This window comes from Macaca thibetana, chromosome 2 (assembly GCF_024542745.1).
Source record: "Macaca thibetana thibetana isolate TM-01 chromosome 2, ASM2454274v1, whole genome shotgun sequence".
NCBI lineage: Eukaryota > Metazoa > Chordata > Mammalia > Primates > Cercopithecidae > Macaca > Macaca thibetana.
In genome coordinates this window covers 124,978,645-125,050,733 of record NC_065579.1, presented here as the reverse complement: position 1 = coordinate 125,050,733, position 72,089 = coordinate 124,978,645, and positions in this window count along the sequence as shown.

Here is a 72,089-nt window from a genome sequence, read left to right as displayed (position 1 = left end):
ACACAGTGTTCCCCCATGGCCCGAAACTGACAGTGTTCATTTGATGTTGCTTTACAATTAACTGGGTAGTAGCAACTTGCTTTCTATATAAGCTTGCCAAAAAAAATATCACCTTTGGTATTCAACCAAACATCCAAATGTGGACGACTGACTACAATTTAGTAATTTACAGATTTGCTGTGGGAGCAGGGAAGACTTGAAATATGGGAGAAGGTGTCATCGTCATAAGTCCAGCCAAGAATTAAAGAGGGGGAGACTCTAAAACCAGAAGAATGTTTAAAATGGAACAACATAACTTGGACATAAAGTAAGTGGTCTGTAGTCAATAAAAAAGAGAAAGAAAAAGAAAAATAAACTCCAAAAGGCCGGCTGCAAAATAGGAAAGTAGGTCTATTTTGTTTATTTATAAGTGAGTAGCAAGTAGATTCTTTCACACTAACTAAACCAGACAGTAATTATAAACACAGGTTGGTTAAATTCCCTGCACCCTATCAAAGGAAACAAGCTTCTTTCTTTTCCAAACGTTGTCATTTGTTTATTGAGCCTCTTTGGGGCTTGGTTTCATTTAAAACTATGTAAGCACACATCTGTTACCCCCAAACAATGTCAACCTTGTTAAGCTGAACCTGAATACTCATTATACAAAAATTTGCAAGTAACCTGACAGCAATTTTTAGAGTAGCCAGTTAGCATACTGAGCAAAGAATTTGGATTATTTTTGTTCCATTACAGAAAAACCTCACATTATAGTGTAATCATACAGGAAGCAAACAGTCGCCGCCTCAGTAGTTTCAGATAATTAGTTACCTAAATTTTCTGAGGTGAATTCAATGTACTTAGGCTGAGGAACATTATTGCTTATATTCTGAAATACCACAATACAATCTTGGTTAACAATGAAATTATAAATATTGGAGTAAAATGTCATTTTAGAAATCATTAGGTTTTATCAGTACAGTACAACTGAGTTCCTCATTTAAGGAACTGTTTTATTAAAAAAATGGGGGGCTGTGATATTGCTTATATTAGCTCATGTCAGATATCAGATTTCAAGAAACTTTTACACAGTAGACACTATTAAAACATCATTATTAGAGTTGTCATGCTTGGGTGGTTTGAACTAAAGTGAATTTCATGTATTTGCTAGGAGACAGCAATAATAAATCCTGGAGTCTGCATTGCTAAGTGATGACCGAGAGTCTGGGGGAATTGACCTCACCAACCATCAGGACAATTGGATGAGTTCAGTAGGTGGGAGCACTGTAGGGAGGGGCAGAGTCTAATAAAACTCCACAAGGACATATAGATATGCCACCCAAACTCCCCTGGGCAACCATTCTGAACAAGACCATCTCTATAGAGGGGTGCCAACCTGTCCAGGTTCAAATCCCAGCTGTGCCACTTATTAACTCTGTGACTTTGGGCAAGTTACTTAATGTCTCAGTTTCTCAGTTTTCTCATCTGTAAAATGTGAGGAAGTAACCAATATGAGGAAATAAGGAATTGACATATGTGGAGTGCTTTAGAAGAGTGCCTGATACATAATAATCAATAAATATTGGCTGTTACTATTTTCCTCATTGTTTATTAAAATGCCTTGTCAACCTGAGAAAGTTACCTGTAGCTTGTTCTGTTAATGTAACCATCTCTTGCTCTATAAATCTTCACTTTGGTGAGAGAGATACCTTTCTGAAACACAAATCTCAAGATAATAATGTTTGCACCTATCAGCTTTTATTTATTTATTTATTTTTTGAGACGGAGTCTCGCTCTGTCGCCCAGGCTGGAGTGCAGTGGCCGGATCTCAGCTCACCGCAAGCTCCACCTTCCGGGTTTACGCCATTCTCCTGCCTCAGCCTCCCGAGTAGCTGGGACTACAGGCACCCGTCACCTCACCTGGCTAGTTTTTTGTATTTTTTAGTAGAGACGGGGTCAGCTTTTTTATTATATAAAATTTTGTGGGTACATAGTAGATGTATATATATCCCATTGCATGCCTGCATCAAAACAAACCATGTACCCCATAAATATGTATGTTTTAATACAGACATGCAATGTGAAATAAGCATGTCATGGAGAAGGGGCTATTCATCCCCTCAAGCATTTATCCTTTGCATTACAAGCAATATAATTACACTCTATTTTAAAAAGTACAATTACGTTATTATTGACTATAGTCACCCTGTTGTGCTATCAGAAACTAGGTCTTATTCATTCTATTTTTTTTTTTTTTGTACCCATTAACCATCTCCACCTCCTCCCCAACCTCCCAATACCCTTCTCAACCTCTGGTAACCATCCTTCTACTCTCTCTGAGTTCAAATTGTTTTGATTTTTAGATCGCATGGATAAGTGAGAACATATGATGTTTGCCCTTCTGTGCCTGGCTTATTTCACTTAATGTAATGATCTCCAGTTCCATTCATGTTGTTACAAATGACTGGATCTCATTCTTTTTAAGGGCCGAATAGTACTCCATTGTATGTATGTACCACATTTTCCTTATCCATTCATTTGTTGTTAGACACTTAGGTTGCTTCCAAATCTTAGCCATTGTAAACAGTGCTGCAATAAAAAAGGAACAACAACAGCAAAAAAGGAATGCAGATATCTCTTCAATATACTGATTTCCTCACTTTGGGCATATACCCAGCAGTAGGATTGCTGGATCATATGGTAAGGCAATGGAACAGAACAGAGAACCCCAAACCAAACCCACACACCTACAGTGAACTTATTTTTGACAAAGGTGTCAAGGACACACACTGAGGAAAAGACAGTCTCTTCAATAAATGGTGCTGGGAAAACTGAGTATCCATATGCATTAGAGTCAAATGAGACCTCTATCTCTCACCACATACAGAAATCAAATCAAAATGGATTAAAGACTTGACTCTAAGACCGCAAACGATGGAACTACTACAAGAGAACACTGAGGAGAATCTTTAGGACATTGGTCTGGGCAAACATTTCTTGAGCAATACCTTATAAGCACAAGCAACCAAAGCAAAAATGAAAAAATGGGATCACATCAAGTTCAAAAGCTTCTGTGCGGTAAAGGATATAATCAACAAAGTGAAGAGACAAGCCACAGAATGGGAGAAAACATTTGCAAACTACCCATCTGACAAGTGATTAATATAACCAGAATAAAGAGCTCACGCTACTCTATAGGAAAAGAATCCAATCATCTGATCAAAAAATGGGCAAAACATTGGAACAGATATTTCTCAAAAGAAGACATACAAATGGATACATGAAAAGGTACTCAACATCACTGATCATAGAACTGTAAATCAAAACTACAATGAGATATCATCTCACTCCAGTTAAAATGGCTTATCTCCAAAACACAGGCAATAACAAATGTTGGCGAGGATGCGGAGAAAAGAGAACCCCTGCACACTGTTGGTGGGAATGTAAATGAGCACAGTCACTATGGAGAACAGTTTGGAGGTTTTCTCAAGATAGTAACTCCTTTAAAACCCGAAAGTGACTCTCCATGGTTGATACAACAAAGTCCAAGACAACCTACCTTACCTTCCAAAAGGTAAGGCCAACCTATAGTTTAAAACCTATCTTTGACTCCCAAACCTCCTCCACCATCTTCCTATAAGCCCTGCAACCTTGTTTTTGAGCTATGCCTTAGCTTTTCCTTGCTCTGTGAATGCTCTATGAACTCTCATTCATGTCTTTGATTGAGCCATTCTATTCTCTGTTCAGTTCTGCCTGGACAATTCCTTTCTGTACCTGAGAAACACTGACTTACCTTTTGAGATATAACTCAAACATTACCTGCTATGTGAAGCGTTCCCCAAATCTCTCAATGAACTAGTTTACTTCTCAGCACATTTATCTTCATTATGGTATTTTTTTGAAAACACTGATTACGTTGGCTCCTTGCAGCAGCCTATGAGTTCCTACTCTCCTGCTTATATATGTCTCTAATACTTAACACATGGACTTACTCAAATATTTGTTTATGAATGAATAATCCCAATCGCCCCATCCCAAATTATACGTTTTCTAAGGTGATTTTTCCTTTGGAAGTTGTTAAACTTTTAGTACGCTTTACTGGATTCCAAATTATGAAAATAATACGTGCATGTAGCAACAGTTGTGACAAAAGCTAATTATTATTCTTTATTCCCATCCAATCCTGATTCCTGACATAGCCAATAGTAATAGTCTTGTGTGCACCCTCACCTTTCTGTTTGCTTATGTGAATATATAATCATGTATACTAGGGGGTGACAAAATTTCTATAAAGGGCAGACAGTAAATATTTTAGTCTGTGCTGGTAATATGGTCATTGTAGAAACTGCTCAACCCTGCCCTTTTAGGAAGAAAACAGTGGTAGACAGCACAAAAATAGGTGTGATTGTGTTCCCATAAAACTTTACAAAATAAATAGCCAGCCAGAATGTGGCCTACTGGCCAAAATTTGCTGTCCTGTTATTTATACATGTGTCTGTGTGTGTATATGTGTTTGTGTGTATGTGTATATATGTACATGTATATATATACATACACACACAGGTTTTATCTGTTCATTTGTTTTTAAACAACATGGCATGATGCTATTCAAGTTGCTTTCAATTTGCTTTATTATATGCTCCATTAACTTCCAATAAGTTAGTACATTTGAACAATTCTTTAATCTATATACTTATATATAAGACATATATACACAATATATATGTATTATAGTCTAAATGGGACATGTCATATATACTGGTGTGCGTATATTTTTGGTGCACTTAAAACTTTTATCTCCTGCATGCTATAAGTCTTAACACTCTCTTGTGCGTTCCACTTTACTTTCCTCAATGCTCATATAAGCGTACACACATACACCGTGGATATATTGTTTGCTTTACTAAAATATGACCATTTGGCAAACCTTTTTTTGCATCTTACTGTTTTTGCTCCATAACACTCTTGGAAATCCTCTCAAGTAAACTGGAAAAGCACGAATCCATTCTTTGTAATGGACACATTACATGGTGTGGATGTACCATACATATGATTAGCCAATCACCGGTTCTAGATTTTATTCCTATGAACAATATTATAATATGTTTTGTATATGTAGACTTGCCTACTGGTGGTTTTATATCCAAGGACTAGATTTCCAGAAATGAATTTGAACCCTTTTCACAATTTATTTTTCATGGATGTCATTAGAATCATACTTCTACTTCTATTTCTGTCATTAGAGTATATGAGACTACTTTTTCTGTGCATCCCTACAAGTAATTAGTATTATCACTTTAACTAATTTTCTTTGACAATTTGTTAGGTGACATAATATCTCACTGTTACTTTAACTTGCACTTCTGAATACTCATGACCTGGAGCACTCCATGTTTGCTAATCATTCAGATTTGTTCTCCTTAAATTATCTGTTCATCCTTTTGAAACTACAGCTTTTCATTACCAATAATCTTGCATCCCATCATTTTCAGTAATCTCGATATTTTATCCATTGCTCTTTACCTGCAGAAAAGAGTCAATAGCCTATATTTTCTTTTGATCTTGCTTTCCAGTGTTCTGGTGGATGTACCTAGATACATTACAGTGACCAAGGTATCCCTATTTTAAGTAGTTTTTGTGTGGCCTAACTTCTTTTTTTTTTTTTTTTTTATTAGGTAGAACTTTTCGATTTTTGTATAGCCATTTCAAGGTTTAAGGTACACTGGCTGAGGTTTAATTTAATGGAAATGTAGTAGTGTCACCAGTAATAACTACAGTATTTAGTGAGTAATATTGAGCTTTTACTCTGTAGCAGACATAGTTCTAAGAACTTTAAGTACATTACCTTATTTAACACTCACAACAACTCTGTGAGCAGGTGTTTCTATTACCTACATTATGGTATGAGAGGGTAAAAACACTTACTCAGGATCACTCTGATAATTTGAATTACCCCTAGAAGTTCAGCTGCTAACATTGTTATCCTACTAAACGTAAGAAATTCAAGATAGAAAACATGAACATATTTTAAGTTACTGCTGGCCAATTTGAACACATTTTAAGTTTTACCTTGGATAATTTGTCTGATTAAATAGGAGTTTCTATCTGATAGTAAAGTTGTCAATCCAGATTTTAGAAGGTTAGGTCCAAAACTAATGTTGTGGACACAACTAATGTTAGGTCCACAACCAACTAATGTGGACCAACCTGAATGTTCAGTTGTAATTATAATTGTCAGGGAGCAACCTACTATGGTTAAAAAGGAAGGAAAATGAAAGCACTGGGTTTGGAATGAGAAAACCTGCATCCTGATCCTGATGAAAGCAGTCGTTAGCCACGTGATCTTAAGCAGTCCACTTCTCTTAGCATATGATCCTTGTCTATAAAATGGGGATGAAACTTTTTGTTGTAACAACTTCACTGGGCTTTAGTGAGGTACCAATGAGATGAATTATAAAGAGACACTTTTTGTTGTTTCTTTTGAGATTGAATGCTTATATTTTGCTGTATTTGTATTATTTTTGATAAATTTTTAAAGATAACTACAGATATTAGTATATATTTATTTTAGATACTTTGGAATCTATGTCTAAAAAAACCAAAACAAAACAGTAGGAAGCACTTTTTAAACCCAAAAGCATAATTTAGAAAGGTATTATTATTACTACATATAACCCATTTTGAGGACTCAACTGCCTCGTTCCATTGAATTCTACCTGTGCAGTAAAGGCACCATGAAGAGTAATGTCATGTTCTTAGGCTGCTGAAGAGCTTCAGAAAAAAAAAATTACAGCACTTATTTAATCACCATCTATTCTTTCCATCTAATGGCTGTAAAAAGAGAATCCCTCTCAATTATACTTTCGAAGCAGAGTACCACATTAAAGCAGGACCCTATTCAATAATTGAAGTTAGTATGCTTTGGTCTGTCTGTCCTTGCCAACAGAGTTGAGGGAATTTTAGGTAGGCAGAATTAAAGTTTCTGCCACTTACAACATCTGAAGAAATGGAATAAAATTCTGTGCTCCTGGGTCTTAGGGAAAAAAAAGTATTTCCACATCTTTGAATCTGCCCTGTGTAAGCCCACGGCACCCAGGGACAGCCCCATGCTCCCTGGAGAAGCTCAACAAACATTTCTTGATGAAGATAAACACCTGCTGTATTTAAATATGAGATGAAGAAGTCAGAGCGTAAATGAATCTAAGAATAAACTGGGTGTGTATGTGCACACAGCTACTATTAGCATTATGGGAAATTACATTCCTGCTATTATTATGATTATCATTCTAATGACAAAGGGCTACACACTGAGAAAGGGAAAATTATAAAGAAGAAAGGAATAAATCAGTTAAAGAGAAGAGTGAGTTTAAAACACACATCTACTCCAAGGGCCCCCAAATAAAGCAAAAGGACTCAGTTTTTGTAATAGAAATATTGGTAGGGGTGGAAACAACAGTAAACCCTATGAGATCACAGGAGGAAATAGCTTGAAACTGCGGGAAGAAAAAGTATACCTTCTCTTCCATTCACTCTCATTCCTTCTCTCCCCCACCCTAAATGCCATTGTCCAACACAGTCCATTTCACAGATGCTTCCAGTGCCTGATTTTCTTTGAGGTTTGTTTACATCAATAATAACTAGAATCAGAATGATCAAATATTAGCTAATGTAGAGAAGTACAGGGTTTCCCTGGGCAGACAAGAAAGAAGGCACAGCAGAGAGTGAAAAGTTGTTGCTGATAAAGAAGAGAAGGAACAGGGTATTTAAAAATTGTACCAGCTTTTCCAGAATTAAGACTTTATCTACTTAAGCAGCCCGCTGTAAGCAGGACTTTGAATTAATTGGACTGTTTTGTCATGCCAAACAGTCATTGTTTTAGCAAATCTCTTTTCCCAAGAATACATTCCAGGTTGATGCCATGATTTGAGAATGTAACATTATGGATAACACTATGAAGTTGTCATTCCCTTGGTGCTTGCTTATATTATATTCACATAGGGCAAACTTCTAAAGTTCAGTCCACTGATAAGTCTACTTAGAATATACTACAGTTTGGCCTTTCCCTGGAGAAGACTGATCTGTCTCGGAACAACAATCGCTTATAAACAGTACTTGAGGAAAAAACAAAAAATACCTACTTTCTTCAACTGAAATGACTCCCCAAATTGAAGAAGACAAAGTTTGCAGACATAAAATCACAGGGCTGGAGTCTGACAGGAGTTAGTGGGCAGTCACTTCTACAAGTCCGTTCTGACCCTCCTGTATTAGGACACTGGCAGATGAAACCAAACAAAGCCTCAGCTCAGCACAAAGAACTTAGTAGGGCCCAATGCTCTGGGTAAGGAAAACAGACAGGGATATTGGGAAATCTCGGGCCTCTTAGTTTTTAAATGCCCAAATGTTTACCAGCTGACCTTCCCCTTTACTGCGGTTCTGGGAAGCAAGGTGCATCCAATAAAGTTCAAACCAATCAACTGCTTTCAGCTGTTCTTGTGCAATGAATTTTTAAACATTTGGTCATTAAGCCCAATATATATTCAGGTCAGTTTGTGAACAGGATGGGAACAGTTTGGGAGCAGATGCCACGGCACTGCCTGGTGGAGAGGGGATAGTAAAGAAGCGCAGAGGATATTTACATGGCTCCACCCATCAAGTTCAATTTCTCCCAGTTCTCTTGCCTCCCAGCCTCTTCTATAGATTGCTTCAATGATCAGGAATAGTTATTAACTTCTGTTACCACTTCTTTCCATTAATTGAATGGCAGCCTGAAGACCATAAAGAGAAGACTCTGGGTGACTTCTCTCTTAAACTGGACCCTCTATGAATAGTTTGAAGGGGAGGATATCTGAAAATTGGCTTTATATGTTTGATTGACAATTGGCACATTGATTCGTTAGTTTCTGAGCAGCCTGTGCTAGATTCTTCAACTTATTTTTGAACATCAATGAGTTGAAAGCTTTCAGGGGTGAAGAATTTAAATCACTTAACCATTTCCCTTTGCTACATTCTGGCGGCCATATGTATGGGGGTAGGTTTAATCCTGATATCATGGGGGTCAAACACAAGATTGTATTGAAGATGGGAAAATAATAAGACACAGTATCCTACAAACCGGTTTAAAAGGTTATCTCTGTGAGCTCAGACCAGCAACCTAGTTCAAATGATTACATTCCTCATAAGGAACTTCTAATAGCAACATTCACCAAATTTTATTGTGTGCATTGCCTCTCCATGCCCTCAAACAAGACAGGAGGGGAAGCTGCTGGAATTCATGTTTTAGATTAGGACCGACATAAAATCTCATCTAGAAGTTACCCCAACAAATAAAGCTCTAATGTGGCCAAGTATGTTTGGATGGTGGAAAAACAACCAACCACAGCTTGCTGATAAAATAAAGAAAACTGGTGGTAGGGGAAACAACCAGCTTTATAAGACACAGCTGGTTACGTAGAACGCCTTTTGTATGACTACAGCAGCTGGCATGTTGGGTTTAAATAATATTTGAATGGCCAATAATCTCCATTCTATCACAGTTGTGACAAAGTAGTAAAGCCAGAGTGTTAAACCTTTTTTTTTTTTTTTTTTTTGGTGTGGTAGCAAAATTCTGGACTCATAAACTATCAGAGACATGGAGAACTAACTATTCATACATAAATATTTAATCAACAAATATCATTTCTAGTATTTGATCTTAAAAGTATTCTACCCTTAAGGTTTTCACCAAGCAAAATGAACGTATGTTACTAGGGGAAAAATCATTATTGATAGATAACTTTATAGAATCACTGCAAGAAAGGAAGTGTGGAGAAAATTGTCCATATTTTGGATAACCATAAATCTAAAAATTGTTAATGCATTGATAGTGTGTATACAGACATTTGCATATGTTCCAAAATTAAAGTTTTCACTGAAAAATCAAGGAGGACTGGTAAACCCGCAGCCTTATGAAAACTCTGCTTTAAATACAAGAGTTTGGAATTTTCTCCTGAGAAGCCAAATAATATTGAAAGTCCATAGGCAAAAACATTGAGGGAGGCTCTGTGTTTTTCTTAGATCAGAAATCTATATGTATGAGAAAAGTAAGATTCCTTTGATCGAGAAGGAGAAATTTCACATTTAAGACCTAAACTTGTAAGGAACGAGGCTGTACAGTTGCCTTCCCCAGCCCCTCCACATGTGGAGTAGGCTGCAGTTCATTACTGATAGAAAGGAGGGAATGATCAAAAAGGCAATGGAACGAGTAAGAAGAATTTTAAGAGCCTTTGCTAGAGCTTCATAAATATAAGGAGATAAGCCCAGAAAAGCCATCAGGCCAGCTCTCTTCTCCCACAATAAAAATGTTTCCTAAATCATTCCTCTGTTTCTGGCAGAATTTTAAATAAGAAAATATGACCCATTTTAGTAGTTATTACCTGATGAATGTCTTCAAAATCTAGATGCATGAATACAATTTTATAAAATCTTATGCCATGCCACCAGGAAAGTTTATTTTTAATAGCTGTGTATTTTTTTAACGTGTCACAAAAAACAATGGTTTGTGCTCCCTCTGTTGGCTTTTCAGCAGCAGTTAATTCATAAATTTCATTCCTGGAGGTACTCTGCCATAGCCGTGTGCTTCTGCAGCTGCAGCGAGGGACAGGATGGTTCATTCATTGAACTTTATGTTCCTGTTAAACATGAAGTCATTCTAATTCCATTTCTTGCAAATAATGCAAAAAGCAGAAGATATTTGGTAAAAGTGCAGAACCATTTCACAACTAAGATATAAATGCCCTCAAGATATCAGGTCAGATTTTAAAAAATACATGGAAAAGAATTCTAATCATTAGAGTCAGTGAGAAAACATATTAATAGAATAATTGATCTTCTGTTTAATCCCTTGATTGTTTTTCTCTTTATAAAAGTTGCACACTTAATATAAAAGGGACAGATTACCAAAATGAGAAACAATTCATTTTTACACACCTGTTAGGGTAATTTGGGTGTTAAAAAAACCTAGAACTTTACTTAGTCTAACTTATTTTCCTATTTAAACAAGGAAGTTTGAGACCAAAATTATTCTATGTTCTTGACTGCTATTCACCTTCATTCAGCCTGGCAAGGCCTCCTAAGCCTCTTGATTTACTGAGAAAATTCTGTTCATAATGAACTTGTCATTCTCCAAGACTTTTTTTTTGGCAGTTATTATCTAATTATTATGTGTTAGACCCTAAATGCTAAAATATTTATTCTGAGATTTTCAGATATCAAGTTACTGTACAGCAATATTTCAGGCTCACTGATTTGATCTAATTTATACATCTTGACAATTTAACTGATCTTATTTATATATCTTAACAATCTTGTTTGCTCTTATTTGTAGATATATTCTCAATGTTAGATAAGTGGGTTCTTTAAAAAAGATGATCAGAAAATAACTGTAGCCACTACTAATTGAGCATTTGCTATATGCCAGACATCATGCTAAGCACTATAGATACCTTATCTCATTTCATCTTCAGAACAATCCTTTGAAGATTATCAGAGGTATTGTTATCCTGCTCACTTTGCAGGAGAGGTAACTGAGGATGAGAGAGATCAAATAACTTGCCTAAGTTCACAAGCCTGATGAGATGTGAAGTTGAGTTTCAAACCCAGGAAATGTGATGTCAAATCCTTGTTCATAGTACAATGGTTCTCAAACTTCAGTGATCAAACTAATCACCTGGGGACGTTAAAAATGCAGATTCTGATTCCATAGGGCTGGGACCTGAGATTTTGCATTTCTGTTGCACTCCTGGCTGTTACTGAGGCTGAGGATCCTCCCAGTATAGTTTGATTAAGCAGGTTCTAGGCCAGTGGGTCTTGAAGTTTAGCAATCTCAGGATCAACTGGAGGGCTTGTTAAAGCACAGATTGCTGAGCTCCACCAGCCAGTTTCTGATTCAATACATCTGGGGTGAAATGTGTTAATTTGCATTTCTCACAGTTCTTAGGTGATGCTGGCCTGGGTACCACACATAGATAACCACTGTTATAGAAGAAAAACTCCTACCCTTGAGATTCTAATTCTGCAGGCATTGGGAAGAACCTGGAAAAATAGTTTATACAATAGCCCTGGGGGGTTTTATTGTCAGGCAAATTTGCAAAACATAGTTCTACTGTAGAATATTCATGTAGCATGTTATATTAGATTGTAGTGTTCTGTAGTAAGGCTATGGAATAATAAATTATACTTTATACTCACCAAATACAATACAATCTCATGTTATTAAAAGAATACACTACAGTGTCATAGAGAAAACCCCTCTTTTTAATTTTTAAAATGATGTTTTCCATTTAGTTGGCTTTTGGTGAATGTTTCTTTGAAGCTGTACAGATTCTCAAGAGAAGTGCCTGATACAGCAGTTTGACACTAATTCGGTGTTTTTCTTTTTGTTTTTTTGGTGTTGATATGGTATTTGTTTCTCAAAATGCTGGCTATGGAGCAAATATCCACTTAACCTTGATTTTTTTTTTTTTTTTTTTTTTTGTGGATTTCAATGTGGTGGCTGGACACTGCAATTACACTGATGGGGTGAGTGAGATCTGGTTATGTGTTTGACACTATACAAGCTAAAAGAATCCTGATAGAATCCAAGTCAAAAAATCATTTGTGAATGCTCATCTGACTTCTCTGCCAACAAACTCTGTCTGCATATGTACCTAAGGCAAAGCAGGTGCTGATCTTTCTGCTGGCTGGAATCTTCCAGTGTGTGCATGTTCCTTGTCCTCTTCCTTGCACCTAGCTTTGGGCCAAGTGTTGCTGCTATTAAGTGACTACACGTCTCATCAAAAGATACATGAACCAAACTTGACTGCCTACAGGGCACTGCAGGAAAAGTCGTGACAGATAGAACACTTCTTCCAAAAACAAATTAAATGTCTATGTTTGTTTAAAAGAAAACAGAAAAAAAATCCATGCATGTGAATCTTGTTCTCATTGACTAGAGAACTGACACCTTGGAATGTTCTATCTACTACTGACTTTTTGCAAATATTCTAAAACATTTTATATATATGTGTATATATATATGATAAGTTTATATTGCAATATGACAAGTAAAAATATATAAACCACCTAGGTTAGGAAATAGAACGTCATGAATATAGATGAAATTCTCTGTCTCACTCCTAAATTATTCCCCTCTCTCTTCTTGGTAACTACTATATGAAAGTTGATATTTATCATTTTCTTATATGCCTTTAACCTATGAGAGATACATATTCATATCAGATAAATGAAGAATTGAGGAATAAATCATATTGTTTAGAAAGTTTTTGAGATTTACTTAAATGATATCATATTTTATGTATTCCTCTGCAATTTGCTTTTATCATGCAGTATACTTTTATCTTAATTATAACTCTAACTCATTTATTTTCATGCTTCATCATATTGTATGATATGAATATGCCACAATTCTTAAACTCCTTCTCTTATTGATAAACATGTTCATTTTGTTTTTTGTAACAAGATTGTAATGCATATTCTTCAAATTTCTGGTGTAAACTTGCAGTGGTTTTCTTGGGGACAGTGGTCTCCCCTTATCCATAGGGAATATATTTCGAGATCCCCAGTAGGTGTCTTAAACATCAGGTAGTACCAAACCCTATACTGTTGACCACTGAACAACATGGTTTTGAGGTGCGTGGTGTGGATTCATTTATATGTGGTGATATGCTTTGGCTATGTGTCCCCACCCAAATCTCATCTCAAATTGTAATCCCCACATGTTAGGGGAGAGGCCTGGTGGGAGGTAATTGAATTATGGGTGCAGACTTCCCCCTGGCTGTTCTGATGATAGTGAATTCTCATGAGATTTAGTTGTTTAAAAGTATGTGGCACTTCCCTCTTTGCTCTCTCTCTCTCTCCTGGTCCACCATGGTAATATGTGCTTTCTTCCCCTTTGCCTTCTGCCATAATTGTAAGTTTTCTGAGATCTCACAGTCATGTTTCCAGTTAAGCCTGTGGAACTGTGAGTCAATTAAACTTCTTTTCTTCGTAAATTACCCAGTCTCAGATAGTTCTTTATAGCAGTGTGAAAACAGATTAATATAGAAAATTGGTACCAGGAGTGGGGTACTGGTATAAAGTAAACAGAAAATGCAGAAGCAACTTCGGATGGGGTAATGGGCAGAGGTTGGAACAGTTGGAGGGCTCAGAAGAAGACAGGAAGATGAAGGAAAGTTTGGAACTTCCTAGAGACTTATTGAATGGTTTTGACCAAAATGCTGATAGTGATATGGACAATTAAGTCCAGGCTGAGGTGGTTTCAGATGGAGATGAGGAATTTATTGGGAACTGGAGCAACAGTCACTCTTGCTATGTTTTAGCAAAGAGACTGGTGGCATTGTGCCCCTGCTCTAGGGATTTGTGGAACTTTGAACTTGAGAGAGATAATTATGTGGTGGAAGACATTTCTAAGCAGGAATGTGTTCAAGATGTGTCTTGGCTGCTCCTGACAGCATACAGTCATATGTGTTCACAAAGAAATAGTCTGAAATTGGAATATGTTTAAAAGAGAAGCATAGCATAAAAGTTTGGGAAATTTGCAGCCTAACCATATGGTAGAAAAGAAACAAAAATTTTTTTCTGGGAAGAAATTTAAGCCAGCTGCAGAAATTTGCATAAGTAAAGGGGAGCCAAATGTTAGTAGCAAACAGAATGGGGAAAATGTCTCCAGGCCATGTCAGACACCTTCAAGACAGCCCCTTCTCTCACAGGCCTGGGGGCCTAGGAGGGATAAATGGTTTTGTGGGCCAGGCCCAGGCTCTCACTGCTCTGTGCAGCCTCAGGACAGCTTGCACCATTACTTTTGAGGGGGCAAGCCCCAAGCCTTGTCAGCTTCCATATGGTGATGGTCCTAAGGGTGTACAGAAGGCAAGAGTTGAGATTTGGGAACCTCCACCTAAATTTCAGGGGATGTGTGGAAATGCCTGGATGTCCAGGCAGAAATCTGCTGCAGGGGAGGAGCCCTCATGGGGAACCTCTACTAGGGCAGGGCAGAGGGGAAATATGGGGTTTTGATCCTCACACAGAGCCCCCACTGGAGCACTGACTACTGGAGTTGTGAGAAGACAGCCACCATCCTCCAGACTCCAGAATGGTAGATCCATGGACAGCTTGCCCTGTATGCCTGGAAAAGCCACAGGCACTCAACACTAGCCCGTGAAAGCAGCTGTGGGGGCTGTACCCTGCACAGCCACAGGGACAGAGCATCCCAAGGCATTGGGAGCCCACCCTTTGCCTCAGCGGCCCTCGATGTGATATATGGAGTCAGAGAGTATTATTTTAGAGCTTTGAGATTTAATTACTGCCCTGATGGGTTTAGGGCTTGCATGAGGCCTGTAGCTCCTCGGTTTGGGCCAATTTCTCCCTTTTGGAATGGGAGCATTTATCCAATGCCTGTACCCCATTATATTTTGGAAGTAATCAACTCAGTTTTTATTTTACAGGCTCAAAGGCAGCAGGAGCTTGTCTTGTCTCAGAGGAGACTTTGGACTTGGACTTTGAGTTAATGCTGGAATGAGTTAAGACATTGGGGTACTACTGAGAAGGCATGATTAGTTTTGCAATGTGAAAAGAACATGAGATTTGAGTAGGGCCAGCCACAGAATGATATGGTTTGGCTCTGTGTCCCCACCCAAATCTCATCTCGAATTGTTACCGCCATGTGTTGGGGGAGGGGCCTGGTGAAAGGTGGTTGAGTCATGGGAGCAGACATCTCCCTTGCTGTTGTCATGATAGTAACTTCTTATGAGATCTGGTTGTTTGAAAGTTTGTGGCACCTCCCCCTTCTCTCTCTTTCTCTCTCTCTCTCTGTCTCTGTCTCTCTCTCTCTCAATCCCCAGCTCCACCATTGTAAGATGTGCTTGCTTCCCATTCATCTTCTGCCATGATTGCAAGTTTCTTGAGGCTCCCAGTCATGCTTCCTGTTAAGTCTGTGGAACTGTGAGTCAATCAAACCTCTTTCCTTCATAAATTACCCAGTCTCAGGTAGTTTTTTATAGTAGTGTGAAAACAGACTAATACATGTGGATTTTTAAAATAAATATACTTGAAAAATTTTTGGAGATTTGTGACAATTTGAAAAAACTTGCAGGTGAACTGCATAGCCTAGAAATATTGAAAAATTAAGAAAAGGTTAAGTATGTCATGAATGCATAAAATATAGATACTAGTATATTTTATCATTTATAACCATAAAATATGCACAAATCTATTATAAAAATTAAGATTTATTAAAATTTACACACAAACTTATAGGCCACATATGGCACCATTCACAGTTGAGAGAAATATAAACTAATGTAAAAGTGCACTACTTAATCATAATTGTATAAAATTAACTATAGTGTATAGTTAATTTCATAGCCATGTCCTATTGCTATTGTGGTGAGTTCAAGTGTTGCAAGTATCCACTGAAAACACTATGTGATACTGATCATCTCTGTGTGAGCCATTTGTCTCTTCAGTAAGTTGTATTTTACAGAAAAAAAAGGAGCTCTCATGATTCTCATGTATTTTTCATCATGCCTAGTGCAATACTGTAAACCTTGAAAAACACCATGGGACACATATGAAGTGCCACTAGTGATTCTGGAAGTGCTTCCAAGAATCAGAGAAAAGTCATGACATTACAGGAAAAAGTTGAATTGTTTGATATGTCCCATAAATTGAGGTCTGCAGCTACAGTTGTCTGCCATTTCAAGATAAATGAATACAGTGCAATGACCATTGTAAAAACAAGAAAAGGAATTTTGTGAAGCTTTCACTGCAGCTATGCCAACAGGTGTGAAAACCTTGCATTTTTTCCAAAATGCCTTTTCATCTTGTACTGAAAGTGCAGCTTTTATGTGGATGCAGGATTCCTATGAGAAAGGTATATATAGAATCATATACAATTTGAGAAAAAATGAAGTTGCTATATGGCAACTTAAAGCAAAAGGATGGTGAAGGATCTAAAAGCTGTAGAATTTAATAACAGCCAAGGATGGTTTAATAATTTTAGAAAGAAATTTGGCTTAAAAATTGTCAAGATAATAGGGGAAGTAGCTTCTGCCAACCGAGAGGCAGCAGTTGAGTTCCCAGATACCACTATGAAAATCATTTGTGAGAAAGGATGTTTGCCTGAACAGATTTTTAATGCAGATAAAAGTGCCCTATTCTGAAAAAGAAAAAGCATATTTACTAGTAAGGAAGAGAAGCAAGCACCAAGATTAAAAGCAGAAAGGGATAGGCTAACTCTATTGTTCTACTGCTTTGTGCAAAAGAAATTGAATTTATGATCAGGACTATCTATAAAGCTGCTAACCCCCAAGCCATGAAGAAAAAAAGATAAATCAATTGTCAGTCTTTTGGCTGTATAACAAGAAGGCCTGGAATGAGAAAAATTTTTCTGAATTGGGTCCATTGATGGTTTGTTCTTGAAGTCAGGCAGTACCTTGCCAGTAAGGGACTGCCTTTTAAAGTTCTTTTGATATTGGACAATGGCCCTGGCCACCCAGAACTGCCTGAGTTCAACACCAAAGGTGTGAAAGTGGTCTACTTGCCCCCAGACACAAAATCTCTAATTAACCTCTGGATCAGGATCATAAGGACCCTTAAAGCTTCTTACATATGGTACTGTATGGAAAGGATTGTCAATGCTATGGAAGAGAACCCTAAAAAAGAGAACATCATGAAAGTCTGGAAAGAGTACACCATTGAAGATGCCACCAACGGTGGCTTGATGGCTTGAAAATGCTATGAAAGCCATCAAGCCCAAAATAATAAATTCCTGCTAGAGAAAACTATGTCCACATGCTGTGCATGGCTTCATAGAATTGGCAATACAGCCAATAAAGGAAATCATGAGAAAGATTGTGGATGTGGCAAAAAAGATGGAAGGTGAATGGGCTCAAGGTATAGATCTTGGAGAAACTCAAGAGCTAATAGACACCAGAGGAATTAACAGAAGACAACTTGGTGGAGATGAGTGCTTCAGACTCAGTAACAAAAGATGAGGGAAAAGATGTAGAAGAAGCAGTGCCAGAAAATAAATTGACAACAGACAATCTGGCAGTAGAGTTTCCGTTATTTAAGATTACTTTTGACTTATTTTACAATATAGACCCTCCTATGATGTGGGCACTGAAACTAAAGCAAATGATGGGAGAAGGATTGGTGCCATATAGAAGTATTTTTTAGAGAAATGAAAAAGCAAAAAATGTCAGACATAAATTACACTGTATTTCCATAAAAGTTATCCTGAGTGTGTCTGCCTCTCCTGCTTCCCCTTCCACCTCCTCCACATCTTCCACCTCTGCTCCTCCGAGAAAGCAAGACCAACCCCTTCTTATCCTCCTCTACCTCAGCCTGCTCAATGTGAAGATTGTGAGGATGAAGATCTTTATGATGATCCACTTCCACTTAATGAATAGTAAATGTATTTTCTCTTCCTTATAATGTTCTTAATACAGTTTTCTTTTCTGTAACTCACTTTGTTATAAGAATATGACACACAATACATATAACATACAAAATATGTATTAACCAACAACATGTTATTGGTAAGGCTTTCGGTCAACCATAGGCTATTAGTAATTATGTTTTAGAGAAGTCAAAAGTTATACACAAATTTTCAACTATGCAGTAAGTCAGTGTCCCTAACCACTCACTTGTTCAAGGGTCAACTGTATATAGGATGTTTTTTTAATCTGATAACAAAGACAGCTACAAAGTGACTAAGGGGTAGGTAGTGTGTACAGTGAGGATATGCTGGACAAAGGAATGATTTACTCCCCAAGTGGGATGGAGCAGGATGGCATGAGAGTTCATTAAGCTATTCAGAATGGCATGAGATTTAAAACTTATAAATTGTTTATTTCTGGAAATTTACATTTAATATTTTCAGACCGTAGTTGACCACAGGTAACTGAAACTGCTAAAGTGAGCCTGTGAATAAGGGAGGATTACTGTACAGTATCAACTTTACTAGACATTGACTAGTACAGTACTGTCCAATATGGCAGCCACTTCCCACATGTGGTTACTGAGCCCTTAAAATGTGGCTGGTCTGAATTGAGATTTACTGTAAGTATAAAATACATACTTCAAAGATTTAGTATGAAATAAAGAATGTAAAATATTTAATAAGTTTTTAGATAAATTACATGTTGATATGATAAGGGTATACTGGGTTAAATAAAATATATTATTAAAATTAACTTTACCTGTTTATATTTACTTTAAAAAATGAGGTTACTGGAAAGTATGGCATGCATTTGTGGCTCTCGTTATATTTATATTGGGCAGTGTTGGTCTAAGTGTTCTCTAATGAAGTTAACCCAATTTAGTCTCTTACCAGTGATGTGTAGGAACTCCCCCATATTCTTGCTAACACATCATATTATTACATTTTTATTTTTGCTATTGTATCTGCTAACTAATATCTTTCTGTGGTATGATTTTGCATTTAGTTCATTTCTTATGAGGTTGAGAATCATACACGTTTATTGTCTATTTTGGTTTCTTCCTCTGTGGATGTCTCTTGACCTTTTTGTATTGAGTTATTTGTTATTTTCTCATTGATTCGTAAGAGTTCTTTATATTCTTTCAGTCTATGTCTTAAAAACTTTTTTTCCAGAGGTACCTTTTGATATATTAAACATTTTAATTTAATATATTCATTTACTGAGTTTCAGAAATGAGCTTTTCAGTAAATCATATTTTGAAATATTTTAAAAGGAATAGGGTTTTTAAATTCATTTTGATAACTGCTTTATCCCCAGAGCCTAGAACAGGACCTGTTGCAAATAGGCATTCAATAAATATTAGTTGAGTGAATTACATTACCTTTCAATAGCTCTCTGGCATCCATATTATGCCTTTCTTATCAACTTTCTTCCTTAGGATCTAGAATCTCTGTCCTGTTTAGCTTAATGTAGCTTGCTTTTATTCCCTTTGAAGCTCATTGGTTTCATATATTTTACTCTACTGACAATCTATACTTTTACAGGACTTCTCAAGGTTTGTTGCCTGCAACAGTGCTTCCAGAGAGTATAAAGATTGTTATGTTAAAAATAGGTTATCATAGACGAATAGGGTTTGGGAACTAAGCTGGACAATCTTTGGTATTACAAACCTTCTGGAGACTTTGATATGCTAACATGATTGTGAATATCTGAATATCTGAGAGTGGGATAGATACAGACTATAGCACTTCCCAAACCTAGCTTACCATGGACATTTTGTTTTCAGAAGTTATTTTGCATCTCCTGTTTCAAGGCATATTTTTTAAAAGCCATGGATGAACCTATTGGAGAACTGAACTAAAAACCCGAAGACTGTGACTATACAAAAAGCAAAATATAGAATTTGTAAATAATTTAGCAAAATAAACTTTTCAATTTCACACACATTTAACCCAAATAGCTGAATTATTTTCTTAACATTTTTAAGTCATTCTCCCATTACAATGCCTGAGTGAACATGCCACTTACATCAGCGGCTTACTTTAAATTAATATAATTAATAAAACATATTAAAAGTTAGCCTTTTTAAAGTAGAGGACATTTTTGGAGTAAATACTTTCTAATATGAAAGATGTTTCTGTACCCTTCAAAATATCTCTGTGTCAATGACTTGAAATAGAAAAAAATATTCCTAGTTGATATGGTTTGACTGTGCCCCCTACAAATCTCATCTTGAGTTGTAGTTCCTGTAATCCCCACATGTTGTGGGAGGGACCTGCTGGGAGGTAACTGAATCAGGGGAGAAGTTACCCCCATGCTGCTGTTCTTGTGATAGTGAGTGAGTTCTCATGAGATATGATGGTTTTATAAGGCACTTTTTCCCCTTTTGCTCGGAACTTCTTCCTGCCATCATGTGAAGAAGGAGGATGTGTTTGCTTCCCCTTTCACCATGATTGTAGGTTTCCTGAGACCTCCCTAGCCATGTGGAACTGTGACTCAATTAAATCTCTTTTCTTTATAAATTATCCAGTTTTGGGCAGTCCTTTATAGCAGTGTGAGAATGAACTAATGCACTAGTCCTCCATTTTTGGACTTTTCGCTTCTCTTTTCTTCTAAAGTGAGCATTTGTATTGAGAAAACATGTTCTCCTTTCACATTACAGAAATCAGCTCTGGGAGTATTGGGACCTGGTGTGGAATGGACAGAAAAGAATACACTGTATCCAGTAAGAAGAAAACATTACATTTATAAAATTCCCTTTCATTCGTTCTATGGTCTGAATATCTGTGTCCTCTGAAAATTCATATGTTAAAATCCTAACCCCCAAAGTGATGGTATTAAGCAGTGGGGCCTTTTGGGAGATTAGGCCATGGGAGTGGAGCCCTCAAGAATGGCACTAGCATCCTTATAAAAGAGGCCCAAGGGAGCTTGTTTGCCCTTCTCCCATGTGAGGATGCAGTGAATAGACGCCTTCTCTGAAGCAGAGACCAATCTGCCAGTGCCTTGATCTTGGATTTCTCAGCCTCCAGAACTATAAGAAATAAATTTCTGTGGTTTATAAGCCATCCAGTTTATGGTGTTTTTTCTTAGTCTCAACAGATTAAGAAAATTAGTTTCTGCTTTTAGGCTAGTAAATAATTCCATTTGGAGGGAGTTAAAGATGACGTGATAAAAATGCTGATTCGCATGAAGACATACTACATTGGCAAAACCAATTTGGAAGGCAAGTTGACATTTATGGAAATTAAAAATGTTTCATTTCTTGGTATCAACCCTAGAGAAAAAAGAAATCACTGATATATATTAGGGTATTCAAAAATACTCATTGAAATATCATTTGTAAATGAAAGACAGAAAAATTATAGACTAAATGATCCTAGGAAATGCTTTTTAAAACTTGATATAGATAGATGAAATAATACATAGCAGTTAAAAAAGAATTACAACTGTAATAATATGGAAAGATCTCCAAGGTATATTTTGAGTGGAAAAAGCAAGTTGTAGAACAAAGCATACAAAATAATACCATTTTGTTTTAAAAACACAAACCTTACATATTTTTATAGACATATGGTCTGAATACAGAAAGAAATGTAATTTAAAAAATAGTAGTTATATCTGGTGAAAGTACTTGATTTGGAAAACATGGCCAAGGGAGATGAGAAAAATAATTTCTCTTTGTATTGTTTGTGTAATTATACATTAATGAAAAAATCCCTCAAATTATTTATTTAAATTTACCTTTAACCTTTTACACATACTCACAATTTTAAAAAAAGAACTCATTTTTAAAAAGTACCTGTGTTTGCTAGCTTAAAAAATAAATAAAAAGGCATAGCTGGTCATTTTTTCTTTCCAATGGCGTATGCACACTCATGTTACTTTAAGGACCATTTCCTGAAGATAAGGAACAGAAATGAGGGAGAAAATGGAAGAGAAAAGCCTTTCTTTTGGTGAGACAGCGAGAGCACAGTTTGACGATTCTCCACTTGACAATTTTTCCCCAGGACAGGACATGTAGAAACATATTTGCCAACAACAAAGCCAGTACTGGCTTTTAGACACAGAGAAATCAAAGCGGCCCTGAGTGAAATTCCTTTGAAGACTACCTGTGTTGTCTATGGCCGACACTCTTCCTCTGGAAAAGAATCAGCAGATATATATGTGGTGGCTGCATCCCCAAGCTGGGCACACGATTAAAAGCATGCCAAAGCAAAGGCACTAGATGCATGCCAAGATCCGAATATCTTGGGCTGTAAAAACAGGTAGGGAGGCCTGCTCAGTTGAAACCTGCAACTGGGCATTAGGGAGCAGAGATGCATTATAAGGGAATTTATGAACCTATTTGAACATCGTAAGTTTGAAATTTCCAGACGAAATTGAGCCTTGTACGGTTCCATTTATCACACTTTCCATTTCAGGCTGGCTGAGATGGAGGGAGTTTAAGTGACAGCTGGCTTACCCTTACCCCCAGGCCACCTGATGAAATTGTGGAGCAGAGCCTGCCTGGCACGTAGAAAGAAGATGAGGAGAAGGGGACAAGCTGCAGGGGGGTGCAGAATGCGTGAGCTCCTCCTGATGGCACTGAGCAGGTAGAGTGCTCCGGCAAGAGGGGACGAAGGAGGCTGGGGAGAGGTCTGATGGAAAGACCTGAGAATGAGAATGAGAAGAAGACTTGCAATCGAGACCTCTTGCCAAGAGAAGAATGAAAGGGGATAGAGTGGGAGGGCAGGGAGAAAAAAAATTAGTCCAGCTGCTCAAGGAGAGCAGGTTGAAATAGAGGGGATGTTGATTTAGAACAGTCATCAGTCAGAAAAGCCAGAACAACAAAAGAAACACAGGAAGGTACTGCCTAGAGGAAGAAAGTCTCCGTAGCGTTTTTTTATTACTGCGTTTGAAACGGGAAAAAACTGTAAAGGTGGGCGGAATGATTTCAGCCCGTGTAAGCGTGTGTCTACCTGCCTGGCTGTGGCCAGGAAGTTTGTTTGGCTGCCTATCAGCTCTTATTTCCTTAGAAGGTTGGAGAATTAGCTTCTCCATTCCCATCAAATGTGTGAAAACCATTCCTTGATGTAGGTGAAGCTTTCTGTGGCTTACTGGGAAGGAAAAAGGGACAAAGAGTGAGAAAGTTCTACTTTTGCAATTTATAACTTCACCCCCCACCCCGCCACTGACTTTTGTTTTATCTCAGACTGTTATTTTCTTTCTTCCTTTTGAGTTTCTGTTAAACACAGTAGATATCTTTGGTGTGTAGTTATTATTGTTTTCCAGATCCCCTCTCCCCGAAAGCTACCTTTGGAGAGAAAGGATCATGGACTCATAGAAGTTCACAGCTGACTTGGGTTAATCCAAGGTTCTTTTTCACTATTTTTTTTTTTTTTTCCTGAGGGAGTCTCTTGAGACTCATCACTAATACTAGTTTGTTTTGGAATCACATTTAGGAGAATTTTTTTTAAACCATGAATAAGTCTGTGTTTTTTGTGGAAACAAAGAGCAGATTTTGCAAGCGAAGGAGGTCATTTATCCCCACAATGAGAGTATTTTGCATGTAAACAATATGACTGCTTTACCTGAGAAAATTAGTGATGGATTAGTGATAGAGTGGATTCTGTCTATATCCATGCTCACTGTTTACCTGTGGTTAAAAAAAATTGCCCTTGAAATAAAGTGTAGTGCTTTCTCCTCACAGACTCACAGAGATATCCGTCATTTTGCAAAATAAAAGTTGATAGTTTGATAAGCAATTAACATGTGCCTCTTTCAGATAGAGCCAAATGTTTCGTTAGATTTTTAGATAACGACATTTCAAGGCTTTCATTCAAATGCACATGTAGTGTATTAGAAATGGTCCCATTTGAGGCTATTGCTCAGACTACAAAGGAAGAACAACTATCTCTCTCTCCAGCAATGCCCAACAATGGGTTTGTTTCACATAAGCTTTTGCCCTAAAACTACATGCCACAGTCAACAACGATCAATGTCTCCCAGGACTGCTCAATTTGAAGTGATATCTATTGGTTCAGGTGGTCACATGGAGCTATTAAGATGTTTTTGAGTGCATCAGAGAGAAGTGGGATGGCATGTTACCAGGAAAGTGGAAAGGGAAACTGGTTCAAGGGTGTTGTTGATTTGAAAATAATTGAACAATCTGAGTCACACTATAGACTCATAGCTGATCCCATTGTTCTCTGAAATTAGAGGGAGAGACAATAAAATGAGATGCTCGTTTGGAATTGTGTGTGCTGAACCAGCACTTCCCTTGGCTCCTTCCCAGGAGCATAAAATCTGTGCTTTGAAAATTAAAGAGGGAATATTCTGATTGGACTGGATGCCATAAGATACTCTGATGGCTTACACTTCACTTGGGATCGACCGGAAAATGTGTGTTGGGAATCTCTTTCACAATTACGATATTTCACTTCCAATGCAAAAATATCTTGCAGGCTAAATGAGAAGTAACACCACTCCAGAGAAAAGCGTTGGCCGTCTCCCAGATTAATATGGGGTTATGGTCCATGATAGGGTTAGATGAGGTAAAAATTTCCCACTTCTCTTCCAGATAGACCGGAAATTGTTGTGCCTGAAATAGATTTGGGCTAAGTAACCAATTAAAATAATTTGGATCAAGAAATGTGACATGGAATGTGATGTAGATATTTCCAGTTCTTATTCAGGAAACCTTATTGCAAAAAGGTTGAAAGATAATTGAGAAAATAATTTATATGGTGGCAAGAGTTATTTGTGTGAAGATAAAATCCAGAGTCCTTTTCATTGAGATGGAGAAGCTGCCAAATAGCTCTTGGTGATAATTCTATGCACAAAATTTTCATAGTGGGCTTCAGTACCTTGCCAGATGAAAGCTTTTGCTCAGTTTAAAGTTGGAAAAGAGATTTGAGTCTCCACCAAGGATAATGTGTTAAGCTTGGTAATTAAAGACTGTTTTTTATAAATAATGCCAAAAGCACATTGGGAACACTGGGCTCATATATTACTGTACTTTAAAGAAATCAAGAACCTAATAACATTCTAGATAAAATGACATACACACCCCCATACACATACATACACACACTCTGATTCATATCAGGATATAAGGGAGATTATATAATTTTTCTAATCAAGTTATCAAATGATATTAATAGGCAGTATATCTACTGTGTCTTTGAATAATGAGAGCTTTAAAAATGTAATAAAAACTTTCAAGTTACATAGTCCAGTGCTACTCAAAGTGTGGTCTGTGACCTGCTGCTAGTTCATGACCTGTTTACCAGCACACAACAAGACACACATAGAAATTGAGACCGAGCATTTCACAACTTGCATAGTAATAAAACAATGACTGTAGAGTATCATGATTTTTAAATGAGCTAATGTTTTCTATTTCTTATTTTAGTTTTCCACAATTTCATATTTGCTGTATTTCACAAATGCATTGGTCTGCAGTATTAAAAAAATTTTTCTTCCTTCACAGACAATTTAAGAAACGCTGATATTAATTCTACTTTTAAGAATCTGAGTGCTACTCTTTGAGTTTATATTATCTTTGGGTTTTAAGGTGGTGCATGATTTAACGTCAGTTTAATCAGGAAAACCAGCCACATAAATTGAATGTGGCTGCTGAACCAATCTCATGCCAGTCTCCCGCTCTTGTACTCTATTGCAACCCTACACTGTCCTTTCTTTCTCTCAGACACACAAAGATCCTTCCAGAATTTGAGGTTTTGCATGTGCTCTTCCCTTCACCTGGAATGCTTTTCCTTCTTCTGCTCCAAAGGTTTGATTTTTGTCTTGTTTACGTCTCAGCTTAAATGCCACCTCTGTGGGCTGACTTTCCTGACTCAAACTGAAAAATAACTCACCTCCAAATTCTTACATTATTCTCTCCCTGTCACTATTGTGACTACTATGTATAGTTTAATTACTTATTGTCTATTTCTCTATATTAGATTGTTAACAAGAGCAGGAAACTTGCCTATTTTTTCACTGCTGTGTACTCAAAGTCTAGAGCAATGTATGACACATTGACATATTAGTTAATTGAAGGACTAATAAAATGTCTGAATCCCTATTTTCCCCTAATAGAGTGTAAGCCCCTCAAAGATAAGTTTTGTTTAATTCATTTATGTATCCTTAGCACTTTAGCACAACGCCTGACTCAGAGAAGCTACATGAAAAAATGTCTTTTGAAGAAATAAATGAATAAATTACCTCCTGGGAACATCCATCTGGTTGTCCCATAGGCAGTTGGACTTGTATATTTGTGTCTAAGTTCATCATACACTGCTGTAGCCTTCAATTAGCATCACCATTCACTTAGGCTCCCAAGCAAGGAACCAGCATCATACTCGATTCTGTCCTTATCTTCCCTTCTTATTCTCAAATTCACCTCAGAAAAATGAAACTGACTTAAAATTGATTATTTCTCTTACCGTTGATTATATTCCTAATTTTTGCATTAAACCTTTATTTTGATGTAGGCATACATGTGTTTTTTTTTCCTTTATGACCTGTACTTTTTGAGTATTATTTGGAAAAGCCTATGCATTTGTTGTGGTGGACACTGGGGTAGTTGGCCTAGTTGCCTCGATCTTTATTACCAGTTCTACATGCCTACCTCCCAGCTCCTGTGTGTTTTCTTTCCAAAGGCTTTGAAGAACAAAATAAAGATCTGTAAGGAAAAGCTTCCTGTGTTCTATGTTGCATAGGCAACTCATAAAAGCCCATGCGAGCATGAGAGAAAGGGTTACCTTCCATTAGTAATGCAAGTAGAGTTGCAGGAAAGAGTAAAAAGGGCCACTGGGACACAATTTGTCTTGTGTCTAATGGGAAAACTGAGGCTAAAGAAAAAGACCCAATAATATGGTAGGGAGATAAAGGAAAGTTCATGAACACACACACACACACACACACACATCTTTCTCCAAAGTATTTTGACTTTGCATCCAGAGCTGTATCTCACATAAGAATTAGAATCTAAAGTCAGTGTATATGGTGCATGTTTATGCATCATAAAACATCAAATGACACTCATTGTGAGGAGATGATTATCTTATATAAGGCACACAAGAACCGATACCTGCAAATGAATCAACAGATTGGTGTTTCTCATCTTATTCATGCAATCAAAGGAGACAAGGCTTTTCATGGACCCGCTAGAAGGACTTTTCCTGAGATGGTGATTAAGACAACCATGAAGGAAACAGAAGTTTTACAGTTTTCAGTGGCTGCAAGGTCTACAGTAGCCTCTTAATTAAAAGAACCCATTTAATTAATTTTTTAATTAAGAAATTTTAGCAATGGAAAAAATGCACACATACAGGAAATGGATAATTATTTTAACATTTGGTGGCCTTTTATTAAATATTCTGAAAAATATAAACTCTGTAGATGCCAAATTTTGCAACATGATTTCCCCAGTCTGTTACTGTACAGAAGTAAGCTGCTGAGTGGAAAGAAAAGCAAAAGTTTCTGTGCTCAGAAGAAAAATGACTTTTATTTATGTGGCCTCCCATGCTTTTCCACTCATTGCTATTTTAGAAAGATTACCCTTGTAAAACGTTTACTCGTGGTGTAATCTTAGACTAGACTTATTAATAGATGCCATTTTTTAAAAAACAGATACAAATAAACTACATAAAAATAAAAATACAGTGGAATCAGGCTAATGTATGCTTGTCTTTATCAGAAATTAATGCCTTCTGTACCACGGATTAAAATTTCATTACCTATGTTTCTGTATAGAAACCCAATGGTTATTTTTTCTAACAGAGGATAAAAAGGCACAACTCTTCATGGACAGGAAACCAAATAAGAAGCTCCATGATTGGAAAGAAAAGCAGGATTCTGCATACACTTTTAGTCAAACCCAGAAGTAAGAAAAGATGAAGGCTCTAAGCATCAAATACAAAGAGGCTGGTTGCTGACTTTAGAGGCTCAGGTTGTTCACTGCTAAGTGTGTCAACTCAGGCCAGAAATTTGATGTGTCTGAGCCTTGTCTATAGAATGGTGATGCCATGCTGCACAGCTGTTGTACGGGTTTAAAGCTGTGGCACGTGCAAAGTGCATGGTAGTGTCTGGCACGGTATACATTTAATACAGGTTAGTTACTGTTAGCAGTATAACTTGGGAAAGTGCTTTCCTTCTCAGGTATTTGTCTCCCCATCATTAAAATAAGAAGACTGAATAAGATCTATGTCACCTGAAGAGTAGGATGCAAACCACTGGTGTTAAAAACAAGACAATGTAAAGCATTACATGGAAACAGTACTCGATAAAGTTGAATCTCTACTTGAAAATATGTTCCCGTTGCAAATCTAATCCCTACCTTCTTCTTAAATCAAAGAGAACATCTTTGTTCAGTGCTAGAATGGCTTAACAACTCATTATTTAAGAAAGCAAGCCTTAATCCTTTAATAGACAATAATAAGAATTTGTTATCTTGCCTTTTTTATTATATTTATTTTTAAAGTTTGCGTTTATGACAATGGACATCAGTTTTTATATTTACAATAATACTATAAAATTTTCTTTTTGAAGCTATATTTCAGTAAAAATAATGAGCTGATTTAAAGTAAAACAGTACAGGCAGTGTATGTAGCAAAGATCTTGGCTATGACTTGCTAAAGACTAAAGTTTGGCAAATGCTGGACTTGATCTAACATTCTATATTTCTACGGGGAAGAACTGTTTCTCTCTAGTCACTGCCTCAGCAAGATTACTTTTAGAGTAAAGTGTATTCTGATGACTTTCTTAAATTACTGATCCTGGGCTTGGTTGAAAGTAGAGTAAAGATGTTGCTTTGTTGCAATCAGGTATCTGGAGAGCAACTTAGAGATCTTAGAGGAAAAGGAGACAAATCTATTTATAGTTCTTTAAAAAAAAAACAACAAAGCAAAGCACCATGAAAATGTACATACATGCACAGATAAATATGATCAGCTCACTTGACTGTACCACTCCATGTATTATCAATGTAAAGTAGATAAGATGGCCTCATTCTTTCTATTTATTATTTGTTTGTTTTTATTGTGGCTAAATATGCATAAAATAAAATGTATCGTTTTAACCATTTTAAAGTACACAATTCAGTGGCATCAAATACATCCACAGTGTTGTGCAACCATCACTGCCATCCATCTCTTCATCTTAAACAGAAAGTCTGTACCTATTAAATGGTAACACCCCATTGCCCGCTTCCCCACGTCCTTGTAACTCCTGTTCTACTATGACTTTACCTATTCCAAGTACCCTATAAAAGTGGCATCATATGTTTGTCTTTTGTGTCTGGTTTATTTCACTTAGCCTATTGTTCCTAAAGTTCATCTATGTTTGTAGCATGTATCAGAACTTCATTCATTTTTATAATCAAGTAATATTCCATGATACACATATTCTACATTTTGTTTATCCATTCCTCTGTTGATTGACATCTGGGTTGCGTCTACCTAGCCTGCGTGGTTACTGTGGCAGAGAGAAAAGTCATAAGATGCACACAGCATCACCACCAGGACTTCAGGGAATGGGGAAATTCATAATCTAATGAGAAAATGGAGTGCTGCTATAGGGAACAAAGGAAGAAATGGCAGGCAGACTAAATGAATAAATAAATATTATTACTTTATTTTACCATATTATGTCTGTAAGGGTTTACTTGACACCAAATATGGGATTACTAAAACAAATAACTCTATTTTAAAAAATCATTTGTTTAAAAAGTAGGTATTTTGTATCTTTCTCTCAACTCATAATGACCAACTTTACCATATCTGTATTATGTACCTTTAGATACATGACCTAAGGTGGATGAATTTGAATCTTTCTGTTAACATTTGGAATAAGATGGAGAGGGAACTGAACATCTAGACTAGCCTCTTGGATGGAGAATGTATTCTCAGAGGCTAGGTGTGTGCACATGGGGTGGGGCGGGGAGTCTTCCTACCTCCATATGCACAGAGAAGTTGAGAAAGTTGATGTTCGAAGAAAAACTTCAAGTAGAAGAGAAGAGAAAAGAGGATGCTGACTGGGTCCTTGTTGAGATGTTTGCGGAGTTGCAAGAAAAAACAGGATACCAGCACTAGAAGCAGCATCTCATGTTAAAAGTGGAACAAGGATTTTGGGCTCAGCTAACCTGAGTTCATGGTCTGAGTACATGAGTATTCAGTTCCTTATTCTGGTCCCTTCCAGAGACTCAGCTTTTCCCACTCTTGAAATTTGTGAAGCCATCTGAGTTCTTAAAACAATCCCCCTTATTGATTAAGCAGGTTTGGTTGGAGTGGGTTTCTTTTTCCTGTAATCAAATAATCTGAATTAAGCTAATTTATTTCAGATTCTTAGATCTAAAACATTCTGGGAATAAAAATGCTAGAGGTACCATATATATCCAAATACAAGTCAAATCTAATACCAAGTATCGGCATAATATGAGGATATGTGCTTTAACTACAGTCTCATTCATTGTAAAGTAGTTGGGAGTTCACCATAATACAAGACATTTAAAAGGTTTCCTTCTATTTTTGAGGAATGATTTTAAGAAAAAAAACCCCGTCTCTACTAAAAAATACAAAAAACTAGCCGGGCGAGGTGGCAGGCGCCTGTAGTCCCAGTTACTCGGGAGGCTGAGGCGGGAGAATGGCGTGAACCCGGGAGGCGGAGCTTGCTGTGAGCTGAGATCCGGCCACTGCACTCCAGCCTGGGCGACAGAGCGAGACTCCGTCTCAAAAAAAAAAAAAAAAAAAAAAAAAAAAAGAAAAAAAATCTTGCCTTCTAGTCAGACATATACAGTTGCCAACTAACTAGAGGGTGTTCACATTAGTCCCTGTAAGCTGACCACGTCACAACTGATCACAGAAATAGAACATGCAGAAAGTAATAACACATTTTACTACTCAGTAAACTGCATGCAGAATCTCTGGTGCAGCTGCATGTGATCTTCCTGACCAAAGCTCGGGGATGGTAGAAACACTCAATATAATAATGAAAGAGAAAAGCTCTCCTTAGGGTAATAGAGCCCCATAGGGTAAAATTATTATCAACTCACCCATATAGCTATAGCAAAAGGTAGACACTGGGAGAAAAATCAAGTTTAAAATGAAACCAAGAGCTTACAGAGAGCTTTTTTATTCATGTGACATGATTTTGTAATAAACTAATGCTTTCAAAACCTTGATAAATGGATTGATAGATAACAAATTTTATCTTGTGGCTTATTTACTCCCTAGAATTAAATTACAAAGTGGGAAGGGCATTAACTCTTCTAGACCACTAGAAAACCACTTAGGGGACTGGACTGGAGAAAGTACTAGAAATAATGACTCAAGAGAGGATTTCTCCAGCCTCTGTGTAACTGGGAACTTTATCAGAAGACAAAAATCACAAAAACAAGGGATTAGGAAACAGACATCCAAGTAAAGACCAGGTAACACTTCCATTTATGAAGAATGATGTTGAAATTGTTCCATCATTATGTATGCACAATAACTCTGAAAATGCAGTATAGACCAATGGATCTCAGTGTATGGTCCTCAGGCCAGCAGCATCAGAATTACTAGAGAACTTGTTAGAAATGCAAATTCTCAAGCTACACCAAGACCTACTGAATATGTTATTCTGGAGGTAAGGCCCAAAAGACTGTTTTAACAAGCCCTCCTGGTGATTCTGATATGCACCACAGTTTCTGATTCACTTGTGCCGGGTGAAGAGGAAAGGCTTTCTGTTAGACAGATGCTCGTCCAAATCAGCTTGTTCTCTTACAGGCTGTGTTATTTTTTGCTATTTACTTAATCTTTGAGGGCCTGAATTTCCTCATCTGAAAGGTAAAAAAGGATTGTTACCTCACACTAATGTAAAGATTAAATTTGTATCATTTGTGAACAGACTTTTCAAAGTGCCTGATTTTATCATTTACTTGATAGTACCATGCTAGTAGTCCCATTTTGTAGAGGAAGTATGTGGTGAAGCCAGGCCATGAACCCAGGTTAACTGAGCCCAAAATCTATGCTCCACTTCTAGCATTCATTGCTTCTTCTAGTGCTGAAATACTGTTTTTTTCTTGCAACTCCACAAACATTATCTTAATGGATTTATTTATTCTCTTCAATTACATGAGAAATATCTGCCTAATGCAGAAAAAGAAAGAAAAAAAAATTCCTGAAAAACTCATCACAATTTTATGACTCAGAAATAACCTCTATTACATTTTGGTATAAAGATTTCCGCTCAATCTTTTGTTATAAAATATTGTAAATGCTATTTTTTTCATTCAAAATATTGAGAATTTTCCTTTGATAAATGCATCTAAGAATTAGAAAGCAATCTGCAATATAGGAAACATTTTAGCATATGTCCTATAAACAAAAAGTAGAATGTTTCCAAATTTTTTAGTGTAATGAGAATGGGCATTACAGTTGTCATACCAACATTTGTTGTACCCTTCCTCCATGATGTTGAAGTTACGTGATTAGAATGTTACCAATGTCAGGCTCAGTTCCAGGAAAGAGCCAACGAAAGTTACTTTTCCCTAGTCACGCGATTGGTTCAGAAAGTACGATAACCAAGCTTTCCCTCTTCCTTAGTTAAGCAGTCGGCTCAGGAGTGAACATTATGATATCCAGGTTGGTTTAGTCCTAGGGAAGCTAAGGGCATTTGTTTGAGACAGAAATGCTCCCCTTTTGGACTTAAGTGAACAAATGTGTAGCCAGGAGATGTTGACAGCCATCATATAACAAGGAGGAGAATCAAACTTCTATTAAAACTGATCTCATGGAGGATTGACTGGAAAGATAGAGGAATACCATGGCGCTCCAGGGTCAGATCAATCCTGAAACCTGTAACGCTACCAATTAGTTTATTTATAGTTGCATTTCTCTCATTAGCTGTAGCCCTACAACAGGCTGTGGGACCAGCCTTTTCTTCATATATCTGAATCATTGGTTATACCTCATCTTTAAACATCAGGAGATTTCTGTTTCTATTAATGACAGAGTCACTGTACCAGACTATGCCTCCCTTTTTATACAATGACAAACTGTATAAAAATATGCAATAATCACTTTCGGATGTTGGGAAAAAGGCAACAGTAGAAGAAAACTGTGATCCTTAAAGGGAAGTAAGTTTGACTTCCCAAACAAGGTGGGAATCACTCTGACTTTTTACCTAGAAATTTTTTTTGTTTGTCATTATTTGGTAATATAAGGAATATCAGTGGACGTTCTTAAGTCTGAAGGGAAATTTTACACACACACACGCACACACACACACACACACACACACACACAGAAACAGCTCTGGAAATGATAAATATTTTGTTGGTATATATAAAGGACTATTTTTCTTTTGTTAATCTATTTAAAATACATATGCCTCTTTAAAGCAAAAACGATAACAGTGTATTAAATGGATTTGTAATGTTTGTAGATGTAATATGTATGAAGACAACAGTTCTAAGAATAAGAGGCTGCATAACCGATTATCCCAACTTAGTAGCTTAAAACAATATCCGGACAGTTCTATAGCTCTTAAGTCTGAACTGGGATCTCTGTTCAAGATTTCAAAAAGTTGAAACCAAGATATCAGCTGGATTGTGTTTCTTTATAAACAACAGAGTCTTCTTTCAAGCTTATGTGGTTGTTGGAAGAATTCAAGTCCTTGCAGTTGTAGGACTGAAGCCCCTATTCTCATGCTAGCAGTTGACCAGGGGCAATTCCTAGCTTCTAGAGGCCATCCATATAGTCTTGCCATGTGGCCACCTCCACAGGCCCTGTCATGTTTTTAGTCTCTCTTTATAAGGCCTTATAAAGGTATATCTGATTATGTTAGGCCTGCTAAATACCTCTCTTTTGAGGAATCCAAAGTCAGCTGATTAATAATCTAATCATGAGCAATATTCCATCATATTCACAAGTTCTACCCTCATCCAAGGAGAGGGGATTGGTGTGCTCATTCACACTAGTGAGCAGTAATCTTAAGGACTTCTGTCTGCTATAGGATAAAAATGAAAATTAAAACCATTGTACAGTTTTTGTATTTTACCTTAAATAATAATATATTATCTCTAAGTAGGTGGAATAAATTTTAGAGGCATAATATAGTCTCTAGAGCAACCAGTTAAAAAATTTGAAGAGATATAGTTAAGAAGCAAATAAAAAAACTAAAATGGAATACTAAAAATTACCTAAACAACTCAAAAGATGGCAAAGGACAAATAAAAGGAGCAAAAAAGAAATGAGACAAATACAAAACTACAAAATGTAACCATATCAATAATAACTTTAACTGTCAATGGAATAAACATTTCAAGCAAAAGGCAGAGATTGTTAGACTTGGACAGAGGATGTGGAGAAAAACAAAACCAACAGAGGATGTGGAAACCCCATCTCTACTAAAAATACGAAAATTAGCTGGGCATGGTGGCGCATGCCTGTAGTATCAGCTACTGGGAGGCTGAGGCAGGAGAATCACTTGAACCCAGGAGATGGAGGTTGCAGTGAACCGAGATCATACCACTGCACTCCAGCCTGGGGACAGAGCGAGAGATTCTGTCTCAAAAAAAAAAAAAAAAAAAAAATATACACACACACACACACACACACACACACACACACACACACATATATAATTTAACCCAGTCTTCCAGAATATGCCTAGTGGCTACCATATTGGCCAGTGCAGGTCAATTTAGAAAATTCAACAACTTCAAAAGATAAACTGTCAAAGCCAATAAGACATTCAGAAGGCTGCTGTTTACATTACCAACAAATGAAATTCATTCATTAATTTTCTCCATCATCAATGAACTAGAAAATAAAATCAAATTCAGTATTATATATAATGGCTGAAAGAACCTATAAACTAAGAATTAACAAAAAAATCTAGATCCCTTCAGAAAAAAGTTTCACACAGAACTTAAAAATATAAAAGAAGAACTGAAAAAATGGAGAGAGAGTTCTTCCTAATTTAATCTTTAAAGTCAACGGAATGCCAATCAAAGTTTCAGCAGAAGTTTTTGTTTTAGAAAATTAATAAGCTTATTCAAAATTTAGACAACCCAAAAACAAAAAAGAACAGTGAATAATGGTATGCCCTAAAAACAGAAGTCATTTAAAATTTATATGAGATGGTACTAGAAAAGATAGACCAATGGAATTGATAGGAGAACTTAACAAACTTAATATTTGATTGCTAGAGTGCTAGAAAAACTATTTTGGATATATGAAACAAAATAAAACTAGATTCCTTTTAATACCATATGCAAAAGTGGAGTCTAGATGGATTAAAGTTCTAAGTATTAAAGGTAAAACATGAGATAATCATGTGGTTTTTGTCTTTGGTTCTGTTTATATGATGGATTACGTTTATTGATTTGCATATGTTGAACCAGCCTTGCATCCCAGGGATGAAGCCAACTTGATCATGGTGGATAAGCTTTTTGATGTGCTGCTGGATTCAGTTTGCCAGTATTTTATTGAGGATTTTTGCATCAATGTTCATCAGGGATATTGATCTAAAATTCTCTTTTTTTGTTGTGTCTCTGCCAGGCTTTGGTATCAGGATGATGCTGGCCTCACAAAATGAGTTAGGGAGGATTCCCTCTTTTTCTATTGATTGGAATAGTTTCAGAAGGAATGGTACCGGCTGCTCTTTGTACCTCTGGTAGAATTTGGCTGTGAATCCGTCTGGTCCTGGACTTTTTTTGGTTGGTAGGCTAATAATTATTACCTCAATTTCAGAGCCTGTTACTGATCTATTCAGGGATTCAACTTCTTCCTGGTTTAGTCTTGGGGCGGTGTACATGATTATCTCAATAGATGCAGAAAAGGCCTTCAACAAAATTCAACAGCCTTCATGCTAAAAACACTCAATAAACTAGGTATTGATGGGACGTATCTCAAAATAATAAGAACTATTTATGACAAACTCACAGCCAATATCATACTGAATGGGCAAAAACTGGAAGCATTCCTTTTGAAAACTGGCACAAGGCAGGATGCCTTCTCTCACCGCTCCTATTCAACATAGTGTTGGAAATTCTGGCCAGGGCAATCAGGCAGGAGAAAGAAATAAAGAGTATTCAATTAGGAAAAGAGGAAGTCAAATTGTCCCTGTTTGCAGATGACATGATTGTATATTTAGAAAACCCCATTGTCTCAGCCCCAAATCTCCTTAAGCTGATAAGCAACTTCAGCAAAGTCTCAGGATACAAAATCAATGTGCAAAAATCACAAGCATTCCTATACACCAATAACAGACAAACAGAGAGCCAAATCGTGAGTGAACTCCCATTCACAATTGCTTCAAAGACAATAAAATAGGAATCCAACTTACAAGGGATGTGGAAGACCTCTTCAAGGAGAACTGCAAACCACTACTCAACAAAATAAAATAGGACACAAACAAGTGGAAGAACATTCCATAATCATGGATAGGAAGAATCAATATCATGAAAGTGACCATACTGTCCAAGGTAATTTATAGATTCAATGCCATCCCCATCAAGCTACCAATGACTTTCTTCACAGAATTGGAAAAAAATACTTTAAAGTTCATATGGAACCAAAAAAGAGCCCGCATTGCCAAGACAATCCTAAGTCAAATGAACAAAGCTGGAGGCATCATGCTACCTGACTTCAAACTATACTACAAGGCTACAGTAAACAAAACAGCATGGTACTAGTACCGAAACAGAGATATAGACCAATGGAACAGAACAGAGCCCTCAGAAATAATATCACAATCTACAACCATCTGATATTTGACAAACCTGACAAAAACAAGCAATGGGGAAAGGATTCCCTATTTAATAAATGGTGCTGGGAAAACTGGCTAGCCATAGGTAGAAAGCTGAAACTGGATCCCTTCCTTACACCTTATACAAAAATTAATTCAAGATGGATAGAAGACTTAAATGTTAGACCTAAAACCACAAAAACCCTAGAAGAAAACCTAGGCAATACCATTCAGGACATAGGCACGGGCAAGGACTTCATGTCTAAAACACCAAAAGCAATGGCAACAAAAGCCAAAATTGAAAAATGGGATCTAATTAAACTAAAGAGCTTCTGCACAGCAAAATAAACTATCATCAGAGTGAACAGGCAACCTACAGAATGGGAGAAAATTTTTACAATCTACCCATCTGACAAAGGGCTAATATCCAGAATCTACAAATAAACAAATTTACAAGAAAAAATCAAACAACCCCATCAAAAAGTGGGTGAAGGATATGAACAGACACTTCTCAAAAGAAGATATTTATGCAGCCAACAGACACATGAAAAAATGCTCATCACTGGCCATCAGAGAAATGCAAATCAAAACCACAATGAGATACCATCTCACACCAGTTAGAATGGCGATCATTAAAAAGTCAGGGAACAACAGGTGCTGGAGAGGATGTGGAGAAATAGGAATGCTTTTCCATGGTTGGTGGGAAGGTAAAGTAGTTCAATCATCGTCAAAGACAGTGTGGTTGTTCCTCAAGGATCTAGAACTAGAAATACCATTTGACTCAGCCATCCCATTATTGGGTATATACCCAAAGGATTATAAATCATGCTGCTATAAAGACACATGTACACGTATGTTTATTGTGGCACTATTCATGATAGCAAAGGCTTGGAACCAATCCAAATGTCCCTCAATGACAGACTGGATTAAGAAAATGTGGCACATCTACACCATGGAATACTATGCAGCCATAAAAAAGGATGAGTTTGTGTCCTTTGTAGGGACATGGATGAAGCTGGAAACCATCACCCTGAGCAGACTATCACAAGGACAGAAAACCAAACACTGCATGTTCTCACTCATAGGTGGGAATTGAACAATGAGAACACTTGGACACAGAGTGGGGAACATCACACACCGGGGCCTATTGTGGGGAGGGGGAAGGGGGGAAGGATAGCATTAGAAGATATACCTAATGTAAATGACGAGTTAATGTGGGCAGCACACCAACATGGCACATGTGTACATATGTAACAAAACTGCACGTTGTGCACATGTACCCTAGAACTGAAAGTATAATAATAATAATAAAAGAACTGATTTTAAAAAAATGTATGAGAATAATTTTAGGGCCTAGAGTGAGGCAGGATTTCAAAAATACCCCAAAGAGCAGCCATAAACAAAAATTTGATGAATTTTGTTACAATAAAATAAAAACCTTTGTTCAAATGGAAAGTACAATGGAAAAAGTTAACAGAGAAGCCGCAGACTGAGAAAAGGCATTTTTAACATCAAAACCTAATAAGAGACTAATATCTAGATATACAAGTGGAATTTTTGCAAGTTAAGAAACAGGAATAGCAATGGAAACACAGGCAAAGAATATGAATGAATAGTACAAAAAATTAGAAACTCATAAACCTAACAAACACATGAAGATTCATCAATATTCAGAAAAATGCTAATTAAGACAATAATGAGATGTCAATTTATACACATCATATTGACAAAATCACACAGCTAGATAATGAAAACTATTAGCAGGAATCTGAAATGTAGGAGCCTTCATATATTCTACTGGAATTCTTAGTTAAATTAATCATGTTTATTCTCCATAACTGGACAATTGCATTCATAGGTGTAGACACAAAAATTATTCTCACTCAGATTAATAAAGAACCATGTATGAGAATGTTTCTCTTAACTTTATGATAGTGGGGAGTCACAAGCAATCTAGTTGTTGCATAATTGGCTACCAAAGGATAATGCAAACTGGCAAATTCTAAGAAAATAGTGCTGAATAAACAGAAAATCTAAAGGAGTTGTGTAACATAGCACTCTATGTGCATCAAAAGTGTAAATAAAATTGACAATGCATGCTTTACAGGAGCACACACAAATGAAAGAAGAGGCATCAAATGAGTTAGCACAGTGACTTGTGGTAGAGTGGAAATGGGTTCTGCAGCTAAAGGCAAGGTAAATATAAATGTAGAGAAAGGGGCCTTATACAGGCCATGATGATGGCGTGATGGCCTGGGACATATGATTAATTCAGTCTTCTGCACCTTGGATCTAACCTACTTCACTTGCATAAATTAAATCAACTTTTGACCATTAAAACTCTCTAGTGGTTTTCCATGATACTTCAAATCAAATCTAGACTAATTTGGTTTATAAAGTCTGTGATTTGCATTCCAGTGCCTAGAACAGTGACTGTAATATTGTAAGAACTCCATAACTGTGTATTGTATATAAAGAGTGAGGGAGCAGCTAACTTCCCCCGGGGCTCTTAGAATATTTATATGCCTTATTTCACTAGCTGGTGTGTAAGCTGGGGAAAAGCTAGGAGCTACTTGCGTGCCTTTTTGTGTCCCCAGAAAGTACAGCTGCTCACATCAAGTCTATGAATAACTTTTTGAGCACTGCAATAATGTAAGTTAAATTATGCAGGACAACAATAGGTTCATTTAAAATATCTCAAACTTAAAAAATATAATTTATCTGGAAAAACGTTATATAATGATAATCATTATTATGTATTCATTTAAAGGTGTTTTCTAAAGCTTCTCTACTTGGCAGCATTTTTTGCGCTCTGCTCCGTTAAAGCTTGAGAAGTACTTTAAATTACCAAATATGTTGGAAAGTTATAATATACAATTTCTTTTAAAATATCCTATAATTCTTACTTTTTTTAACCAGATAAGTCTGGCTTTCCACCAGTCAGTCTAAATTAGATTTTACTTTATTTGGCAGTTCCTTAGTATTATATAAATCACTCTCTTATTAACATCCTCTTGCCACTAATTAGTTAAGGGACTGTAACCAGTGCACACATGTAACTCCCACTACCTTCATGAGGATTAAACATTCATACCTTAGGGCAAAATTGGCATTTAACAAGAGAAATTGTTTCATGTGAATTAACCTTGAGGATGGGAGATAAATAATCCAGGAGGTACGTGAGGATTCCCGAGTGTCATCACTGGGGATTCCATAATCATGGAGTGGCCCAAATAGTAATGGCATATTGAGAAATTTAAACTACCTTACTTGATGCAGAATGGTGTAGAATCTGTGCTGTTTATATTAAATTCCTTATGTGCAAAATATTTAAAGAATTTCTGGTAATTAGAGTACATGGTTTGGAACCAGTGTTGCAACTATAAGTGCAAAGCACATTCATACAAGGCAGAAACTATTTAGTTTCGTACATTTTAAATTATTTCAATCATATGGTGGAGACTTGCGTACCTGGTTAATATTGAGGAACCTCTGAGACTATTAAAAAAAGGTTAATTTTGTCAAATGTTAGAAGGTGTTTTGGAAAGTTGTACATGTTTTCAGTAGTACTATGGCATCATGTTAGGAATTGTATAAAAGTAGTCCCTAACCACAAAATGATATGCAACTAGAAATGAAAGGAGATGTATCAAACTACTGGTTTGAATACGGAAATTCTGCCTGTGAGGGAGAGGGTAGGGAAGCAGCTCAGAAAGACTTCAAAACAGGTAATGCTTAAGCCAGATTAATAGGAGAAGTGAGGGATGGAGGCAGAGTGCAAATTCTAATGAGAAGAACAGGAAAAATAAACTCATGGGGATATAAAAGATGAGAATATTGGAGGTGGGGTAGTGTGTGTTGGTGAGGCTAGAGCACAGAGAGCAAGGATACAGATGATATATAAAATTATGATTTTGTTCTATGAGGAATAGAAAATAATTTTTAAAATCACACTAATGTTTTTAGTTTTGTGGAGTGTGTGACCAAAGAAGTAATAAATATTCATATTAGAAAATCAAGAAATGAGTGTGAGCTATGCAAAAATGTAATCACCCCTTGTACCAATATTTAATAATAAAAACAATACAGTAGATATTTTCTGTTTTGGGTGACCTAAGATCCATTTTCTATTGTTTGCAAAGGTATTTATCCTCTCTATGTGGTCCATGTATTTCAGGGAAAGCTGAGTTCTCCTGTGACTCTATGAATTGGACAAGTGTTCCAGACTTCAGTTTAGTTCCATACCCATGGTTGCATTGATTGGTTCAGAGATAGGCATATGACCTAAGTTGATACAATTAGATTAATGCTCAAAATTTTTGCTTAATGATTGGGAAGAACATTTCCCTTTCTCCTTGGACATGAATAAGGAAGCATGCAGCCCTAGAAACCACTGGCAACCACCTTGGTACTATGACAGGAGATGGATAAGGAGATAAGAGTCAAAACAGAAACAAAACAAAACAAAGAAACACACAAAAAACAACCAAGGAATAGAGAAAAGTGGACAAAAAGTGGTCCTGGTCTTTACATTTGGATGCTCAATGAAACCCCATTGGAAACAAACCTCACCTCTAGAGGATTTTTTATTATGAAAGTGAATAAAGTCCTTCTATGTAAGCCAGTTTGAATTATAATATCTGTTACTTGTCATTGAAACATCCTACCTGATAACACAGTTAACATCATGGAGTCCTTATGTGGGAGACACTTACTGAAGTATCTCCTCTGTTCATATTGGCTTCTGTTTTCCTCTGGTAAGTGCTCCTCTGCACGGTGACAGGGGTAAGACCTTGGCATTCATCTTTTGTGTCTGCATTTGCATTGTCCCAAGACAGTGCAACTTACACAAAATAGAACAATTTTGAATTATGACCAAGAGAAAGATCGAATATGCTTTCAGTGCCTGAAAGTCTAATAGATTAAAATTGGGAGCTGTCTGTATCCTTATTTCCTGCCGTGTAGATAGAAGTAGAAAACTTGATCTAAAGGGAGAGAGAAGGAACCAGAATATATGTGCAGAGCAAAACAGTAAGAATTAAACAAAATAAGGAGAGAATGAACTTGCAGATTCCTGGTTCCATCATTCTGCTGTCAAAGTTGGCTTTAACCTTGCTCCTACGTTCTGTTCGATCCCCATTTTTGGTAAACCAATAAGATTATAAATGAAGACAGTTTTCTCTATTTTTATAGGCTTGTCCAGGGAAAATATTCAGTATGATAATAAGTACAGTTATATTGGTTATTTAAAGCCAATATTTATTCTGATGTTACTAGTTGTAACTTGGACATATTAAAATATACGTTTTCGAAATGAGGACTATACTTTATAAAAAGATTTTTTACAATATTGCCTTACCCTTAAAATTATACTTGGAAATATTTTCCAATACTATTAAATAGTCTTTGAAATTATGATTTATAATGGTTGTATTGCAAGCACTACCTAGGTTTTTATGAAATGTGTAACTATTGTTCTGTTGTTAGGTATTTAAGTTGGTCCTTATCTTTAACTATTATAAGATTCTGAAAGGAATATTTCTTAGCAAAAAAATCTTTTGTCTGCCCATATTTATAAACATTTCCTTAATTTTTTTCTTTTTTTTTTGAGACAGGATCTTGCTGTGTCACCAAGGCTGAAGTGCAGTGGTGTAATCTTGGCTCACTGCAACTTCTGTCTCCTGGGCTCAAGATCTCACCACAACCTCCTGAGTAGCTGGTACTACAGGTGCACACTACTGCTACTGGGTTTCGCCATGTTGCCGAGGCTCCTTACGATAACTTTAAAAAAAAAAATGATTGTGATATAAGGTGGGAATATTTTTAAGGTTCATCATAAATATGGCTAAATAATTTTTAGAAAGTTTTCGCCAATTCTCATAGAAATTTATGAGTGTCTGCTTTGATGTACAATATCATGTATTGTATTTTTTCATTTAAAAACTTTTTACTAATTCCAATCTAAATTCTTAATTAAGGAAGGGCTATGTTTAAAACTGTGTGCTTCGGTGTCCTAGAGTATGTGTATGTGTTGATGTAACTGCAAGTACTGTGTTCTTGGAAAGTATCCTTTAAGTTTTCTTCTAAATCCTCTTACACGACTACGCTGTGTTCCATCTTTCTAGTCTCTTCCTTTACTTGGTTCCAGTCTTCCAAATGGACTCATCTTCAGTCTTTTCTTGTTAATTCAGTTGAATGAGACCACATTGCCTCTTAAGAATTATATGACAGAAATGATCTTCTGACCTGCGTCTCATTGACTTGGAGTCAATGAAAGTCTCAATCCTTGATTTAAAACATGGTGCAGGAAAGGAGGTTTGTGTGTTGCTTTTGTATAGGTCAACAAATTTCTACAGAGGAAAACTCAATAAGGCATAAAAGGCTGCATTCATAGTCTCAGGTAATGATCTTTTAATGTATGAAAAATTTTACAAGGGAACAAAGTGAGAAAGTGTACTTTGATTAGACAATGCGTTTATGTGTGGGCCTTACTACAGCTTCTTTGTGAATGTTTGTGCATGAATATGTTTTGAATATACTGTTTAAGTATTTCCTTAATTCTTTGAAGCCCAAGGTCAAAATTCATATCTTTTAATAAAACCTAAGGCCATTCCACCTTCAGCGTGTCTCTATTTCTTATCATTTATTTTATTCAAAAAAGGTTTACTAAAACCCCAAAATGGGCCAGGCACTTTTCTAAGGGCTGAGATATATAACAAACAAGACCAGACTTTATCCATATACTCATGGAGCTTATGGCTTAAAAGAAGAGAAAGATTTTAATTAAATCATCACCTGAATAAATTACAGTTATAAGCAATGGTAAATGCTTGAATGAAGGAAAGGTACAGAGAACCCTGAAAGAATGTGTAATTGAGAGAGATGCTGACCTACTTTGGAGAATGGGGACGGCTGGGGTGGGGGAGACCTCTCTGAGGAAATGTTTGAGCTGATATCTGAAGAATAAGTAGAAGAAACAGGGGGAAAAAAGTGGGACGCAGGATGGGAGCATAGATTACAGTCAGAGGAAACAGCTTTTACAAGATGCTATAGTGGAAAATAATTCTTCTTTGATTCATTGCAGTACATCTTTTTTTTTTTTTTTTTTTTTTTTGAGACGGAGTCTCGCTCCGTCGCCCAGGCTGGAGTGCAGTGGCGCGTTCTGGGCTCACTGCAAGCTCCGCCTCCCGGGTTCACGCCATTCTCCTGCCTCAGCCTCCCGAGTAGCTGGGACTACAGGCGCCCGCCACCTCGCCCGGCTAGTGTTTTGTATTATTTTTAGTAGAGACGGGGTTTCACTGTGTTAGCCAGGAAGGTCTCGATCTCCTGACCTCGTGATCCGCCCATCTCGGCCTCCCAAAGTGCTGGGATTACAGGCTTGAGCCACCGCGCCCGGCCGCAGTACATCTTTTTGTTTGTTTGAGACAGAGTCTCACTCTGTCACCCAGGCTGGAGTGCAGTAGTGCCATCTTGGCTCACTGCAACTTCTGCCTCCCAGGTTCAAGTGATCTTCATGCCTCAGCCTCCTGAGTAGCTGGGATTACAGGCATGTGACAGCACACCCGGCTAATTTTTGTATTTTTAATAGAGATGAGGTTTTGCCATGTTGGCCAGGTTGGTCTCGAACTCCTGTCCTCAAGTGATCTGCCTGCTTTGATCTCCCAAAGTGCTGAGATTACAGATGTGAGCCAGGGCAGCCGACCCATGCAGTAAATCTTAATTGATTATATCCATTTGCCCATCCTGGGATGCTGTGAATACAGCATTGGATGAGATAGATAAAGTCTATGTCCTCATGAAACTTATACTTTGGTGGAGGAAACGAGGAAAAAGGTGGATAAATGTCATAATTTCAGCTAACAAGTACTATGAAGAAAATAAAGCAGGGGAAGTACTAGGGTATCTGTGTGTGAGCGGGATGATTTAGAGACAGCATTTAGAAAATGCCTCTCTGAAGAGTTACTATTGAAACATATAAATAATGGCAAGGAGGCATTTGTATAAAAATGTGAAGAGGGAGAAGCATCAAACACAAAGTGCTTATGGGAAAAAGGGGCTTAGTGTGTTCAAAGGGTAGCCAGGTGGCTGACATGGCTTGAACATATCAAGTGTGAGAAAAAGAGGTAGGCAGTGAAGTCTGGGAGATAGGGCCACATAGGACTTAATATGCCATAGCACAGAGTTCAAATTTTATTCTAAGCATGATGGGAATCTGGAAAACACTGGAGGATTTCAACAATGGGAAGGAAGTGATTGGCTTACATTTAAAAAATAAATGTGTATTTCAAAATGTGAATTTAAAAAATACACTCTTGGTATAAAGATGGAGACAAGTTAGAAAAGGCTATGTAACAGTGATCCAAATGAAAGATGATGTGGATTGAACTAAGGTGGTACCTGTAGAGGTGTTTGAGAGTGGTCAAAGAGAGAAGAGTAACTCAGAATAGAGCTGCCCAAACCTGACAGATGGATTTGGATGTGGGTGGTAAAGAGAAGAGGAACCTGATATGGTTTGATTGTGTCCCCACCCAAATCTCATTTTGAATTTTAGTTCCCAGAATCCCCATGTGTCATGGGAGGGACCTGATGGGAGATAATTGAATCATGGGGCAGGTTTTTCCTGTGCTGTTCTCGTGATAGTGAATGAGTCTCATGAGAACTGATGGTTTTTTAAAAGGGAATTTCCCCTGCCCACACATGCTGTCTTGCCTGCCAACATGTAAGACATGCCTCTGCTCCTCCTTTGCCTTCCTCTATGATTGCATGGCCTCCTCAGCCATTTGGAACTGTTAGTCCATTAAACCTCCTTTTCTTTGTAAATTATCTAGGCTTGGGTATATCTTCATAGCAGTATGAGAATGGACTAATACAGAACCAAATATGAGAACATGTTTTTGCCCGAGCAACTGGATGAATAGGGGTGCCATTTTAACTGAAAGGGAGAAGTTCCAAGAAAGGATTCTGCCTTGGACAGTGTAGCAGATGTAGTTGATATCATACCCATATACCCCTTGCATTCACAGACCCTGACAACACCAATGGCATCTAAAGGCAGTGTCTTGGTCCACTCAAGCCACTGTAACAAAAATACCATTTTCCAGGTGGCTGGAACAACAGAAGTTTAATTCCTTCAATTCTGGAAGCTGACAAATCTGAGACCATGGTGCCAGCCTGGTTGGGTTCTAGTGAGAGCTCTCTTGTTGCTGTGAAGATGGCCATTGTCTTGCTGTATCCTCACGTGGCAGAGAGCAATGAGAGGAAGTAAGCTTGCTCACATCTGTTTTTATAAGAACCCTCGTCTCATTCTAAAAGGCTCCACTCTCCTGACCTAATTGCCTCCTAAAGATGCCACCTCCTAATACTATCACACTGGGGCTTAGAATTTCAACATATGAAACACTGAGTACACAACAGGCAAGCACCTGCAACTCTCCCTCCAAAAGCTCTCTCTCAAGCCTGTGGTGTAGGAAAGCTGGAAGTTCCATGCGGTTATATCTTTCAGAGTGTCCCAGAGCTAATGAAGTTGGGGTTGCTGAATAAATCCACCAGCTTCCTCAGCTTTTGAGTGGAATAATTAAGAAGCATGTTCTACACAGTCTCCTGGAGTTTCCCAGGAGGGTTGTGCCCCAGTTGTCCACAGTAGAAACCTGCTCAAAAATGCATCTTTAATTGGCTTTCTACCTTTTTCTATCTTACTCCCCACTCTCTTCCCAGTGCTTCCTGGTAGCATCTTCTAAATAAATAATTTGCACATACGTATGTGCCTCAGAGTCTGCTTCTAGGGGCTGAACAAGTTAGACAAGTTAAATCTAAGATAGCTTCTGGCTATCAAAGTGAGGATGTCAAGTGGACTGTTGAGTACATGGGTTTCGAACTCAGGAGAGAACTCATGACTGGTGATAAAAATTGTGGAGTCATTAGTGTAAAGACAGTATTTAAATTTATGGCAATGGATGGGATCATGATATACTAGAGGAAGAAAAAGGAAGGCCACTGTGCCTAGAGTACAGATGGAATAAGACTAGCGAGAGAAGAAAAAAGGGGCCAGGTCATGTGGCATCTTATATGTTATGTAGGGCTTGAGTGTTTATTCTAAGGGTAAAATCCAAAGAGGTCTAAGTCTTATGTAGTCTGGGACTCATTCAGGGTTGCTATGCAAGTTAATATCTACCTGGCAATTGTATGATTTGTTCTCTGAACTTCACAGTAAATAGTAGGGGGATAGGAGAATTAAGCTTGCACCCTCTTTCCACGGTATACCATACTCAGTTCTCATTTGACATTCAGAATTCTTCTAATTCAAACATGCTTCTTTTCAGATATGCTCACGATCTCACACACCTAAAATTGTGTTTCCATCTTTCTGGCTATCTAGGTGGGGAGATGAAATGAACCTTTTTGGATTATTCAAAACAAAGTTTTCAGGCTTGCTTCATTTTTATTACATAAGTAGCAAATATGTTCTTCATGAGTCTGACCTGGTTCTTACTCTTTAAAGCATCTCAAGATCCTTGCCTTGTTGAGAGTAATCAGAATTACATGACAGTCATGACCAATAGGCTCCCAAAGAAAGGCAGGAAACTTTCTTGGAATTCAAAGTTACATATACTATAATGCAGTGATTTCTTTTCTTTCTTTTCTTTTTTTCTTTCTTTTTTTTTTTTGAGACGGAGTCTCGCTCTGTCACCCAGGCTGGAGTACAGTGGCGCGATCTTGACTCACTGCAAGCTCCGCCTCCTGGGTTCACGCCATTCTCCTGCCTCAGCCTCCCAAGTAGCTGGGACTATAGGCACCTGCCACCATGCCCGGCTAAATTTTTTTGTATTTTTAGTAGAGACGCGGTTTCACCGTGTTAGCCAGGATGGTCTCGTTCTCCTGATCTCATGATCCACCTGCCTCGGCCTCCCAAAGTGCTGGGATTACAGGCATGAGCCACCGCGCCCGGCCAATGCAATGATTTCTTTTAATTAACAAAGAGATTCATTTCAGTAATAATTGAAGAATTAAGATATTTGTAGAGACTGCTGTATATAGCTATATTCTTCATTACATACAAGATGTAATGACCCTGAGAAAAGTCATTCAAATAAGAACTTTTCAATATGGGAAATAGTAGAGGAAATCTGCCATCTGTTGAAGACAAAGCATTTGAGCTGTGACTGACATGGACATAGAATTCCCCGCCCCCCCATCTCCAGTTTATTTGTTTTATTTTTTAAAGCTTATTCACTACAAACGGAGAATTTAAACCTGCCCAGGGAATATTTAAGGTCACTCTAATTTATCAGACCTATGTTGGAATAATTAGCACAATCCACACTTTGGGCACGTAAGAGATAGTACTACTACATTTCTCAATAAATTGTCAAAATCTTGACTCTCTTATTGGCCTGTTGATTTATTGTACTTCTCAACATTTCAGTTAACAGGAAACCCTTGGACTTTTTGACCTCAAGAGATCCTGAGGTCATTAATTTCAAATCCCTTGAATCATCTCATCTTTATTAAATTTATATAATAACAAATCCTCATTCTATGGGCAAAGCACTTTTTCAAGTAATTCAAATATATTTGCCCATTTTAATTTTCAAAACAACATTTGGTGGTAGGCTCTACCATATTCATTAATTTACTCATGGACAAATTTCATCATAGAGAAGTTAAGAGCTAAATTTACATGACCAATCATTCCAATTTGCCCAGGACTCTCCTAGTTTTAGCACAGGAAGTCTAATGTTTTTGGAACCCTTCAATTCAAGCTCATTTCTGTCTCCACTCTACCAAATTCAGATTCTAACCCTCAGTACTTCAGAATATGACCATATATGAAGATAGAGTTTGTATTAGTATCTATTTATCTATCTATTATTTTAGAGATAGGGTCTTGCTCTGTCACCCAGGCTGGAGTGCAGTGGTGAGATGATAGCTCCTTGTAGCCTTGAACTCCTGGGTTTAAGCAATCCTTCCACTTCAGTGTCTTGAGTGGCTGGGACTAAAGTGCATAACACCATGCCTGGTTACTTTTTTTTTTTTTTTTTTTAAAGTAGAAACAGGGTCTCACTATGTTGCCCTGGCTTGTCTCCAACTCCTGATCTCATGCAGTCCTACTGCCTTGGTCTCCCAAAGCACTGGGATTGCAGGCATGAGCCACCACACCCAGCTGAGATAGAGTTTTTAAATGGATAACTAAGTTAAAATGAGATCATCAGGGTGTAGTCCAATAGGACTGGAAATCCTTATAAGAAGAGGAAATATGGACAGGCATGTATAAGAAAAGTCCATGTAAAGACATAGGGAGAAGGCAGCCATCTACAAGTAAAGGAGAAAGGACACAGAACAAACAATTCTGCTGGCTCTCTGGACCTTGAACTTGGACTTGCAGCTTCTGTAACTGTGGGAAAATATATGTATGTTCTTTAAGCCACTAGTCTGTGATATTGTGTTATGGCAGCCTGTGATACTGAGTGTCAATATGATTGGATTGAAGGATGCTAAGTATTGTTCCTGGATGTATCTGTGAGGGTGTTGCCAAAGGAGATTAACATTTGAGTCAGTGGACTGGGAGAGGAAGACCCACCCTCTGTCTAAGTGGGCACCATCTAATCAGCTGCCAGTGTGGCTACGATAAAGCAGGCAGGAGAAGATGGAAGAGCAGAGTTGCTGAGTCTTCCAGTCTTCATCTTTCTCCCGTGCTGGATGCTTCCTGCTCTTGAACATCAGGCTCCGAGTTCTTCAGCTTTTGGACTCTTGGACTTACAACAGTGGTTGTGGAGGCCGAAGACTGCACTGTTGGCTTCCCTACTTTTGAGGTTTTGGTACCCAGACTGATTAACCACTGGCTTCCGTGCTCCTCAACTTGCAGACAGTTTATTGTGGGACTTTACCTTGTGATCGTGTGAGTCAATTCTCCTTAAGAAATTCCCTAATATACATATTTCCTACTAGTTCTGTCCCTCTAGAGAACCCTGACTAATACACAGCCCTAGCAAACTAATATGCCAGGCAAACTGGCAATATTGGTCACTCAAAGCAACTTGCCTACACCAAAATGTGCAGAGCCAGGATTTACAGCCTACATTTGTGCTCTTCACAATAATGCTTGCTAACCATAATAACAAATACCTACTTAAGTGCCAGGCATTTTTCTAACTACCATTCTTATATTGATATGTTAACTTCTTATTAATATTTTCATCTTACAGATCAGGAAACACCACACTTACAGAAAGGTAAAGTAAATTGTCTAAGATCAAACAGCTAGTAAGTAGTGGAGCCAGGCTGTAAACGTCTTGTCAAACAAACAGTCTGACTTCAGTTTCTGTGCTATACCTCATTAATACATTAATTCAAAGTGTCGTAACATTTCAAATAAGCACAGTGGTTTACAGACAATCTGTTCCATGACAATTTAATTTAGAGTTCAAAAAGTGTAGTAACTTGCAAATGGCCTATAGGAACAGAACAGGAACTCATGCTTCAATGTCCTGCCTCCTGGTCTGGCATTATTTCTTTGTTTAAACTTGATTGAGGTATAATTTACATGCAACAAAATGTATCTACTACATATATGTAATTTTTTGACTTTCGAAAGATGTATACAGCCATGAAACACAGCCATACTCAAGAAAAAGAGTATTTCTGTCACCACCAAGAGATTCCTTTGATCTCTTTGGAGTCCATCTTTCCTTCCAACCTCAGCATTCACTATCACGATGAGCCTGTTATCAACATTTGTGCTGCAAGTTTTTGTGTCTGCATGTTTTTATTTCTCTTGGGTAAATAACAAAGAGTTGAACTGGTGAGTAATATGGTAGGGGTTACATTTGACTTTCTAAGAAACTGATAAATGGTTTTCTTAAGTAGTTGTACCATTTTGCTTTCCCATCAGTGGTATATGAGAGTTCCAGTTGCTCCACATCCTCTCCATCACTTGCTGTGGTGGGTCTTTATGGCATCAGTCATTTTCGTGGGTGTGAAGTAGATTCTTAGTGTGATTTTAATTTTAATTTCCTTGATGACTAATGATGTTAAGTATCTTTCATTTGTTTGTTTGCCGTTCATATGCCTTCTTTCATGAAATATATTTTCAAATATTTTGCCTTTTAAAAAACAATAAAAATATCTTTTTATTGAGTTGTAAGAATTCCTCATATATTCTGCTACAAGTCCTTTAACAGATATGCATTTTGCAAATATTTTCTTGCATTCTGTGGCTTACTTTTTCATTTAATGGTGTCCTTTGAAGAGCAGAAGTTTTTAATTTTGAGGAAGTCCAATTTTTTTCTTTTATGGATTGTACTTTCTGTGTATGATCTAAAAATCTTTGTATAACCCTAAGCCACACAGATTTCCTTTTATGTTTTTTTTCTAGAAGTTTTATAGTTTTAGGTTTTCTTATGCATATAATCAATTTTGGGTTAATTTTGTATATTTTGCAGATTTTAAAATATTTGTATATTTTTGTATATGTATATTTTTGTATATGTATATTTGAAAATATTTGTATATTTTTGTATAGGCACATGCTGTGTTAAGCATATAATATATATTATTTTATTTAATCCTCACAATAACAGTCTGTTATGGAGATTACTATTATCCTCATACTATTGAAGAAGGTGTTGAAACTTAGAGAGGATAAGAAACTCACCCAAAGTCACTATTCTAGTGGAGTAACAGAGTTTAAAATTTAGATATTTTAATTTAGAAGTCTTGCTTTTAGCCAACTAAATTAATTATACCTGACGCGTAATCTCATTTTTGATGTGATGGTGTCCCTTCTAGATGGGATTCCATACTCAGTTTTGACTCTTACTAAACACAATGACTTATTCTGAGCTATAAATGTAAAAGGACTCACACTAAAACATCTTAGTATTATAGATATTTAGTTAAGAGTTGGGATGGGGGAGACTCACCATTTACAAAGAATATTTACAAAATTTTCATTGTAAACAATTATATTTAAATTTTTCCTAATGAACCAGAGCATAATTTCTTTTCCCTAATTTTACAAGTGTTTAGAAGATTTGGCAAAGGGCATTAAAAATTTTTAATTCCATAAATAAATAATATTACAGAGTTAGTGGGAGAAAAGTAGTCTTGGAATATCAATGTATCTGTTTCATTACTTTCCATTCAAAGACATACAACACTTGAAAAAGAATTGGATTAGACAGAAGTCTGATACCATTTCTGGTTCTACCATTAGATAGTTAAATAACGTGGATTTATTACCTGTATTAGCTTGCTAGGGTTACCGTAACAAAGTACCACAGTCTGGGCAGCTTAAATAACATAATTTTTTTTTCTCAGTTCTGGAGGCTAGAAGTCTGAGATCAAGAGGTTGGCAGGGTTGTTTCTTCTGAAATCTCTTTTTTTGGCTTGTAGTTGGCTTATCTTCCTGTATCTTCACATGGTCCTCCCTCTGTACGTGCCTGTGTCCAAATTTCTGATTCATATGAGGATAACCATCTTATTGGATTAATGACCACACTAATGACCCTGTTTTAACACAATTACCTCCTTAAAGACCCTAACTCCAAATACGGTCACATTTTAAGGTAGTGTGGGTTAGAACTTCAAGATGTGAAGTTTTGGGAGACACAATTCAGTGCTTAATATTCATGATCTAACCTCTGGGCTTTAGTTTATTCTCCTGTACAATGGGATTACCTAACCTCTGAGCTTTAGTTTATTTATCTGTACAAGAGGAATATTACATAGATAAAGAGTTCATAACCTTGAGTTATAGTTGAGGTTAAGGGGTCATGCATAAACCCTCTGAAATATTATACCACTTTTTGTATCTGTTTTTTTAGGGCAAGGAAAGTTTATGGTTTTAATTGGATTCTAAAAGGGATACACGACCCCTCAAAAAATTAAGAGGCAATGAATTAGATATTTTTTATAGTGCTTCTCAGCTCTTAAATTGTAAGACTCTACTCTTCAAAAAGGGAAGGCAATGTTCTATTCTTTCACAAGACTTCTAGCCAGGAAATTCTTCCTAATGCCATTAATAAATACTTTCCATTGTAAATACAATTTTACTCCATTTTGGACTAGCTCTAAAAATAGTGTTGTCCGGAGAGGTCATATGGCATATTTCTATTTTTCTCTGGTTTTATAAACAATTTTTCTGTTTGGTCATCACCGGAATATTGAAATCTTATTCCTTGAGCATGTTCCCTGGGGCTGAACTCACTAATCTGTGGATAATTTTTCTTGTTCTTCTGTGGTCACTATTCTTGCCTTTTAGAAGGTTAACATCTAGATGCATTGTCAGGTATGATGCTTGCACACACACACACACACACACACACACACATCCCTACACACACACATCCCTACACACACAAATGACATAACTGGAACAGAGGTAAAGTGAATGGAATGTTACTTTGACCAAAAGTGTTTATTAACATTTGTTGAATGAAAAATGAATGAATGAATTGAACCCGAGGGAAAATAAAGTCAGTTAATAATTGAGTAACTAGTTCCATAGTTCATAAGTAACACAACTGTGTTAGTTATACTCTGATTATGAACAATTACTCCTTTGATCATTTCAGGTAGGAAACATAAACAGAGAAAGATAATGAAATAGAGAATGTACATGTGAGTATGCCTGTATTAGATTGGTGTGTGTATTTACACATCACCTATTTATATGTTACACATGTATTTAACATCACCTGTGTGTGTGTGTGAGTGTGTAATACAATGAAAAGAAGGTCCATACAAACTGCATGGCTTTCCTTGGTAAAATCTGTGAAGTGAGACTGACTTATTTATTTTTCACCCCAGGTGTTCAGCAAGCTGGCTGGGTTTCTTCCCTTACTGTAATGACATGCTTACCGAATAATGTGTTAGAAAACAATGTCTTCCACTGACATTTTTTATGCCTCATGAGCATGCATTAGCTCACTGTGTTTGCCTGCGTATATCTGTGTGGTGGTGAAGAGAGAGATCATAGGGAAACACAATGAAGAGAGAATGTAGGGACTGGTTCACAGTTTTCACCTGCATCATTTCCACGGGACCTAAATTTCCATAACACACTTCTGTCTTTGCACTTTCTAAGCATATTTTACTGCCTGTTTCAGGAGTATTTAATGTCAAAAGGCATGGGATTCCACTACTGCTGGTGAGAAGGTTGGATTTGTGTATGCTGTTGAGGCTTCCAGGAGATTGCTCTTCCATTACACCTGTTTGGGATCTTCTAGTGTTTGGCATAGTTTGTCTTTTTCAACACGATTAACCTCCCCCCTCTATCATAAACATTCTCTCATGCATTTAGAGTTAGAGGACTAATGAGAAATATGCTTTGGACACTGTGGTCTATTTTATTTGGGGATCATTAATGTCCAGAGAAAACTTAAGCTTTCAAGAGTTCTGCTGAAAGATCGCCTCTCTGTCAGGACTACATCACAAGGCACTCAATTTATCAGCCTTCCACTGGGGTGACCCCGCTCGGATTTGAACCTCCGGCTCCAGGGAGTCTACGTTGAACAACGGTGATGTGGAGGCCACTCAGCCACTGCCTCCAGCCAAAAAAGATTAGTGTCATCAAAAATAGATTAGCGAGTCAGTTAAAAAAATTAAAGTAACTCCTTTGTTCTAAAATATTTGTCAAAGTAAGCAAAGAAATTAGCTTTCATTTCAGATTAATTACTGAGTAAATTAAGACTGGGGACGAGAACATTTTCACTTTTTTTCCTTTAACTACGGAAATGGAGAAATGTGTAATATTTATAATAATATTTCTAAGACTCAAGAATTTATACAAAAGCCTGACAGAGCTTACTAGCTCTCCTGCCTGTAAACTTTTTGTCATTGAAGATTTCTTAAATGTGGATTCTGCCTTTACCCTGTGGAAAGAAAACTGTCTCAAAGGGAAAAAATGAAAAGGTAATCCTTGATTTCTTCAGATTCTGACTTCCAGAGCCATGTGACCCCAGAGCCATGTGACCTCATGTCAGCTACTCCCCATTTTCAGAAAAGAATTGGGCCCCAAACCCACAACAGATAATGATCAATCTGTGCGTTTAGTAAGTACAGCCTTGATGTCATATGAGGGGAGAAGTGCAGCACCTATTTGCTCTTTTCGGGGAAAATCTTGGAAATTACAGCCACTGTTTCCAACAGGGGCTGTGCCCAGCTTGGGTAAACAGAAAGACAGTGCATTGCTCAGCTGCCCTCTGCTGAGGAGAAAAATTTAGTCAGTGAGCATTCGTTTATTCATGAATAAATGTTTACTAATTAATTATTATGTGCCAAGCATTGTGCAAAGAGTTGAAGACACAATGGTGATCAAAAATAGATTACTAACTTTATAGTTAAGAAACCTAGCAGACTACTGTAGTCAAGTGATCAAAGTTAATATCACCAGTAATAAGACACAGCGATAATATGTACCCCCTGGGGGATGCACTGGCAAGGTATAACATGATTTCTGTAGTATTCTTGCCAAAAATGCAGCTACAATCTAATATGAGAAATCACCAGAGAAATCCAAGTGGAGGGTATGTTGAAGACTAGTACCCTTCAAAGGCGTTAAAGTCTAAAAAGACAAAGGAGGACAGAGTAAACATCACAGACTGGAGGAGACTAGGGGGACAAGTCCACCAAGTGCAATGTAGGATCCTGGATTCGATCCTGGACTAGAAGAAAGACATACTGGAGGGAAACTGGCAATTCAAGTAAGATATATGGTTCAGTCAAGAGCATTGTTTAACAGTTTTAACTTCTTGGTTTCAGTAATTGTACTGTGATTATATAAGATTTTAACATAAGGGGATACTAGAGGAAGAATGTATAAGAATTCTCTGTACTATTTTTGGGAATTTTCTGGAAGTCTAAAATTATTTCAAAATAAAAGTAATTAAAACAAACAAAAGCAAACTAAAACAGATTCAGTCCCTGCCCTCATGGAGTTTGTTCTCTCTTAGGAAGGATATTCAACCAAATAATCATGGAGATGAATACATAATCACAGATATACATAAGTGCTTTTAAGAAAAGAAACTTCGTTAGAGAGTATAATTATAGTAATCAAGAACAGACATTTATTTAGTGCATACAGTAGTCCCTTGGTATCCATAGGGCACTGGTTCTAGGACACTTCCCCCCATACCAAAATTCATGCATGCTCAAGTCCCCAATATAAAATGACAAGAGTATTTACATATAATCCACTAACATCTTCCCATAACTTTAAATCATCTCTAGATCATTTATAATATCTCATACAATGTAAATGCTGTGTAACAAGTTCTTACACTGTATTGTTTTTTATTTTATTTTTATCATTCTATTGTTATGCTTTTTATTATTATTTTTATATATTTTCAATCCAAAGTTGATTGAATCTGAGAATGTGGAACCCATAGATTTAGAGGGCCAACTGTACTGTGTGTCACGTGCCAGAAATGGTTTTAAGTATCCCTTTTTATCTTTATTTAGATATAATTTCAAGTAAAAATTATACACACTATGGTCTACAAAGTGATGTTTTGAGATATGCATACATTGTGAAATGATTACCACAGTGAAGCTAACTAATACGTCCATCACCTAATAGAGTTATTTTCGTGTGTGTGGTGGGAGCTTTTAAGATCTACTCTCTTGGAAATAGTAATACAATGCATTACTATTAACTATAGTTTTTGTGCTATACAATTGGTCTCCAGAACTTATTCATCCTGTAACAGATACTGCACCCTTTGACCAAATCTCCCCACAGTTTTAAGTGTTCTACATATATCGATCAATTAGTTCTTATGTTTATGTTTACCTACTATTAATGTTTACCTACTATTATCTCTGTTCTGATGAGTCCCCAATCTATATTTCAAACACTTTTATTGTATTGTTTTTACTTGTGCAGTCAATCATTTACATATCTACATGAATACGCCAAGGACACATCAAACTTACCACACTGAAGGTGAACTATTACTTTCTCTCTAAAACCTGCTTCTCCTACCTAAGTCCTCAAATGACATCACAGTTCACCCAATCACTTGAGTTAGAAACAGCTTCCTAATTTACTTTCTTTCTTTTAATTATACCCTTGAGAAAGTTATCCTGCATATGCAGAACTCTTTCTAAAAGGCAAAACTGATTATACTTTTTGTTTGTTTCACTTTTTCAATAAATTTCCATTACTTGTGGGATAAATCTGAAGCTCTCTGAAAAGTAGATAATGTTTTCCATTACCCGGACTTTGTACACACCACCCAGCCCACCCACTCTCTCCCTCTTCAATCCTACTACCTACTGTTCTCAGAAGCAGGCATCTAAGGCAGAGAGTAATGCCCCGCAGACCCCCACATCCTAGGCTTGGCTCCAGTCTCCCGACACTTAGAAGGTAATTTTTCTAAGCTTCAGATGAGTCCTTTAATTTTGTGTACATCAAAGTCATTTTTAATACAGTATATGAATGTGCAACAATTACACTCTAAATGATTTACTTGCTTTGTTTACTGGTAGGCATTTCCACATTTGTATCTCTGCTGTAACTTTTTCAAAGTGTGTGGCCACCACTGCTCACAGTCTGGGCACTCCTAAAGAGTTGTGTGTGTGTGTTTTTAAAATTTGTGTATGTCTGATTGGCCCCATTACCCTACAAGATTCTGGTTTCTATATACGCACCATAAATAGCTTAATAGAAAATGAAAACCAACCACCACCACGGAGTTTCCACAACGACATAGTCAGGTTAATAAAACCACATCTCATTTTTGAGATTCCCACCTGCTTGTGTCTGAATTGTAATCTGACCTTAAAATATTCAGACGAGAGATGGGGACAATGGCGTTTCTGTGAGCCACAGCCCCAAGAATCCAGACCTGTTTCATCATTGATAGCCAAGCCGTGTTTAGTAAGAGTTTCGTGACTTTCATCTTGGTAGGAAACTTTTGCAGCTGCCTGCTTTCCTACACTGCCTGCTGTCGCTAAATAAAGGAGCGGCAGTGAAGGGGGTGACTCTGAGTCATAAACACTCTATCATTATAACATGAAAAATTTGTCCAAAAGAAGTATTTTTATGTGTCTGATTGTATTATCTATAGTTTAAGAAGGTTGGTTGAGCACCCAGGAAAGCCATGAGGAGGATGCACTTATGCATCGGCTTGGCAGGTAATGCCTCCCAGACATTGAACATGCTGAGACAAACAAGGGATCCCCAGAGTGCTCATCTGCTAGAGGACTTACTTCATACTGGATCAATTATGCAAATGGGATGTGAAGATATCTCCCTCTTTTAGTAAGGAGCATGATTGCTCCTGCACTCACAGTTCCAACACAACACTCACCGGAAATACCAGTCACATTCTGAACCACCTGGTTCCATCTGGAAAACGTGTTTTCGTAATTGGGAAGGGGGTAAGGATTTGAAAAAAATTTCCACCACCTTACGATTCATTTACATTTAACATGATAAAATGTTTGCCATTAAGTGATCCAAGTAGAGACATTTACATATGTGTGAGTTTGATTTCACAATAAAAACTATTAAGGATAATGTGTATTTTTTTAAGTTGAACAATCTTAACACTTATCTGATCATTTTAGATACTTGAAAGCTAGGACAACATAACAGATTCAACCTTTGAGATAGTCTTTAAAAAACTTTTTCAAGAAACAACTACATAGAAAAAGTTTAAAATTCCAAACAGTAATTTACATGAGCTAAGAAAATTAACAAGGGTAGTCAATCAGAGATAATGAGATCAAAGCCAGAGAATAACTGGAAAAGTGATAGCTGTTTAGAAAATTATTGGCCAATAATTATTATGACCAAAATTAAAATAATTCCCCTCTGCTTTGCTCTCCTTGTCCATTGCTCACGCTTCTCACATGAAGTGTGTGAGAGCTAACTTGTCTGCCTGTATCCACATACCCCCTTCATGGAATGCTTATCTTGGTGGAGAAAATCATTTATTTTCATTGTACTACCCAGTTGGTCACGTCTACGCCACTTTCTGGGCAACTGTCTAAAACCAAGGAGAAGTTAGTTTAAGAAAATCAGCCAGATGCAATCTTGTATTGGGAAATGGCAGAGCAATCCATAAAACTCCAAGGTACTGGTTTGACAGAATTCTTGTGATTTGTCACAGATTAGACATAGTCATTTTAAAATGGCAATCGTGGCTCATGGTAGAGACCCACAGTGGAATGGCTCAAATGGCTCTCTTTTATCCTGCTTTGGTGTAAGCCAGTAGCTCAGAGAAATCAGGAGCATTTTGCACACTTGAATAACTGCATACTTACCTCATTTTAAAAATGACACACCCATATGCAAAACTGACAAGTCACAGATATAAATCTAAACTAGTTGAAAGTACTTTTATTCCAAAGCACATAAATCTTTCTAAGTCCATCAATTAATTGTACATAGTTTTAATTACAGTTTCTAACCTCTACAAGTATTACAAGTCTGAATGTTTCTCCTTATGTCAACAGATGCTGATGAGATAGGTACAAGATGTAGCAACTTTTGCTCAGCCGAACAGAGAACACTTGCCCCTTTAAGACCTTTACCTTCAATATTTTTAATTCAATTTCAGTTCTATTCCATGCCTCAGTTTTCTTTTATAAAAGCTGGGAATTCTGGAGCTTCTTACTTGCCTCACAGGGACATGAAAATTATTTTAGGTTTACAAGCTTTCTGAAGATTAAAAGAAAAAAAAAAACCTCTTTAAGTAAGTGCTAACTATTGCCTTCAGAACTAACCTATATTTTATCAAATATAATGGAGTCAATTATTTAAAAATGTTGACTAAAACTTGTCTACAGCTGACTAAAATGAAAGGAATTCAAATATAAACGTTTTAGGTGTGTGTGTTTTATAGAGCTCCTAAAACACATGCCATCTAAAATCACAATAGTAAAATTTTCCTGAAAGTTACCGCTAAAAGTGAAAGTCACTTGTACGGGAAGAATTTGTATTGCATTTGTGAAAGCAAAATTACAATAGCTGACAAAACATGAAAGTTTTATCATGGTGGATTAGAACGTTGCAAGGAACTCAAAGGAAGTTATCGTTATTCAACATTTCAGCTAACATTCTTGTAACGTCTCTTCTGGGAGTAGATTTGTCTCCTCACTCTGTAGGAAGCCCATACACATAAAAAGGTTAGATTAGAGACACATGGTAAATAATGTAACAAACAATTCCTATCATGTTAGACTCCACTCTGCATAGAGCAGGCAGGCAAGCAAATAGGTGATGCTCAAATCCCTGCTCTGCTGGCTGGTTTGTCACCCACGCAGCGGGCAGCTCCCCAGCGTCTCACAAAGCTCAGCCTTGGATGAGGCACTACCTGTCGCTATTGTAGAGGGCTGATGACACTTTCTCCCTCATCAAACATAAATAATGTTTGCAAATTTCCTCTGTCCTCTGAGCTGAGGGTTTGACTTTAGGAAATGACATGAGATAGAGAGAAAAGATTTAAAATGTTAAAAATATTTGGATAAGTGCTTTCCTTTGTTTCTGCCTGGGGAAGTCCTTTCTCTTTCCTAATTCCCTCTCCTCCCCTAGGGGTCTTCCTATAACCCCTATTCCTTTAAGAACACTTATCCCGTAACGTGTTCATCCCTTTAAGAACACTTATCCTGGCCGGGCGCGGTGGCTCACCCCTGCAATCCCAGCACTTTGGGAGGCCGAGGCGGGCGGATCACTAGGTCAGGAGATCGAGACCATCCTGGCTAACACGGTGAAATCCCGTCTCTACTAAAAATACAAAAAAAAAAAAAAAAAAAATTAGCTGGGCGTGGTGGCAGGAACCTGTAGTCCCAGCTGCACGGGAGGCTGAGGCAGGAGAATGGCGTAAACCCGGGAGGTGGAGCTTGCAGTGAGCCGAGATCACACCACTGCACTCCAGCCTGGGCGACAAAGGGAGACTCCATCTCCAAAAAAAACAAAAAACAAAAAAACAAAAAAAGAACACTTATCTTGTTAGGGGAGAAGTGAAATTTCTGGTTTTGTTTGTTTGTTTGTCTGCTACCAGACTAGAGATTTTTAATCTCTTTGGCTCAAGGATCCTCTCTTAGTTTGGGTCCCCCAGAAACAGACCTTGAGACAAGGATTTCAGTGGGAGCAGTTTATTTGAGAAGTGGTCCCTGGAAACATGGGTAGGAGGGAGTGAGGAAGGGAGGCAAAGAAGAGAAAGTAGGTGGCAAAATACACTTTATCGGCAGTTTCTACTATGAGTAACTAGAGCTTAATCCCAGTGGGGAACTCTTGGCGTCTGGGAGTTGTCTCACCAGCTGTGCAGAGAGAGGCAGCATGTACCCTAACTCTGTCTGTTATTGATTGATGGCTGCTCGAAAGAGGGACGTGAACTCTCACTTCCTACCTGCCATATGCAGGGGCAGAGAGGTAAGATCATAACAGGTGCGAGGGAGAGAAGGAACTGAGATCCATTTGAGTAACAAATAGAAAAACGTAGAATTTCTACTCACTCTTCCCATTCCCAGTGTATATTTATAGAAAGAAAGATAGGTGAAAATAGTAATAGTTTGTAAGTAATTGCAGAGAGTTACAAAACTCTTGAAATGCATTTATGGATCCCAGGTTAAGAACACTTACAATAGACTGAAAGCATCTTGAGGGTAAAATATACTTAAACATTGTTGTATACTTAGTACTTGGTATCATTTCTGGCCCCAAATAGGTTCTCAAGAAACATTTCTTCAATAAGTAAATAAATAGAGAATATTCAGAAGATGTTAAAATCAAATTATTTCTGTACAGAGGATTTAAAATTAAGTCGAGTTATCAATTGTGATGGGGATGACTTTGGTTTTTTAAAACATAGCTGATTGAGATAGGGTTTGATTTATTTCTAAAGCATACACAGATTTCAGAGTTGGGAAGTAGTTAGTCTTTCGATCGTTAAAGAGATTATAGGGTTAGCAGTTTAGTAAAGGAATGAAAAGAAAATAAAAGCATAGAGTATCAGTTTCCCATCGCAAATTTTTGGGAGTTGGCTTCTGTTTTTGTTATCAAGAACCTTGACTGATAAGATATTGTTGAGAGATTATTCCCTGAGAAAGGGTTTTAAGACGTCATTGAATAAGAGGACATAAGAACAATAGGGTTCTTAGGCTTGAAAATAAGAATTCCTACCAAAGAGATGAAATGCACAGGAAGAGAGTTTTGGGGACACACCTGCCTTTTCTTTTTTTTTTTTTTTTTTTTTTTTTTTTTGAGATGGAGTCTCGCTCTGTCGCCCAGGCTGGAGTGCAGTGGCGCGATCTCGGCTCACTGCAAGCTCCGCCTCCCGGGTTCACGCCATTCTCCTGCCTCAGCCTCCCGAGTAGCTGGGACTACAGGCGCCCACAACCGCGCCCGGCTAATTTTTTGTATTTTTAGTAGAGACGGGGTTTCACCGTGGTCTCGATCTCCTGACCTTGTGATCCGCCCGCCTCGGCCTCCCAAAGTGCTGGGATTACAGGCGTGAGCCACCGCGCCCGGCACACCTGCCTTTTCTAGAAACCAAGAAGATAAGGTACCACTGAGAGCTCCAAATGAGACACATTATGCTTCCTCCTTTTTTTTTTTTTTTTAGCTTTATTTAAATTACATCTGAAGTGGATGAGTCCAGTGGTTTTCAAACTTTACAGTGAACCAGAATTTCCTGGAGAGTTTGTTAAAAAAAGATTGCTGGGTCTCATCTCAGAGATTCTGATTCACAAGGTTAGGGCGGAACCTGAGCATTTGCTTTTCCTACAAGTTCCAAGGTGATGCACATTGACATCCACTGGGTTAGTAGATACAGAAACCTAGAGTCAAGCCATACTAGGATCCAATAAGCTATAAAGAGTAGAAGAACCCTGGAAGAATCTGGCTTGAGTTGATTTGCATAGTACCAGTTCTTTTACATACTACTGATCAGATGACCTTGGGCAAGTTATCTAACCTCTATGCGCCAGTTTCCTTATCTATGACATTAGATAATACGCATGTATAGTCACTCCCAAACATTCTATAGATCAGCTAAATCTGAATTCACTCAACCCATGTTAAAATGCATGTTCTTGGACACATATGTTTCAGACCCCTGAATCAGAATATTTCAAGGTCATTCTGATATTCAACGAGATTTGAAGACTTCTGGTATGCTATCCTTCTTTCATAAGTGAAGTATTAGGCACAATTTAGCTTTCCCTGATGGCTCAGGCTCATCTTAATGACCACCAATTACTGTACAGTAGTTCCATTGCCTCGTCTTGTTGCTGTCTCTCACATCGGCAGCCACATCAGCAGCTTTGTCCTTGCCCCTGTGGCATCCCCATCCCCCACTTCTAATTCACACTAATGTTCTGTGCTGTGATGAATCGGACTGCTAGTCTTGTCAGGGTTAGGGGTAAAATTCTGAGTCAGGAAACTCTTGCCTGGTACCTGAGAAGAACTTCTGGAACCCACTGGCTAAGGCATAGGGCTGAGGCTTTCTATTTCATACCTGTGTTGCTGGATAGGTGATGCTGTCAGAAGCCTGACCTTCAGAAAGATAGGATGTTACTACACTGATTTTGCCTTTATGCAAAGCTCAGCAACATCGTCACCTCATCAGAGCTCATACTCTTCAAAATCTGGTTAAAAAATAATCAAGCCTCTCCTTGAGCGTACAGGATACAGTCAACATTTTAATCCCAGTACAAATACTATCATCACAAATTGATTTTCACCTTCTTATTCTTGTTCCTATTAAAGATATATTACATTTAAAGATCGTTTTAATAACATATTTAAAATATTCTCATAATAAAGTAAAATGATGACAGCATATTTGTTTTTCAATGTAGATTGACTTCTGGATATCAAAACTCATTTGAGGGGGGAATATCTTCATTATTTTAGATGTTTTAAATTCAAGTGCTTTGATACCCTGTTTAGAAAAGCCTGTGCTAAAGCCTTCCTTGATGTCACCAAGTGACAACATTTACCTTAGCCACAGTCAATTGAGTGAAGGAAAGTGCAGAAAGAATCCATTTTAAACTCTATTTCCCGTGGTTTTCTCTAATATTCAGATTTTAAAATTTCTTCTCGAAAGTCTAAAATCTGTAACAATATTTACTTTACATATGTTCTTTGTTCCCACAGTAAAATTATATTCTTGGTAATTTTACAAGAGCAACTACAGACCCCACGAAGCAATGATGATGGTGTTTTGTCTTTTGCAATGTGCTGCTAATTATTACTCTCAGACGAAATGGTTCAGAAATAGACTTAGGTTCCTAGGCTGGGGGGAAAAAAGAAATGCATTATGAAAATTATGTATTTGCCCTCTGGGGACCCCACCTCCTTTATGAAAACTCTTGCCAATCAATCCACAGAACAGAGTCTGATTCAATTCTGGGGCAAACATTTGCCTGCTGTTGAAGCTCAAGGAAAGAAAGATGCTTCATATTCTGGTGCCAAAAAGGGAGGTGGAAGAAAATGGGGAGTAAAATCTAGGGGGCAAATAAAAAATATGTACATGTATATTTATGCATTCTGTATTTTGGCTCTAATTGCTTCAAAGATTATTTATTTTTCTTTTTTCCTTTCATTTTTAAAAAATACCTTCCAGCTTCTTAACATGTTTTTCAAAGTAGAAGCTGGAAGGCATAATAAAAAGCAAGCAGGGATATGCTTTTTGAATAGAGTGAAATAATTAATGTAAGAATGCTTCCGTTTGGGCATTTTTTATGAAGTGAAATATATTATTTTTGCTTTTAAAATGGAGGTAATTTGTTACACAAAAGTGGTGTTTTCTTTAATCTGAAAATAATACTAATTATAACAGTATTTGGGAGCTGGAGTTTTGAAGCCTAAAATTCCTTTTGTAGTTTGAAATTATTTAGCTGCCATAACTAAACTGGCTCTGCTCCCTGGATATTGTCATTTCTTTTGGCATTGTCCCTTTCCTTTTACTGTGGCCACTCTCTGCCCTAGGTTTTCTATGGAATGCCTCCTAGCTCCCCAGGCTTCAGGCTGCTGGTATTTATTCTCTTTAATTTAATTTATTCCCTTTGCAGTTAGGTACTGCTCTTTAAGCTATCCATGCTATTTCATTGTTCAGCAGAAAAGGGTTTTATGGTGGGGTATAGCAAATGATATATTCTTTGGAGAACCTCTGGTCAGAGGGTTGGTGGCTGTTTATCCCAGAGAGAGGGGAGAAGGGAGCATTTCTCTCTTCTTTCTGGATATCTCTAGGCCTTCTAGGTTGGCACTCGCTCCCTCTTTCTTAGGTGCAAAAGGCTTTAACTTCTTGGTAATATGGTTTGGCTGTGTCCCCACGCAAATCTCATCTTGAATTTTAGTTCCCATAATTCCCACGTGTTGTGGGAGGGACCTGGTGGGAAGTAACTGAATCACGGGGACAGGTTTTCCCATTCTGTTCTTGTGATAATGAATAAGTCTCAAGAGATCTGATGGTTTTATAAAGGGGAGTTCCCCTGCACATGCTCTCTCTTGCCTGCTGCCACATAAGGTGTGACTTTGATCCTCCTTTGTCTTCCACCATGATTGTGAGGCCTCCCCAGCCATATGGAACTGTGAGTCAATTAAACCTCTTTCCTTTGTAAATCACCCAGTCTCGGGAAAGTCTTTATTAGAAGTGTGAGAACGGACTAATACACTAGGTAATCCTGGGGGCAAAACTGGGGTCCCTACCTCGTTCAGGAATTGCTTTCCGACATATCTTTTAGAATCACAAGAAGGCAGGGGCTTTGACATGAGGTAAATGGCTGCTTCCAGGTACTGGAATTTACCCAGATCTTATAAAATCCCTAAAATAAGGTTGTGCTTCCATATCGACTTAAGGCATACTTTGAGAGGAGCAGTAAAAATCCTCAACTGGACACAGATTTCTACTCTGTGCAAACAATAGGTTTCTGATTATTAATCCTCACCTTCATTTGGGGTCATTTTTGAGGATCAGGTGAAAAGTATACCCATGGACATATGCACAAAAGTGTGTAGATTTTCCAAGGGATCCATGGACATCTCCACCACCCAGGACCAAAGTGCAAAGGTGTGTTGTTTAAGAAGTCCAGTTTGCTGTCCCAGGAGGTTCTACCTAGTCTGGGTCTCTGCAGTCTTCTCTATTGTTCTTTATTTTTAATTTTTATGAGTATATTGTAGGGTACATATTTATGGAGCACATGATATATTATGATACAGGCATACAATGCATAATAATTACATCAGGGTAAATGGAGTATCAGTCACCTCAAGTGTTTATGATTTCTTTTTGGTATAAACATTCCAATTATACTCTTTTAGTTACTTTAAAATGTACAACAGATTATTGTTGACTGTAATTACTCTGCTGTGCTAGGAAATACTAATCTTATTCATTCTGTCTAACTATATTTTTGTTTAACCATCACGACTCACTACCGTTCCCAGCCTCTGGTAACCATTATTCTATTATTTATGTCCATGAATTCCATTGTTTTAATTTTTGGTCCCCACAAATGAGTGAGAACATACAAAGTTTGTCTTTCTGTGCCTGGCTTATTTCACTTAACATAATGACCTCCAGTTCCATCCATGTTGTTGCAAATGACAGGATGTCATTATTTATTATGACTGAATAGTATTTCATTGTGTGTATGTACCACATTTGCTTTATTTATTCATCTGTTGATGGACACTTAGGTTGCTTCCAAACCTTGGCCATTGTGAATAGTGCTGCGATAAACATGGGAGAGCAGACATCTCTTTGATATACTAATTTCCTTTCTTTTGGGTATAGTCCCAGCAGTGGGATTGCTGGATCATATGGAAGATCTGTTTTTAGTTTTCTGAGACACCTGCGTACTATTCTCTATAGTGGTTGTACTAATCTACATTCCCACCAACAGTGTATGAGGATTCTCTTTTCTCCACATCCTTGCCAGCATTTGTTATTGCCTGTCTTTTGGAAAAAAGGCATTCTCACTGGAGTGAGATGATATCTCATTGTAGCTTTGATTTGCATTTCTGTGATGATCAATGATGTTGAGCACCTTTTCGTACACCTGTTTGCCATATGCATGTCTTCTTCTGAGAAATGTCCATTTAGATCTTGTGCTCATTTTATAATCAGATCTATCCTCCTTTTGTTCCATGCTCTTCCTCACTCATGATAACTCATCATGTCACTGTAGCATCCCAAGCTTGTTCTATGCCATGGCCTTTGCACTAGCCATTTGTATTTTCTAGAATGCTTTTCCCCCTGAATGGCCCCATATTATCCTTTGACTGTTGGTCCAGTTACCACTTCTTCAGATAGGCCTTCCTTGACTACTCTAATACAAAGTATTAGAGTACTTTGAGTACAAGGAGATTTTCCAATCTCTTTGTCACATTGTCTGATTTATTGTCTTTAGAGCACTATTTCTATATTGTTATATGTTGATGTATTTGCTCACTTGTTCTTGTTTGCTGTCTTACTGTGTTACCCACTAGTGTGTAAACTCCATGAGAACTCCTGTATCAGCCCTGTTAACAGTGCCCAACATTTAGTAGACACTTAATATTTATGGATACTGAATTGATTAATATAAAGAGTTGAGGAAGTGTCCCAAATATTATAGTTCTATTCCACTTACAAATTAAGAAAAAATTCTAAATAATTTTTTTACTGGACAGGGCTTCTTAACTTTAGCACTATTGTCCTTTTGGGCTGAATAGTTCTTTGTTGTGGGGCCTGTCCTTTGCACTGTAGGATATGGACCAGCCATCCTGGCCTCTACCCACTAGAGATACCAGTAGCATTTTTCTAGTTGTTTCAGCCAAAAGTGTCTCCAGACATTGCAAAATGTCCCCCAGGAGGCAAATTAACCTTGGTTGAGAGCCACTGGATTAGAATAACGAGTGGTAACTTGTGCCTTGCAGGTGTCCTGACTCCTGTGTTTAGAACTGCATGACTTGAACAACACAGGAGATGGATGTCTGAAACACAATGGAGAAATATGAAAATTAAGAGTCTGGACAAAAGAGGCTGTGATATTAGAGATTTGTGGTTTGAGAAGTGACTATACTACTGGATGTCTTCAGAGCAAAAGATGCATGAATGTTTCCTGTGGAGATAATTTGGACTGTATGCAAGAGGGAGCTGCTGTGGGGGTCCCCAGACAAGAAAAGTTGCTTCAATGGAAGGAAGTTGTTAGAGGACCTTGGAAAGTCTAAGGCCTGGAGAAGGTATCAAAAGTGACCAAATGGAATGGAGACCCATTCACCCATGTCAAGTGAACTTCAAGGGAGAGATGCCTACTGACTGGGGCTTCTGCAAAGAACTGACAAAAAATATTTTTAAGAGAAAAGGTCAGCTTTCAACTTCTGCCAAGCCCAGAGAACATGCATGCTGGGTCCTCACAACAGTACTCTACATGAATATTCTTGCATCCCTTTCCTCTCCTTCCATGCCCTGCTCCAATTCTGCCATAGTCTGAATCTGAGGTTTGCAAACTGGGTTAGGAGGGGTAGAAGTTCAAGGCAGGGAAACGAAGAAGTGGAGCATAAAATGCTTGCCCCACCTGCATGCTTCCCTTCTACAGCAAAAATAAATTGGAGAAGCAGCAGCTTCAACTTTAAATCAACTATTATGTGACTATCACATGGAAACAGACATTTATATTCTTAGATTTAATAATTTGCATGGCCTAATACTCATCAGAAAAGACTTCAAACTGTCTGAGCTTTCATCTAAGGGAAGCATCTGCCCATGCTTAAATTTAAGAGGGCAATAAATTTAAGAGAGTGGTAGGATGTAAAAATAAAGTCATCTTATGAATAAATCCCATGAATTGTGCTTGTTTGATCTTATGCAGCTCTGCGTTTGTCCCTAGGTTCCCAATACCTACACGTAATACACAATTGATGTTTATGTAATCATATACTTTAAAAGTAATCCATCCAAACTTCTTTCTACTTGTGGGCGTTATCTGCCCTCTGACCACGGAGATGAATTTTCTGTTACATTCAAGTCACCAAAGGATGGCATGACCTGCAGTCTCAAAGTTTATAAAAACTCTTACTAATCCTTTTCCTTCGGTTTCATTAGATTATAAGCTTTTCTACTCATGGTTAGGGCATAATACTGATCTTGAAAACACTTTTCACTTTCTTTTCTTCCATATGGCTGGTCATACCCTCTATCAATCACTTCCAGTTGGCAACTGTGACACTGGGCAGCAATTTACACAGTTAAACTCAGCTTTGGTTTCTCACCATGGCTTATAAGGTAAAACACTGTAATCATTAGGTCCTGCTCTAAACTGGCAGGATGTGACAGAGAATCTACAATTCAGGATAAGGCCAGTGTCAACTAACTGTGACATTCCATCAAATATAGCATCCTTAATGTCATGGAGAGTTACTCTCTGCATGGGTGATAAAGTATGGGCACGCTGACAGGCTCTTGTTAACTGTACTCATTGGCCTTGGTATGTTCATGCCAATTCATTGTTTTATAACAGATTGGCTCACATTGAGAATGAGGATTCAATTTGAGATTTTATTGTTAACCTTTAAGGTCCTTGGAGGCATTGTTGGGCTCTTCTGCCGACAGGAGCTAACTGAAGTTTATGCTCCCATTTGGAGGTGTCTATCAACCATGATTTTACATTGACACATCCACATCAGTCTCCCTCTCCTCTCAACAATGCTTAACATAAAAATCACTTTCAGATTTGAATAAAATTTGGCCACTGGTATCTCATACTTGCTGTGCTTTCCAGCAGAATTCATTTTTGAATATCAACCTATTTGACTTTCTTTTTATTCTCGATGACATTTTTTCCTACTTCTTATTGTGACTTAAATCTGAACAGGAGCAGAGCAAGGGCTTATGAAGGGTGACTTAGAATACCACTCCCAAGCCAATCATGGAAATAGCTGCCAAATTCTTTTTTAGCATTAAAACCTATCAGCTCTGAGATTCTTCGACAGTTAAAATAAATGATTTCTACAAGTTTGAAATGAATCTCAAGAGAGAAGCAAAGCAAGAAATAGGATATACTTCATTTGAGGGAACATTATGAGCTATTGAGCGCTGAATTTGACCAGGCTGTACCGAGAACTGAAGTATTTATTTTTAGGGCCAGAATTGTTTTGCAATTTACTAGGCAACAATGGCATCAAGGCACCCCAGGAATGATGACAACTATTCTAGCTGTATCCCAGAAACTCTGTAAAAGTAAATTGGATAATATATGCAAAGAACTCTCAGCTTTCTGATGGAATGTTTTCTTTTTCTTTTTTAAGTACTATAATGGGTACAGGGGGTTCATTGCATTACTGCATTTTGCTTTATTTATACTCTTTTTAAGGGCAAGTGAGTGGGCAAGAAAAGACTACATTTTTCAACAAATGAGTGAACTTATAAATAACGGTCTTGGTTGTGTAAAAACCACTTCTAGTCAGAGATTTTTAAAAAATAAATGCAAAAATTTCTAGTTTTTTATGTGTCCAGCCTAGATTTCTTAAGACTTGGGCTGTTATCCAGAATAACATCAAGTATGCAAAGAAGTCTATTGTATTCCGTATTGGCAAAAAGCTTACTAAAGCATAGATTAAAAAGTGATGGCATAGAGCCAATTCCACTGTCAATTCCCTAGCTCATTTCTCTGTTCCTCCCTTGGAATCCAAACCATTCCCCTGTTTTCATTTATATAAAGAACAAAGCAATCTACCTCTATTAGGAGTTTAATTTTTTTTTTTTTTTTTTTTTTAGTATTGTTTGCTATAACCAGCAGTATCAATGACCATGATAGCCCACCATGCTCAGACTCTAAAATGCCTCTTTTCAGAAGGCTAAATTTTGTTATGGACAACTAAGAAGTTTAAGCATGTGAAATGTCAAAAATATCAAAACCATGCCCACACAAGTTTGGTATTATGATTACTCTGGGGTGGGGGAGGCTTTCTATATGCCTAGGTGTATAAATAAGTGGCAAAGAGAAACCAAAGTATTTGTTGCTTAGCAGAAAGCATACAATGTAAATCTCTTAGAGCAACATAACTAGTTGAAAAATTCTGATAACCTCATAGCAGAGCAGAAAATTCTATTTTTTGGGATATCTCTAACAATATTTTGAAATGTATCAGATATCTTCCATTTCTTTCTGCATAACTTCATACTTTCTGTCTGCTCTGGGAGGCTGATCTTTTGGCTTCTGGTTGGGTTCAGTCAATGCAGACAGCCTTCCAGAGCTTGGTGGATGTGAGAAGAGTGAGGTCATGCATTGATTTCCTGGTTTTCTCCCTGTGAATCACCTTTAGCTGGCAATGTACCTTCTCAGAAGGTAATTGATTTTGTACCATTCTCTCCTTCCACTGGTAACCACTTTTTCTACCTGTATTTTCAGGTCCCAGGTGGTACTGTCTGTATATTTGAAGATACATGGGGAAATAGAAAGTTGGAAAGATATTAAACATATACCAGAGAAATCAGGAATGATGTATTTGAAAGTGAACCTCATCCAAGGGTGACTGAACACGGTGAGAAATAAGGTCCTAGTACAATTCTATCAAAAACCCAAGAAAATAAAATTTGTAGAAAAGATAATGATTATCTTCAGATATCTCAGGAGTTACATGGAGAATGGATCAGGAAATGAGTATTTTACTGTAAACCCTATTCAAGTGGTAGTTAGGGGGATTACACATTTTGAGATGGAAAAGAATACATTTTTGCATTTGTAAAGATATTAGACTACATATCTTTATGATTCCTTCTTAGATTCTGAGTTGCCATGATCTTAATGTAACCCAAATGAAATACAGGTCTTCTCATTACTGAATATATACCCAAAGTAGACCTGCTATAGATTAATAGAAATTATGACAATAATAACATTTTCTAGGCTGCTTTCAGAATGCAGAAGGAACACTTCTTATGTGGATAAGGTGCCCTTAAGTTTAGTTATGTATAG